General features: G+C 39.8%; 1 protein-coding gene across 2 annotated transcripts; it reads right to left on the reverse strand.

Annotated features, from left to right (window-relative positions):
- Positions 1–9611: 9611 nt before the first annotated feature.
- On the reverse strand, positions 9612–42003 carry oprl1 (opiate receptor-like 1). 2 transcript variants are annotated; one of them, XM_084427870.1, is made up of 4 exons: positions 41779–42003; positions 40238–40451; positions 14340–14695; positions 9612–11001 (listed from the first exon to the last, which is right to left on the reverse strand). In XM_084427870.1, the coding sequence occupies exons 2-4, from the start codon at positions 40441–40443 to the stop codon at positions 10496–10498; spliced, it is 1068 nt and encodes a 355-aa protein (XP_084283996.1). In that variant the 5' UTR covers positions 40444–40451; positions 41779–42003; the 3' UTR covers positions 9612–10495. The 2 variants fall into 2 exon arrangements, with proteins under 2 accessions (XP_084283996.1, XP_084283997.1); XM_084427871.1 differs by lacking the exon at positions 41779–42003 and having other exon boundaries at positions 40238–40477.
- Positions 42004–72089: the final 30086 nt, after the last annotated feature.

Here is a 72089-nt window from a genome sequence, read left to right on the forward strand (position 1 = left end):
CAGCGAGCAATCGAGGTTGAGCCAGGATGGCGGAGGACTGAGACAAAGGCGGAGTGACTGAGGACCAAGGTGGAGCTGCAGGGAAGGAGGAGCACGTTAGAGCTGAAGGACGAATAGTAGATGAAGGCCTGGATGTCCGTGGCATAGGCAGAGTGACAACTGACCAAGACGGAGCTAGGGGGGACAACCCCAAACAAAAAGGTGCTGGGCGAAGAAATAGGCTCAGTGCAGGGAAATGAAACCAGCAGGAAACACTCACTTTCCCAATCTATCAGAGCCTCTCCATCAGCTACTGTTGAGGGGGTTGGGCTCGACGTCATCCTCTCATACTTTACGAGTAAATCCACAGGAACATGCAATGCTGCCGGCTCACGCACCTGCTCACGCAGTTGGCTCAAGCTCCAGGGCGATCTGTGGCTCTGGCTTTGGCTCAAGATTTTCTATCACAACAGGCTCTGGCTCACGGTCTGCGGTGGACTCAGGAGTCGCTGTTTTCCCTCCTCACTCTCGCAGAAGGTGAAGGGGGAACTGTTGTTGAGGAATACCCACTCCACAAACTCCTGGAATGTCTTTTGAGGTCTGTCCCTTGAAAACGGACAAAGACAGAACAAAACACTGGGCTTAAATACACTGACCAAACTAATTAACCCTTTCACAAGTAAGTTTAAAATATTCTGTCTGACCCCCCAGCGTGAGTTTTTCAAGGCGACCGTTATCTAGAACGTGTCACTTTATGGTTTCCACAGTGATGCGTCATTGCTTGTCACATGCCACAACAACGCTGAATGAATGATGATCTGCTTTTATGTAATTTTTCCTTTTTTATTTGAAATGTTCACAAATTTGTTAGCTATAGCATGAAATATCTGATATTCCGATTGTCAAATATATGCAAGTGGATGTGTTTTGTTGTTTAAACACCTTTATAATGATCGTGTTAGTTGAGCTGTATGCGCGATGGGCGCAGCCATGTTAGTTTGCGCCACAGTTCAGAGAATCGGATCTGTTGGATTTACAACACGTGAATTCATCCACTTCTCCCGAAATACATGAAAGTAAGTGGCCGGTGAACTGTGAGAAGAATAGAGTAAACTTTAAAGATACTTACACAATGTGTATCTGATATGAATAAAACGTGTCTAATTATAATGGAAATTATTATTATTGCCGCTTCCATAAACATCAGTGTGTATTTTACAAACTCAAAATGTATTGTTTTTTTTAGTACTTATGTAAATTTATATGCCTAAAACCTAACCAACTGAAAGGTTGTGATATATGACAGCGCTGAGCACGTCTGTCTCTGGCTCAGCGCCAGCCAATGCGCAAAAGCACATTTGAATTTAGCAGTTGATCACGTGCTGCACTGACCATTCTAATCACACCGGTGTGATTGTACCTCCAGGGACCAGCCTAGACTGATCACACCGGTGCGAAAGGGTTAACAAAATGAACAGCAGGTGTGCAAATTAATCAAACAATGAAAAACCATAGCAACAAACTTAACACTAGAACACAGAACTAAAACAAATGACAAAAACCCACCCAAAACAGAAACAAACCCAGATGATCCCTTACAAAGAGCTGGATTAATTACGTTTGAAGCTAAGCTCTGCTGCAGGGCTGTGCAGAGGACCTCCAGGAACAGGAGTTTTGCACCCCTGTCATAGTGTCATATGTCAGTGTTTGATTGTGCAAAGAGACATATTTCCATTTAGCCAAAGTAAGCAGAGATGCATCGTACTTGTATGAGCAGTGCAGATAACATCAAATGGAGCAAATGGAGCAAATTGATCCCATCAATGCTTGTAGACTATTGCTGGACAGTGAAAAGAGATGCTCCATTTAAAGAATACAAGAAACAAGCCAAGAAGCGCATAGTAGACTCTGAACAGGACTAAACTACGTACACAATAGTTTTTTTAATTTTTTATATTTATATAACCCTTTTGCTGATTTTTAAAGTATTACATAAACAGGACAGGTGACAGGTACTATCTACACAATATTCATAGACGTAAAAGGTAAAAACTTAAATATCTTGGAAACAGTAGCCAGTCGGTTGTTTTAATTGTCATATTTTAATTTATCACATCAATATACATAATAAATAGCACATTTTATCTCTGAAGCAGATGACTAATAAAAAATTGTAGACCAGTGTAATTCCTGTGAATTTCAAAACATGTTCACATCTGAGGTTTTGTTTTCTTTAACAAGCACAAAGTGATCTGTGAAATGAAGCATGATGGCAGATACACATACTGTGCAATTGAGGTGCCACTCAATATGAATGCATCCCATTTACACATTTTCTTAGTTGAGAAATACAGTTGCAAGAAAAGTATGTGAATCCTTTGTCATTGTAATTTTCACAGCAATGGATGAACACAGCCTGCTCAAACCAATAACACACAAACAATTATACGTTCATATAATTAGTGAACCCAATGTTTAAACATTCACAGTGCATGGTGGAAAAAGAATGTGAATCAGGTTTGGGCTGCTTTGTTGTTTTCATTGACAAAATTAATTTATTCTCAGCTTATCAGGACATATAGGTGGAGGATACAAGCCCATTTGTCCTCTATTTGAAACTCAAGTGTACTTGGGTGATCCAACAGAACAATGACCCAAAGCTCAGGAGCAAATCAATAGCAGAATGGCTTTAACAGAAAAAAAATATACCTTCTGATGTGGCTCAGTCTGTGGCTGACCTTAACCCTAATTACACCTTGTCTACACTAGATGCGAGCGGCGCAACAAAAGCAAATAGAACCAATCAGTGATGCTGTCTACACTGTATGCGGCATGGCGTGATGCAACACAACAAATTTCTGGCAGTAAACTGATGTCCCGTTCTATTTCTGACGTACTTCAAGCGCTCGTACAACTTCTGACACGAAGAACAAATGGATTTGCAATGGTCATGTGTCACATCCAGTGTAGACAGCCTCAAGCTGTTGCGGCGCAACAACTGTCGCATTCACAGTGTGAGATGGCTTGACATTACCTCAAGAGAGCCACCAGACATCCCAAGAATATTGTTATGACCCAGATCAGACTAAATTTATGAAGAAACCCAAGGGTTCAAATACATTTTCCTGCTTAAATCAACATTTTCACAGCATGTTATTTTGAGATAGTCTGAAACTAATATATATATATATATATATATATATATATATATCGCTTTGATATATATATACTGTATATATCAAATATTCAAAATACATCAAAATATCATCCAGTGAGAATTTTTTATCAAAAACACAGTGATTTACACCCATAGCAAGCCATAGAAGTGCCTTTTGATAACTGCTCTTTAATAAGTATGCAGAAGAGAAAAAGATTTCAAAGATTTCCCATATAGGCTGTGTAAACATCCATAGCACTAGCTGGCATTTGATTTAAGTCCATCTGAAAATGGTCCCACCAGTCAATAAATATGCAAGTAGATAATCAGCCAGTCAATGCAGCAAGTAAACAAACAATCACAATAACAAGTTAAAGTTTACAGGAATAAGCATTAAGTGTACAGTTTCTCTATATTTCACTGACAGTTTCAATATATATATTTTTTAATTTGGCTTTTTTATAGTCTTTTTTCACATTCAGTGGTCTGTGATGTAAACCCATAACAATGCTGGCTCTTTGTTGTCTGTCTCATCGAGAAGAATCCGTATGTATTAACAAAGCAAGATACATAGCGGTGCAGAAAACATTAAAAAAATAAACAAGGTAATGCTGATGGACGTCTTCAACAATGCACAGCCTCGAACGTGATTAACTTCATTTTATGCACATAATAGAACACTACAGCAACTGTTTTGCAATAAGGTTTCATTTCTTTACAATATATATATATATTTTTTTTTAAAGGGGACCTATTATGCCCCTTTTCACAAGATGTAACATAAGTCTCTGGTGTCTCCAGAATGTACACAAATTCCAATTGGAAGTGAGCATTCCTATGCCCAACTCACTCCGAAGGGCTGAACATGACCATAAACGATTAAATTACTTCCTTGAAGTGACCATTGCATGTTCCCTTCACTAACTGAACTGTGGAAGGGCCCTTTGTGAAGGCATTCAGTTTTTCACTTTCATTTTGAATGCTCCTACAAATGGCTCCCCTTTGAGGAAGTAACCTTCAAGGGTGCAAAAACACTGTTTGGAATTCGCCCTCTGTATGAGAAGTTTTAGCTTAAAATACCCCACGTGCTTCAGATACTCTGGCAACAACAAAACGTACTCGGTTACTAACGTAACCTCGGTTCACTGAGAGTAGGGAACAAGTATTGCGTAGCTATACGCAGTGGGGGAAACTCCTTTCCTCAAGAATATTGAAGCCTAAATTTAAAACGCAGTGCAGCTGCACAGCAAGTACCATAAGAGCAGCTAGCTCACCGATTGGCTGTGCTGCAGCAACTGCACATCCTATGGCGAAGCGGGTCTGACGCGTGAACCAATGAGACCTGAGCGCATCAGAGCCCGTCAGAATGGGCGTGGCTCATAAAATCAGGTTAAATCGACTGAAGCAAACACCTGACAGATTGCAATAGTGCGGCAGGCTACGCAATACTCGTTTCCTACTCTCAGGGAACCGAGGTTACGCGAGTAATGCTGGGTACACACCAAAAGATAATCGGGCTGATTTTGGGCCGATTTCCCCCCTTCCGACAATCCTAGCTATGTCCCGATTATCTTGATGGTTTAACAGATTATTTTATCAGATTTTCCCTTGGTGTGAGGTGTGTTAAGAGTGTCCGAACCTGCTCGGAAGAACGTCGGAGCCGCTCCGATCGCGAATCGTAAATATTAAACATGTTTAATATTTACGATCAGAAATCCTGATGTGTGGGGGGAACCCCGAGGACAAACACGCGCACGCTCTGGAGATTATCACGTGAAACAAAACAATATCCAATCAGAAAGCGAGATGATGGAAGACACGGTCATTCTCTCACACACACACACACACACACACACACACACACACACACTTGCAGGAAGCTTAATGTTAAGATTTAGTATTCATAAGTGTAAATTTCGAGGAAACAAGCCTTTGTTTTTCATTTTAAGTGCAGAAATTTTATAATACCTAAACAAAGCTGCAAAGTGCGTTTCAATCTGTAAACATTTTCAAATTTTTGTTTAACTTTTAAGTTTGTCACTGTTTATGTATATGTCTTTTTATGTTTGTTTATCGGCTTTACTCTTTGTACCCCCCTGACTGTAATTGTAATTCTTAAAATAAAAATAAAAAAGAATCAAAAAAAAAAAAAGAAGAAGCTGAGTGTTAAGGGTTCAGTGAGGTTCTATAGAGGGATTAAATAACTTTTTCTAAAGAGACAATAAATCCAATAAAGAATAAATAAAGACAATAAAGAATGAATATATTTCTGTATAAAAGGTTATATACAATGGTAGGTACAATGGTTTTTTCACGTGAATTTTCTGTGAAAATCATTCCAAACACTATCGCAATTTCTTCCTGCATGTTGTCCATCATGCTTATTCTGAAGTCTCACGATATTTTGCGAGATTTCCTGTGTTCATAGTCGAGACCCTGGTTGAAAATCTGTTTGTGTGTGGTGTGCTGTCTTTGTCACATCATGGCACACCACACACTATAGGAGCAAAACGCTTAAATCTAGGATTTTTTGTCCTCATGTCCTCAATCTTATAAGATGTCAAAAATCTTTTGGTGTGTACCAAGCATTACCGAGTACGTTCCCTTTCGAGAACAGTCACTTCGTATTGCGTAGCTATACGCAGTGGGGACGCAATGTAAAACGCCCCACTATGGCAACTGACTTTGCTGTGAACTGGAGCCTAGGGCATAAGCCCAAGAGTCACAGTACAACATGAGCCACTATAAAAATTTCGAAGGAAAAACACAATGGGGACCAGATATGAATCGGGGCCTTATGATACAATATGTGAGTGAGAGCCGACCGGGCCCCGTACGCACCAATGAAAACTTACTTACAGGACAATATGTGCTTATGACATGTAAAGTGTATAAACAGAAGGCCAGACTAATGTCAGGCCAGTCTCATTGCACGGAGAGAACCCGGGCTTGCAAGCAGGGTACCTCCATATTATAAAATCTGACAAACGTGGAGGGTGAGGACCACCCGGCCGCTGCACATATATCTTCAATTGGTACACCAGTTGACCAGGCCCATGAAGAGGCCATTCCCCTTGTGGAATGGGCTTGAGTGCCTATGGGACATTCCTGACCCAGGGAGGCATAGGCCAGAGAGATGGTATTGACTATCCATCTGGATAATCTCTGCTTTGTGACCGTTAACCCTTTGGTGAGGCCACCAAAGCACACAAAGAGCTGTTCTGACTGCCTGAATGGTGCAGAACACAGAACGGGGGCGAGGGGGGTTCATCCTCCTAGCCCCTTTGAGAAAGCGAACGACGAGGTTGCTTTTCCATAGCGATTGGCCAGCCACGGGGTCGTGGTAGGCTGTAATAGCTGCCACGTACACTTTGAGCGTGGAGGGGGAACGTACCACGTCCAACAGCTCTTGGAGGAAAGAGAGTATGACGGGTACTTCACATAAATGGGGTTCAGGGTTCTTAGCTGCACACCAGCTGGAGAACACTGACCATTTCAGGGCGTAGAGGCGCCTTGTGGATGGCGCTCTGGCCTCAGTAATAGTATCTAGGACTATCTAGGAGTGTTGTTCTCTGGGAGGTGAGAAAGTCTTTCCCCGGATACCCGCTGAGGGGCCACACATGGAGGGCCCACAGGTCTGGGCGAGGGTGCCAAATCGCCCCGTTCGAGGTCCCTCCTCATCGGTACAGGCCATGGGGCTGAGTCCACCATCTGTGCCAGCTCTGGGAACCAGACCTGGCTCTTCCAGAGGGGGGGCTACTGGAAGGACCGAGCATCTGCTTGTTCTGATCCGCTCGATGACCTGTGGTAACATCGAGACAGGAGGAAACGCATAAAGCGGGAGCCTGGGCCAAGCATGAGCCAGCGCATCCCTGTTCTTCGAGAAGAACATTGCGCAGTGAGTGTTGTCCTCTGAGGTGAAGAGGTCGACCTCCGCCCTCCCGAACACACTCCAGATCAGACAGACCATCTGAGGGTTGAGAGACCATTCCCCGGGGGGAGTGTTGTCTCTGGATAGCATGTCCGCCCCCAAATGTTGGATGCCCGGAACATGGGCAGCTCTCAGAGAGAGCAGGTTGGCACGTGCCCAAAGGAGGAGGTTTCTGGCCATGCCATACAGGTTGCCTGACCTGAGGCCACCCTGGCGATTTATGTAGGATACCACTGACATGTTGTCCGTTTGGACTAAGACGTGGTGCCCTCTCAGGTCTGGCAGAAACGCTTTGAGAGCTAAACAGACCGCTCTCATTTTCGAGGCAGTTGATGTGTTACTCCTTCTCCGGGCCCGACCAGAGGCCGGAGACATGCTTGCGCTCGTATAATGCTCCCCAACCTAGGTTGGAAGCATCCGTGAATATCACCTTCCTCCTGGGGGCCACGCCCATGGTTACGCCGGATATATGGGCCACCTAGTGAAGGGGGACTGGTTACCCAGGTGTTGTGTGCTTAAAACATACTCTTTTTGTGTTTTATTTGGGTCGCTTTAAAAACAGCATTTGTTTGCAGGGGTGTGTGCAGTGCAACGGGCCCCTTGACAACAGCAGAAAAATATCCAGTCGACTGAGCTGAACAGGGAGCTGGGAGATTCAAGTGAGCTCTCTTCGAGGGTGGTCCGGCCGCGGCGGGACCCAAGCCCTCTCTCTTTCCTCCTGTCGTTAGGAGGTCTTCAGAGGCCCAGGGTCAAACACAAGCCTGGGTCGGGGCCCCTGGTGCTGAGGGTACGGGTAGCGCTTAGCAGGCAGTAAGCGCCGATGGGTATCAGCCGCAGTGTGGGGCTGAGAGGCCTGGGGCGCTGGCTTAGCTTGCTTCTCTTGGGTCGACTCACTGAGCTGGAGCGCTTAGGCAGGAAATGCTGCATAGCCTGTGACAATTTCTGTGCCTCGGTGAAGCGCTCCGAAAATCCCTTCACAGCCGGGCCGAAGAGACCGGTGCAGGAGACTGGGTTAGTCGAGAAACGCCGTCCTGTCCGCCTCTTTGATGTCTGTAAGGTTCAGCCAAAGATGGCGCTCGAGCACAATGAGGTTAGCCATGCTTCTGCAGATGGCCTGAGCCGTGGACTTTGTGGCATGCAGTGCTAAGTACGTCCCAAGTGCTACGCAGGTCCCTGAACGACTCGGGGTCCGGGCCAGACTCATCCATAGCTTGGAGACGTTTGGCCTGGAAAACCTGCAACACCCTGGCCGGAGGCGGTATATGCGCATCCAGCAAGGGCTGAAGTGTTTCGGCAGGCTTAGATGGTTGGACGGCTCGAGTTCTCCATCTAGCGGCGGTGGGTGGGCATAGATGAGCAGCGACCACCTCTTCGAGGGGGGGGCAGCTTCTCATAACCTTTTTCTGCAGCACCGTCGACAGAAGAGAGCGTCGCTGAAGCAGAAGAACTCTTGCACGCTGAGTAGGGGGCGCCACGACTATGTGAGCTTGGCATGGACTTCCGGGAAGAAGGGCGCTGGTTTGTGACGGGGGACCTGCTGGCGCCCGGGCAGAAACCATCCATCCAGCCAGCTCTTGGTCCGCCACAGCCACGGTCAAAATGCGGAGCATTTCGGAGTCAGAATTGGTCCCAGTCACAGTGGCTGGGAGAGAGGGGCGGGGTCCACCGAGGCCGACCACTCTTCTTCCGACGCAGCAATGGAGAGGCTGTCATCTTGTTCTCCTTCGTCCGATCCACCGAATGAGACTGGCTGAAGGGCTTGGTTCGACGGCGAGGCTTTGAAGAGGCAGAGACGTGAAGGTCGCCGAAGGGGATTAAATCTGATTTTATGGCGAAATTATGAGCTTTTTTAGCTATAAGCCACGCCCATTGTGGCGGGCTCTGACGCACTCGGGTCTCATTGGTTCACGCGTCAGACTCGCTTCGCCATAGAATGTGCAGTTGCTGTAGCACAGCCAATCGGTGAGCTAGCTGCTCTTATGGTACTTGCTGTGCAGCTGCACTGTGTTTTAAATATAGGCTTCAATATTCTCGAGGAAAAGAGTAATAGCTAGGCAATACGAAGTGACCGCTCTCGAAAGGGAACTGGACAATGTCACGCAGCCAGAATGTCAGAAATTGTCAGTAGCGGTGTTTAGCCTTACATGTTCTAACCGAAGTCAGACAATGATGGAGAAACTCAGGACTTTTAGAATGCAACTGGACGTATCTGAATGGTCAGTGGATAAATGTATGTAGTTGTTGTGGAGCTAAGTTGATTCAACTCATCAACTACCATGTACCATCATGTTAATCTAAAAATCTTTTGACAACTTTTGTGAAAATCCGGCGTTGAACTGACCCTTGTCCAGCGTAAAATTATTTATGCAAATATATAATACTTTAACAATTTTCTTCGGCACATATCCTTCATAAATGAAATTCAACCACGGTGTCCTCAGTGGCTCAGATGTCGGGAGTCTATGGAGACTCTTATAATCGTTAGTACATCAAATAACAGAACATTTGTAATGTTTTTAGGCACAGACATTGTATATCTCCAGCTGCTACTCAGGGCGGGATCTATGCTAATAGAGCAGATCATCTCCAGTCATGGGTGGGGCTTCTAGAACCGCTCCTTTGGAGAGACTATTTTAGTTTATTGGGATTATAAAAAAGGAGTGGGTGGATTTTACCATTATGTGCTGGTTGTTTACATACACTGTGGACACATCTGTGTTCAAACACCTTATAAAAGTAAATTTTGCATAATAGGTCCCCTTTAAGCTTGAATCTGTGCTACCAAACATACATGAATATAAAATATTTTTGCTTATTGTACAGTCAAACAAAGAAAAATATCAACTTTTTTTTAAAATAACAATCAGGCTTTACGAGTCTCTGTTGTTTCAGATTCGTGTCATAACTGTATATAGTTATATAATATATAGTACAGTCCATTTACTATATACTGTTTATACACTATATATACTCTATAGTGTATATAGTACAGTCCAACACTTGGCAATACCACAAAAAGGACTGAAACACTTAATCCATAGGTTCAGAAATATGTTTAAGGCGATGAAATCCTACAGTCTTAAATTTCAAGAGAAACATTGATTGTTGTAAAGAGAGACATAAAAAGCATCTGTACAAGGCTGCAACACTGACCGACAAAGTGTAATAATTATTGAATAAGAACAGAATTGTAGACAATAACATCCAAATCCAATTAAGACACTGTAAAGTGAGCCCCTTTGTCCCTAAAAGGGCGTGTCGTTTAACATGACTCCGCCCTCACTCCTAGCCCAACCCTTTCCCCCGCCCACCTGGCGGAGGTGACTATGGTGCTAGAGTGTTGTAATCTGAGTCAGCTCAGAGTTTGAGTTTCCTGTCCCTGGATTGGGTTGCGGCTCAGGGCTGACCAGGGGCAGCTCCACGCCTAGTCATGCGGGGTTACTGTTCCCATCCGCAGTTTTGCAGTTGTAGGCCACCTCACGCGCGATGTTGCGCATACGGCTTGACTGCTGCGCATCAAGGCCAAACGGTGAGGGGTGGCAGAACTCGCGGAAGCAGCGCTTGAAGTTTTCGTCGAGGAACGCGTAGAGGACGGGGTTAAGGCTGCTGTTGACGTAGCCCAGGGCGATGCAGAAGTGCATGAACACCACCATTTGGACGCTGCCTAATTTGAATTCCAGTGATTGCGCCAGGGCCATGATCTGGATGGGCGTCCAACACACAACGAAAGCCGCGACTACCACCAGCACCATGCGCGTGATGCGCCGAAGGTTGCGATCTTTCTCCTTGGATCCCGATAGGATGCGAACGCTGCGGAGGCGCTTCACCATGAGGCTGTAGCACACGCTGATGATCGCCACAGGAATCAGGAAGGAGAGAAGGAAAACACACGTCCCGAACACTGGACCCGGAAGAACTAAGATGCACTCGGTGCCTGAGAGGAAAGAAAAATATGAGTCACATTTAAGCCTTGAAACTTGAAGGTTTTAGACAGATAGACAGACAAGCTGATACATTCAAGTTAAAGAATTCATGAGGATATTTTCCGGAAATATCCAGTGCTATTCACTGTTCTGATGGCCATTGACAAAAGCAAACAAAAAACCTTTAGTAAACTAAAAGGTCTAAAACTGACAAGCAAATATCTTGAGTGCCACTCAATAATATAGAGATTTTTACAGATACAGCATGCCCTTTTCTGAAAATGTTTTTCACAGTTAATCATTTTCTCCCTGCCACTCCTCTTGACATTTTTGACAGCCTACATCTGAGAGCATTAAAAGCCTCTCCATTTCTGCTATGTGTGAATCCGGACTTTCAGACTTACATCAACACTCCCATTAAACATTTGTCACAAGTGACAAGAGATGGTCTGTCATCCATCCATCCATCCATCCATCCATCCATCCATCCATCCATCCATCCATCTGGTCTAGCACATCTGCACATAAGATTTGCAACTTGTTGTTCCAAGTCCGCTTGTTTGTCTGAAGACTAGTTTGAGACGTAACAGCTTTGCTAAAAAGTTAAACAAAGATTTAACAGCTACACTGCTGGACATTTGTTTACAGACATTCATCCACATCCATCCAGCTCTGAATCTCTGTCATCCTCCCTCCCTCTGCTTCTGTCTGTCTTTCCCTGCAGTGTTAACGGCAGCAGAACGCAACTTGCATGAAGTGATGAATAAATAAATATGTTGCAGCCTGGCAGTAATGGAGAGGAGAGAGAGTGTTACAAAAGAAATATGTCTGAACATTCTGCTGAGAGAAACGCTGATCATCTGAACTGTACTGCGTGTCCAAAGAGTTTGAGCTATTTTCATCAAACTCTACATACAGTAAAGCACACTAGGATTGTTGGAACCTATTTAAGAGGGCTTCTGTCTTTCATCTCAGACCCCAAGGATCTGCCATTCATTTAGCTGTCAGCACCCTAAACATTCGGGGATTGTGTTCCGTGAACAAAGGTGCAGTGAGCTAAGTGGTGCAGCAAGATATTTACTCTTTTTCTCACTCTTCCACGAGTGGTCTCTTCTATCCAAACTGGATGTTTCCACGGAAAATATGATACTAATTAACTTTAATGCTTATAGTGACACTCAAAAAAAAAACAAAAAAAAAAAAAAAAAACAAGAGGAATAAAAAAACCCGCCAAGCCATATTACAGTAATAAGGTAATAAGACTTGGAGAGAAATGTGCTGACATAAAAATTAAAATAAAAAATATTAGAATGTTATTAAAATAATGTGATAAACAAATTTTGGCCTAGAAAATGCTGTGCTAAATGTATTTTTTATACTCTATATATATATGTATGTATATATATATATATATATATATATATATAAAATACTTTAAAATTTTTGAAAGAAATAAGGCTAATATTTTTATTCAGTAAGCATTTCTGTTTCAAATAAATGCTCTTCTCATGAACTTTCTGTTCATCAAAGAATCTTGGGGGAAAAATCACATTTTACACAAAAAAATGAAGCGGTGTTAAGCAACTGTTTTCAACATTGATAATAATTATACAAAATGTTTCTTGAGCAGCAAATCAGCATATTAGAATGATTTCTGAAGGATCATGTGACACTGAAGACTGGAGTAATGGCTTCTCTATTAAAATAGAAAATCATAATATCACTGTTTTTACTGCATTGATCAAATAAAAGCTTGGTAAGCATAAGATATTTAAATATAAGAAAGTCTAGGGCCAGTATATATATATATATATATATACTGGATATAAAGCAAGTCTTTAACCTCTAATAAAATTAACCTCTAATAGGCACAAATGCATGCATAGGTCCATGTATAGGATTAGGTTTATACTTAATCTGTAATGTAAATGCTTTGTCCTTTAATGTGTTACTTAATGTGTGGTAATTACTTCCCTGAGAGGGAACTAGAGATCAGCAACGTTTTTTTTTACATAACACAATAAATCTAAATGGGCTTATCCATTATTTATTTATTTTTTAGATCTATTAGGTTCTTGAATAATGGATGAGAAGAGGGTGTTGAGAAGATATCGAACAGACCCAGGACCTGGCCCAAGTGTCACACATACACACAAATACAAATGTGGTGAGTGGTCACGCACACACCTTCACTGATGGACACATAGTTAACAGGTCACAAATCAAAATGTAATTTATTTTATTTTATATACAACCTGGATTTTTTTTTCCCCCTTGAGATTCCCACTTGCACACTCAAAATGCATTTCAAACTGACATGAATGCACACTCACATTTAAGAAGAAAGGCAAGCTCAGCATGGTATTAAAACTGTTTCCCACTAATACAATTAACCTAGCAAGGTACTTTCATGGTTTTTTTTTTTTACTAAAAAGAAACCTCATTCAATTAGCAAATGCTATGATTATCAAGAGCTCAAAGCCACAGGGAGGAAAGGCTCTTCTGGGTGACCTGTGGTTCTGCTTGCTGAACAGTGTGCAGAGCAATTACTGTAACTTCAATGGAACCCATAACAGCAAAATGATTAACACTGCAATGCTCTGATGTGCTTTTTAAAGCCCATTAATAGTGCATGCATTATTGACCAACAAACCCACCACACATAAACAGCCGTATTACGGTTCCTCTGTAGGTCTAAGGTGTTATAATGTGTTATTCGGTGTACTAGTAGATGTGGTAGTAAAATGGCTCCTCCCGATTGAACGTTAAATAAATGTTTAAAATTCACTGACTGGACTTTGAGTTACTGTGTGATCCTTCCCGCATTTTCTACATTTGAGGGTATCTTTTACATTAAAGTCAACAGGAATCTTTACTTTTACAAAAAAAAAAAGAAAAAAAAAAAGAAAGATTAATTACAAATTGTTTTCTGATTAATCGCGATTAAAAACATTAAAGTTTTTAATATACGTTTTTAACATATTTTATAGTGTAACAATTTCACAGTTAATCTCCAAATGAATGTAGAAACAACATAAAGACCGTATATTTTAAATACTTATGAATATTTATATCATTGATACTAATACAGCTACTGATATCTTAATTTTTTTTTTTTCAATTATAGCCATTCACCATTACAGTGTAATTGAAATCTATAAAAATTGTTTTAACATTTATTAGGCTTCAAAAAAATATAACAACTTTTAATTTAAGTGAACTAAAATTTGGTTCGCTGTCTATGCACACAATACTGATGTGCGTCTTAATGAATCACAAATTAAATTTAGTAGTAAATAGTTAATAAAAGTAAACAAAAAAGCAAATAGGGTCATAACGGTACACACACCTTCCATGGACTCTTCCACGTCTCCAAGTACCATAGCCGGGACCCCTATGGCTGAAGCCAAGACCCACACACAAATATTGACCACTTTGGCCTTGTGGGGCGTCCGCATGTCCAGGGCTTTCACCGGGTGGCACACGGCCACGTATCGATCCATGCTCATCACGGTCAAGGTGAACACACTAGTGAACATGTTATAGTAGTCGATGGAGATGACTGCCTTGCACAGGGCATTGCCAAAGGGCCAGAAACCAAGGAACACATCCGTGCCCTGGAAGGGAAGCGTAGCCAGAACCAGCGCATCGGCCAGTGCCAGGTTGAAGATATAGATGTTGGTAGCTGTCTTCATCTTGGTATATCTGGCAAAGTGACAGAATGAAAGTGAGAGAATGAAAATATAAATCAGGATGAACAGTTAAACACATTTATCCTGACAAAAAGCAGTCTGTGTTTGCAAGGAAACAGATCAGTTGTCGCTCCCCTGGGCCCTCCGCAACACTGGCATTAAAATGACATTTCACATCAAATCCGTTTAGCTTTTTAATGTGTTGTCGGCAATGTCTTGTTTTATTTGATAGCTACGACCTGTGATCCCCATTGTGGAAATGCTCCACGATTCACAAACAAATACAAATATTGGAACCAGAATCAGAAAGAGCTTTATTGCCAAGTCTGCTTGCACACACAAGGAATTTTCTTGGTAAATATGAGCAAAGCACTGCCATGACAATGCATTAAAAGCATGAATTATTTGGTTGGCAGCTGTTTTATGATGTTTGAGAAAGGTAGATAACAGTCGCTGTGCTGTACCAATGATCATATCATTCACAACAGCTCCACATTCACTCAGGATCTAACAAATGTTTTGCCATTGTTGAAATTAAATTAATTAATCTGCATCTGCATTAATGGACGCAGTTTTACAGTAGGTAATTACAGTACAGTTTTTTACAATTACAGTTTTACAGTATAGTGGGTCCACTGCTGATTAGCAGAACTGTTTCAGCAAGATAGTAATAACGTGAGTTAGCCGGTTAGCCAGAGACCTACACAATATAAAACATAAAACTACATATTTTGAACACCCGGTAGAAAATATATACATCAATTCTTAATCATACTTACAGGTTGTAATTCTGAGGAGCAAGGTGGTTCAAATAAAGTTCCATCTTTAATGAATAAGCATTTTGTAAATGGGAGTAAGGGTTACCATATTTTGCCTTCACATGTCACTTTTTTAAAATAATGATTATTATTATTACTTTTACTATACTTTATTTACATTATAAGTCAACCTTGGAATTGTCCAAATATGCATTTTTACCAGATTTTTGCTGATTAGGTTTTGGCCAGAGGTCTAGACAGAATAAACTGGGCACTCTCAAATTTAACTTTCGGTGCACTTTATTAGCTTGACAAAAATAGTATTTAAATAATTACAGCCTTTTACAAACTGACTATCAGTTGTGCAAATAAATAAAATAAAATAAAGTATAATAATAATAAAAAAGAAAATCTCTCTTCTCTAATACAGCATCATTATAAGATGACATGGTGCATTTTTACTCCTCTGCTGTACTTTCTTGGGTGGTTATGCAACAGCGTGAGCCAGACTGAGGAAGTGTGGTGAAGAAGTGAAGAAGACAGACAGCACATCCTCCTCCAGTCCTGAGTCACGCATGCAGGTATAGAGCCATTTTAATAATACAGCACCACAAACATCACCATGTAGAAAAATAATAATAATCAAAGTAAGGCTTGTGGATCCAAAAGTAAGCACTATCAAAGCTTACTATCAAATATGTTACTTTTAGATTATTTGTTGAACTTCCCAGGAAGTGGGACAAAAGATTTGAATTGCATTCTCACTCAAACAGAGTTTTCATATTTCCAGCTGTATGGTAGCACAATATAAACACTGACAGACACTGCTGTGAAATGACAGTAGTGATAATAATAATAATAACCCTAATTATGAAACTGTATGTGTGAGTCAGTGTGAGTAAGAGCTACACCAGCGATATTAGAATGCCGCTTATGAGCCCCTGTGGGTTTATCGTGACAAGTTGAACCGGCAAATGAAAACAACACCCTGTTTTCACTGACATATTGTATTTAATAAACAGTGAACAGACTTCATTAGAAGTTAACAGTAATTCTCTTATAACTGCCTCAAAATTACAAAGTATGTGTTGAATATTTTAATCACAACATTGCACTGATCAAATTACATTTCAATATCTTAATGAAATCTCAATGTACATGTATATACTGCAGTTTCAATATTTCACTGTAAAAGCATGAGCATATAAAGACATTTTAAGCATTTTAAGAAGTTTTCAAATATGATTTCAAACACTGAGATCGTTTTCACACAATACACATGGTATATCATGCTATGGCAAGCAGAAGAGGAGCTCCTTAACACTCATTAACACTCACTCCATTCCCATGGCTCTCGGCCCCGCCCTGCTTGCCACACATACCTTTTCCTATCCCCCAAAAAATGTAACCCCTTCTTTTGCAGGCTTTGGTTTTAAAAATGGTTGAAATGTTTTTCAGTAGGCATAATACGACATTCCACTGACACCAAGAGAGTCATGGATGTGATTCCCACAGGGGGTCTTGACATTATTCAGTGCTAATACCCAAAACAGTATTGTGCCCCCTTTTGCTTTTGATTTATTTGATATGTAATTAGCAATCTTTGTTTTTTCCCCTGGAGTTGTTAATAAAACTATTCGTTCTTTACCTCAAAAAGACATTGTCACCATGCCAAACTGTATTGTTTATTAGAATAGACTTTACAAGAAAACTAACTCAGGCATTAATACAGATATCCCACCCTGCAAAAACAGTTGGTTTTACTAATATCCCTTCAAATAAAAGTAAATAATACTATCTATCTATCTATCTATCTATCTATCTATCTATCTATCTATCTATCTATCTATCTATCTATCTATCTATCTATCTATCTATCTATCTATCTCTATATATATAATTATTTATGTGTGTGTGTGTATCCTACCCCTTGGCTGTCAGGTTTTCTATGCATGTATTATTGCTGCTCTGACTGTGCATTGACTTTGTTTGAAGTTTAATAGTTATAAAAATGTCACAAAGCAAAAAAATATATTATATCATTATTATTTTTTTTTTTACTTTTTAAAATTGGTTTCAGAAAAGTTTTTATAGCCTAGCATTAAATTATCTTGGGTTGATTTGTTAAGATGTAAGCTATTCACTAGCAACCACCAGCTTCTCACATTTTCTTACAAATTGTGTTTTTATTACTATATGTAGATGTCTCTGTTCTGTCATGTCAAATATAATATATTTTGATAAATCTGTTTAAACCTAACCCTAACTGTGTGACTTTATTAAACTCGAAACAGGCGAAATATGGAAAGGGCCTCTGGGATGAAAGCTGACTTTGCTATTGCTTGATTTCATAAATATCTGATGGTGTTGACAAGAGGGACACAGCTTTGAAACCTTATAAAAGAGTTACATTTTCTGAAATATTAACCTCTTCATGTCATTCCATATGACCTTTTATGATTTGTAGAACAGGAACTGAGACATAAGCCCAGTTGCATAAACAGCCAATGTGTTAGTTTAAAGGGGTGGTATAATGCCCCTTTTTACAAAATGTAAAATAAGTCTCTGATGTCCCCAGAGTGTGTATGTGAAGTTTTAGCTCAAAATACCCCACATATATTTTTTATAGCATGTTTAATTTGTCCCTTTTTGAAGGTGAGCAAAAACGCATTGTTTTGTGTGTGTCCCTTTAAATGAAAATGAGCTGCTGCTCCTGGCACAGAGGGCGGAGCTTCAAGAACTTGTGTGTTAGCAGCTTGCAAACACGCACTAAAATGTCAGAAACTGTTCTGCCTTTTATGTTCAAACCGAAGTCGGACAATGATGGAAAGACTCAAGTAGAAGTGACAACATGTAGAATGCAACAGGATGTTTCTGAATGGTTAGTTGATGAATTTTTGTAGCTAATGTGGAGGTAATAATCTTCAAGTCATTGATTAGCATATTCTTTCATGACAATCAATAAATCGTTCGTATGGGAACTGTTGTAAGATGCGTGTTACATACTGTATTGCAATAAATGTGAAGACTTATGTGACAGCTTGAGCAGATTCCTAAATGTGCTCGACTACAACAACTCACCCCCTTTTTTGCTTGCGTGTGCAGGGGTGGGGTTTATGTAAATTTTAGGGTTTGTGATGTAACTAACCCAGGAGGAAGCTCATGTAGTCCTTACAAGCCATTTGTTGTAGTCCTTAAAAAGTGATTTCTATAAAATAAAATATCTCCCTTTGCCTTGAACTTTGAGTGTTGTAACTTTACAGATGTTGTTTATGCTGAAACAGCAACATTACACACTAACTAAAATTAGAAAAGTGAAATTATATTCAACCCCCCAATCAGTCAAGAGGCAGTCAATCATACTTTTTGGTATTAAATTAGGCCAATCTATACTTTTATGGAACTGACTTTAAAAAAAAAATATATATATGATGACAAACTTGTATGGCTAGTCTTAGTGCTTTATGCAACCAGATCAAATGAATGGCAAATAAAGTTGTGCTCAAGTTCTGCCTCGTGTTTGTCACCAGCAGAGCTGATCTAGTTTTTTTTTTTTTTTTTTCACACAAGGTTACTAAATCAAACTAAAACTAGAGAGATTAAACATTTCACAGCAGGCGTGGTTGTAGCAAGAAAATCTAAAATTGGATGAGTAAAAGAAAATCTCACTGGACAGAGTCAGAGCTGAGATTGCTTTGAAATGTTAAGACTGAAGGCTGAGAGATTCAGTTTCTGTTAGTCTGGGATGGAAAGAGGAAGGCACTCGTGAGAATTGTGGTTGATCTTGCACTGACAGCATTTCAACTCCTTGAAAACCAGACTGGGATCAGACAGCACTGAAACTAGACCCTGGGCCCGAGAGCAGCAGAAGGAAGAGATCAATGAAGTGGAGGGATGAAGAGAGAGTAATCAAGGTTGAGACCTCGGAGAGGGAAAAGAGCGTTCAGATCTACAGAGATGATGAGGTTGCAGTGAGCTGTTGGGGAAACCATTGGGAATACATTCATGCACATCAGCTTCTCTCTCTCCCCCTATGATCATGTCTCATTTACACAATCTTGGCCTGAATGTCTACAGACAGTTTTGGGCTTGGGCCAGTCTCAGTTCATTAACTGATGCTAAAACAGGAAGGATATGGGAAGCATAAGACAAAACAAAGATATCTCTGGAATGCTTTTCCAATCTAAATTAGTACTGACGTTTTAGATTTTAAGGGAGTATTGTTTTAGTGTACTTTAAATAAACTCTTTAGACAGCTTCATAATGCATTCTTGAACTGCAAATGCTGTTCCAAATGATAGGCAGCAGGATTAAACTACCTTCTGTGATACCTTCTTGTGATCAAACAGTTGAATACATTAAAAAGTAAACTATATTTTATTTTATTCAATATTAAGGTATTCATATTATAAAGAATATATATGTTTGAAAGAAATACAATGTATGACTTTTTATGACAGTGAAGACAGTCTTACAAAAGATTTCCATTTCAAATAAACGCTGTTCTTTTGAATATATATATATATATATATATATAGAGAGAGAGAGAGAGAAAGAGAGAGAGAGAGAGAGAGAGAGAGAGAGAGAGAGAGAGAGAGAGAGAGAGAGAGAGAGAGAGAGAGAGAGAGAGAGAGAGAGAAAGAAAGAAAATTGTAATAATATTTCACAAAATTACTCGTTTTAATGTATTTTTGATCAACTAAATGCAGTCTTGGTAAAACAAATAAAATAAAATAAATAAAATTACAGACTCAAAACTTTTGAAGAGTATTGTACATCCGGATATAGCTCTTCTTCACCATTTGATCATCATCACTAGAATCCTCACTATAAGTATTATTTATCTGACTGTGAGAGATAGAAGTGGCAATGCTGATCTTTTTTCCATACTGTGAGTTAAATTCTAATTTTAGTTCTTGAAACTCTCTCCGTGGATTATGTATCCATGCAGGAAAAAGGAATGAGTAATCACTTGATCTCTGGTATAAATATTATATGACCTGCCATGTTAGATGATATATTTATGTTAATTGCAGCCACTGACTGAAGTCACAGAGAGAAGGTTGCTGGAATTTAATTACATTTTCTGCAGAGTAATATCTCAAATCCTAATAAAGCAGCAGAGTTAGTGTTGGTGAGAGTATGTGAGCTTCATTCGTGAGGCAGAAGAGTGTTTCTGTAGAGACTCTCACTCTGACACCTGATCTGCCAAAGACAATCACCAGCTTTAGTGAAGACCTCCTGAGCTACAAGTGTTAAATGTGAGGAGATGAAATACTGTTTTAGAAACTAAGCATCTCTGTGTAATTGAGTGTGGAAAGAAATATGACATTTTGCTCTCATATAAAAAATAAATAAATCAGATGAAAATAAAACGGTGTTTAGTCCATATTTAAAACGTTTTTCTGTCATTTTCGGTAGTTATTATCAAAGCTGATGCATGTTTTTCCAATAAGTTTGGTTTTAGTTGGGTATCTGGTGCTGTAAAAACGTTGTGATTGACAGCTGTGCTTGCGACTGAGTCTGCAGGAGTGGGACTTTGATACAGCTGCACCACCTCTGGCTCCAAATGATGTAATGGTGCAAGATGTCAATAGTTATTTATGGGATATTTTGGCTTCATTTGTCTATAGTGGAAGGAAGTGGAAACAGGTCATCCATCTCTTATTTATTTTTTTCAGTCTATGTGCAGGCTAACATAGTTATCACTCCCAAATAGGTAACAATAGTAAGCAAAAATGGTTGCGCTATACAAAAGTCTACTGGACTTTAAAGAGCCCATATGTGTGTTTAAATTTGCTTACAAAGTGCCTTTTGTTGATGTACACTACAGCATGGTCACACAGCAGATAATCTCAAAGCAAACACACACGGACTAAAAGCTTCAAAACATATGTGTTTCTTACTTAAACCTCAACAAATATTTTCTCTAATAAATCTGTGCAAACTGCTCTTTCTGAACACAAAACAACTGTAATTTTGTAATAAAAGTAGGTAAAGTCCATAAGCCATATGGTGACTGCATTGTATGTCATTAATCATAGTTATGGCCGTCATTGTGTCTGTGATGTGTAAACATGACATAAATGTCACGGTGTGATCTGAATGATGAAGTTACTAGTGTGTAACCTAGCATTTGGGAGTGATAACAAATTTTACTGTTGTTCCTTCTCAGAGCCAAAAGACAGCTTGTTTCATGAATGATGGATGACTTGTTTGAATGGTCAACATCCAAGACAATATATATAAAAATATATATTTATATATATATATTTCTAGATACAACTATTTTTCACAATATCTGTAATATCAAACAATATCAGAAAATATATGTTTATTTAGTGTTGCATTGCATCAAATGCTACTCGTTCCACATGAACTCCAGCAATGAGAGAAACAAATCTCCTGTTGAAGAAGTGATCATGTCGATGTACTTCAGTATAATTATATATTTGTTCACCCTATAGAATAATGATGACTGCCCTATTCACAACCAAAAGCGATCAACCGATCAAGTAATTGGTCCTTTCAGAAGCTGTACGGATAGTTTTATGAGGAAAATTTACAAGGGCAGCTTTAGAAAATGATTGAATGTGCCTTTGTCAATTTGTATTACTTAACTTCCACAGAAATATAGCGGCTCAGCATTGTGAGTCGGACACTGAAAGAGATGCTTCAGAGAATGAGGAATTGTAAAAGAACACTATACACACAAATCAGTGGGTACACAGAGTTTTGTTAGGTCATGGTTTGAGGGAAAGAAAGAAACAATTGTTTAACATTATCCTTAGCATGTAATAAAAAGACAGCCTGATTGACCGAAATTAAGTATACACTGAGTAACAAATAAATGTTTGAGTGTTTTTTTCCTGTATTTTTAAATGAATGCAACAATGGTGAGCATACTGTTCTTTCAAAAACAGGGACATTGGTTTTTTACACTTTCTTCACACTTTTTATTAAATATTTATTAAATATGTTGTATGCATGCTGTGAAGTGCCGGGAGTGTAAAACTAATGTGTGTTCCACGTTTCAATTTTATCATTTGTCATGACGCAATGAAACATACCAAACTGTGTGGACGTCATTTTTGTCAAAGTCTTGCACTCATTATTCCCAGCCTATTATTCAATAAATTACTATGTGGAAGGTGTTATCTACATTATTGGATGTTATTTTGTGGGTTTTACTGAAAATGGCCAGATGGAAGAAGCTGTCCTCTGCAACCAAGGAGGATATTGCTGAAATGGCTAAATCTTGTCAATCGGTTTTGGATATTGCTCATATGCTGGATGTTAATGGTCACAATGTCTACAGAATTGTTTCAAATCATCATGAGACCACTACCAATGCGAATGTAAAGCACTGTGGCTGGTAGAAAGACTAGTGAGCATTTTGACAAAAGGATGAAAATCATCTGAATGTGGGGCCACCTCAAAACAGCTTCTAAAGACTGGATGAGACATTTTCATCTTGAACTGTAAGCCAACGGCTAAAACAGGCTGGACTGAGAGGTTGTGTACCAGTAAAGAAACCATTTATTAGTTTTATCTTCTGCAAAGAAAAAAAAAACACCTTGCATTTACCAAAGAACATAAGGACAGGAGTGTGGAAGATTGGAGCCGTGTTCTGCAGTCAAAATATAACAACCTAGGATTGGATGGTTACGGGATGTGGAGTGTTTTAATACCAAATGCATGTGTGGCGGGGAAAGATAATGGTATTGGGAACCCAGGTGTTGGAAGGATCTACAAAGTTGCTGGCACTTTGAAAAAAATAAATGAAAATACCTGGGAATCCTGCTGAACACAATGTAGCTAAGTATGGCGGATCTGCTTGGAGATCAAATGTGTATTTTTCAACATGATAATGATCCCAAACACACAGAGCATGCAACAAAGTTATATACACACACACACACACAGAGAAATTCTGATAATAAATGCAGGCAAGGTGAGGGACAGTCCTCAAAGACCACATTAATCATCTTAATACAGACTAAATGAACTGGAGAAAGAGAGTTAGAATTCACAAAATGACTGGCAGCTCAGATAATGTTTCACCAAAACTAAGCAAAACAAAATGCTTGACTGACACCATTAGAGTACTGACAATCATTATAACTATATGGACGACAAAAATACGCAGTGAAAAAAACATATAGTCAAAGTAAACATCAATTTTAAAATCAAGCAAATGCCTCTGCCAAATGGATGCTCTGGCACTGGGCTGGACAAATCTAGCGCTCACTTCACAATGTCCACTTTCAACAAAGCAGTCAGGGCAAATGTTGTCACATAAACGTTTTAGGCCTAATTATTAAACTTTAATGACAAAATAGTTAGTGACTGAGGTTTCTGTTACTGAGCTGATCCTATAGTTTAGTCGATGTGTAAATGTCTAATCAAAAGCCTGGTGGCTTCAGACATTTGCTGTGCCATCTAACACATTTCATGTCATGCTGGTGCAGCTTGTGTATAGCTTCTGCTTTGATTGAGTATAATCAAAAACAACATTTCTTTTGTCCCAGTCTCTGCCAGTGGTCCAGATAATACCCAGCAGGCCCTGAGAGGATTACTATGCATAGAAAAAGACAAGAGAACGGAGAGACTACAAACAACTCATTTAAAACTGTGTGAGCAAAAATCAAACAAGCATAAAAACAAACTCTTCAGCTTTCAAATATCAATCAGTATTGTTGAGAATGCAGCACAATTTATTTATTTATTTTAGTAAAATGACAACATCTTAAAGCTCAACGAAAAAAACAATCTATAAATTATTCAGATGTTTTTTTGTTTGTTTTCTGCAAAAATTATGCTCTCAATATTCTAGCAAAAGTCTTACAGTTCAAAATTCTTTCAAATTAATTGCATACCATTGTAACTTGGAGTAATTAAATCACTTGTTAATACATGACAAAGAAAAGCAAATAATAATGAATAAGAGCAGAAATCATTCCACTTCAACCAGTCAACCAGTTTATGAGATTATTTACAGCCAGGACATATAAAGGTCAAATGGGGATGATACCAATAGGGAACACTTTCTTATGATTTATAACTTCATTGATTTATAACAAATCATTAGACGCTTAAATCCTACTACCTGGATAAACTATTATCTATTATAAATTGAATCAAGCATGATACACAGGAAGCTTTAAATATAAACTAACATTCAAAAGTTTAGGGTCTGTAAGGTTTTAAAATGGTATTACATTTTAAAACCGGTTATATCTTTTTTTTTTCTTTTTTTTTTAATGTATTTTATTCCTGATACATTTATTCAGGATTATTAGATGACTAGAAAGTTCAAAAGAACAGCATTTATTTGACACTGAAATCTTTTGTAACATTATAAATTATCAATTTAATGCATCCTTGCGGAATAAAAGTATTCATTTCTTTTAAAAGAGAAATTACACACAAAACAGGGATTTAATAAACTGTATTAAGAAATGTTCCAAATTGTTCTTAATGAGGTTGTAATAATAAATAAATAAATGTGAAAACAGTTTATAAAAATTTTTGTGTGATTTCGTGAAGGTGTAGCGCCTCCTTTTAGTGATAATTTGATGGGGAAAAAAAAACAGCAACACAAAGACTTTCATAACCCTGTTCATGTAAAGTGAGAGTCACTCCTGTAAATACATATTAACTGAGATTTCAGAACAATTACCCAGAGACTGTACACAAGCTGTAAACCTGTGGCATCTTTATTACAGGCACAACACATCCAGTGACTTCAAAAACAAACAGCCTGGAAAGGGAAGTGAATTGAATTAGCCCCTGCCTGTACATAATTAATACTTTACACATCTAAACAGAGCAAGAGCATGATTGCACAATTTCTCTCATTTGGCAAGAAGCTGCTGGGAATCACAACTTTGTCTGCCAAGCACATTAAAATGTTTGTGTCTGACTGCTTTTGCATTTTTGCCAAATGGTCTGCATTATCACCTCACACACCTGTATGTGTATGTGAGTGTTTACGCACGCTGAGTCCTGTCTGTCAGCATGCGGAAGGCTGAAACAAAGTCTAGTAACAGAGTATAAAGGCACTGTTTTTTGCATTCAAAGTGATAACCTCCATTGGAAAACATTACCAATGGACAAGGACAGCAGAACAGAACAGATAACAACACACACTAAATGTAACGGAGATCGGACCAAGACTGACAGAACAGACGGATTTAACACAGAACAAACACATATTACACTGATTAACAGAACACAGGTGATACAGATGACGACGATGACTAAACAGGTGATACAACTGAACTGATAACGACAGTAACTATGGAAACAAAGGAGTGGTGGGAAAAGAACAAAGGAAAACAGGAACAAATCAAAACACAAACTGAAAGTCCAAACAAGCACTGACACGTGACAGAGGGTCTGCAGGCACGCTGGATTCAAATATTCCACAGTGTACATTGTTATTGTAATAAAAACAGAATTGGTTTTCCAATAGGGCATCAGCTCAGTGCCAGAGCCATTTAGGTGCAGATGACAATAAAATAGATGATGGGCTGTAAATTAAAGCAATTGTAACTGCACAGCTATGTTATAAAAGATTCCTTCCCGTTTTTCTTTTCTTTTTTTCTTTTTTCTTTTTTTACTTTATGAAATTGGAATTTGAATTAGTTGATGCTAGTAGGGTTTGACAGTCCCTCTGCACATTGTGCATTAATGTGTTGCATTCTCTGTAAACACTGGTTCACTTATACTTGTGTTTAGTCAAGTGTTTAGTTCTTTTGTGCTCAAAAAATGCTCTTGCACAAAATTTTCACTATCTAATCATATGTATATAAGGAACACTTTGAAAACAAATCAGATCTCAATGGGGAAAAATATCATGCTGGATATATATACTAATATGAACTGGGTAATGTGTTATGAACAAAAGGATGCCACATCGTTTGATGGAAATGAAAATAATCAACCTACAGAGGATTGAATTCAAAGACACCCCGGAAATCTAAGTGAAAAAATGATGCAGCAGGCTTGTCAATTTTGCTGAAATTTTATTGCAGCAACTCAAAATGGTTCTCAGTAGTTTGTATGGCCCCCACGTGCTTGTATGCATGCCTAACAACGTTGGGGTATGCTCCTACTGAGACGACGGATGGTGTCCTGGGGTATTTCCTCCCATCACTGAGCTCCTGGACAGTCTGAGGTGCAACCAGGTGATGTCAGATGGACCGAAACACAATGTCCCAGAGGTGTTCTATTGGATGTAGGTCAGGTGAGCGTGGTGGCCCTTCAATGGTATCATTCCTTCATCCTCCAGGAACTGCCTGCATGCTCTCGCCACATGAGGCCGGGCATTGTTGTGCACCTGGAGGAACCCAGGACCCACTGCACCAGCATAGGGTCTGACAATGGATCCAAGGATTTCATCCCGATACCTAATGGCAGTCAGGGTGCCATTGTCTAGCCTGCAGAGGTCTGTGCGTCCCTCCATGGATATGCCTCCCCAGACCATCACTGACCCACCACCAAACCGGTCATGCTGAACGATGTTACAGGCAGCATAACATTCTCCACGGCTTCTCCAGACCCTTTCCTGTCTGTCACGTGCTCAGGGTGAACCTGCTCTCATTTGTGAAAACCACAGGGCACCAGTGGCGGACCTGCCAATTCTGGTGTTCAATGGGAAATGCCAACCGAGCTCCATGGTGCTGGACAGTGAGCACAGGACCCACTAGAAGACGTCGGGCCCTCAGGCCACCCTCATGAAGTCTGTTTCTGATTGTTTGGTCAGAGACATTCACACCAGTGGCCTGCTGGAGGTCATTTTGTAGGGTTCTGGCAGTGCTCATCACGTTTCTCCTCGCACAAAGGAGCAGATACCGGTCCTGCTGATGGGTTAAGGACCTTCTACCGCCCTGTCCAGCTCTCCTAGAGTAGCTGTCTATCTTCCTGGAATCTCCTCCATGCTCTTGAGACTGTGCTGGGAGACACAGTAAACCTTCTGGCAATGGCACGTATTGATGAGCCATCCTGAAGGAGCTGAACTGCCTGCGCAACCTCTGTAGGGTCCAGGTATGGCCTCATGCTACCAGTAGTGACACTGACCCTAGCCAAATGCAAAACTGGTGAAAAACAGTCTGAAAAGATGAGTAGGGAAAAAAATGTCAGTGGCCTCCACCTGTAAAACCATTCCTGTTTTGGGGGTTGTCTCACTGTTGCCCATCTAGTGCACCTGCTGTTAATTTCATTAACACTAAAGCAGCGGAAACTGATTACCAACCCCCTCTGTTACTTAACTGACCAGATCAATATCCCAGGAGTTTAACTGACTTGATGCTATTCTCTGATTAAAAAGTGTTCCCTTTATTTTTTTGAGCAGTATATATATATATATATATATATATATATATATATATACACACAGAAAATCTAATCATATATATATATATACAGCTAAATTTACAGACAGTCTCCAAATTATTAAACCCATTCATGGTAAGCATCTTTAGTACTTTGTAGAACATCATTTTGCTGTTATGACCTGCTGCAAATGAGATGTATAACCAGACTCCAGCTTCTGGCAGCGTTTCTAAGGAATCTTAGCCCATTCCTCATGAGCAATGGCCTCCAGGTCAGTAATATTATTGGGTTTGTGTGCTGCAACCGCCTTCTTCAAATCCCACCAGATATTTTCAATGGGGTTCAAGTCAGGTGACTGTGATGGTCACTGTAGAATCTTCCTTGACTTCTTCTGCAACCAAGCCTTGTTGGAATTTTAGGTTTGCTTGATATCATTGGCTTGTTGGAAGGTCCAATGACGCCCAAGCTTCAGCTTCCTCACTGATGGCATGCAGTTTTCTCCTAGGATTTCCTGATACTTCAATGAATCCATCTTGCCTTCCACACACTGCAGGTTTCCAGTGCCAGAGGATGCAAAGCAGCCCCAGAGCATCACAGAGCCACCACCATGCTTAACTGTAGCCAGAGTGTTCTTTTCAGCATTTGCTTCATTCTTCTTCCTCCAGACATACCGCTGATCCATATGGCCGAAAAGTTCCAGTTTTGTCTCATCGCTCCACAGAACAGAATCCTAAAACTTCTGGTGTACATCTTGAAGTTCTGGCATGGAAACTGCATGCATTCAATACTTGCCTTACTGTGCAAGCTGAAACCTCAGTGTCTGTTGCCACCAAGTCTTTATGCAGGTCTTCTGCAGTCACTTGAGGGTTTTTCTGAACCTGCCTTCTCAGAAATCTGGTTGCAGCCGTTGATATCTTCCTTTTTCTGCCCCGTCCAGGTGTGACCACTGTTCCTTTAACTTTGAACTTGTGAACTATTCTTCCAATAGTGTCGCTAGGAATAATTAGTGCATTCACTACTTTTTTGTATCCTGTTCCTTGTTTTTGAAGGGCGATGGTATCTTCTCTTAACTTTTTGGAACTTTTTTTTGACATCGCCATATTTCTTACATGCAGTCAAACATGACAATATAATTTAGCCAGTTTAGGTTATCTCGCTACAACTAATGAAGCCCTTGATTAGTTGCATCAGATATGCTTGAGACAAAAGTTTTTGTAGATTTGTGCTGTGAGGGATTCTATTTAGGGGGTTGAATCATTTTGAGATTTAAGAAGTAATTAAAAGTTGCATTTTCAGTTGAATATGAGGAAACCACTTGAACGCTTGTGTTGAAGTATTTCAATTACTTTTGTCTGATTTTAATGCAAACAGCTTAAAGTCTGTACATTTTGCCAATAAACTTGATTTGCAATGGGGGTTGAATAATTTAAATTACAACGGTATATATATATATATATATATATATACACTGTAAAAATTAAACCGTGATTTTTACGGTAAAAAACCGGCAGCTGTGGTTGCCAGAACTTTACCGTCAAAAATACGGTAGCAACGTTATTGGTTTTATAGACTTAACTTAAAATTTACAGTAATAAACCGTATTTTATTATCTGATATAATGTGAATTTACCATCCTATTGAACTATTAATATCTGTTTTGTACCATTGTAAAACACTGATAACCACCAATCACAGCAATGATGAGAGTCACATGATCAATCAAAGCTCATCACAAGCAGCTCTTCGACAAGAGAGTTAATACTAAATTATAAAAGCTGCATAGTGTCATTCACACAAACATTAAACACCATCATGGTAACACATGAAATTTAAAAAATGCAATAAACATTAATTTAACAACATTAAATGTAACATAAAACCCTAATGTACATAACTGATTAGAAAAAATAAAAATAAAAACTATGAAGAAACAGTTATTTCAACAAAAATACATCAAATGTGAAGTGTCACACAGGGAATTGTGGGAATGCCAATTTACGGTTTTTCACTGTAAATTATACAATGAGTTGTTCTTTTTCACTTTCAAAAACTGTAAATTTAATGGTATTTTACAGCAAAATTACATTAAATGTACCGTTAGATCTATCACAGTTATTTACCGTATATAGTACGGAAACTTTCTGTTAACCAATTAACAGTTTTTCACTGTAGCATTTTTACAGTCTTTTATCGTTAAAATTACGATCATTTTTTACAGTGTATATTACACACACACACACACACACACACACACATACTTTAACAGGTTTAGCAGTGGTTCTTAATCAGGGAGTCGGACCCACTAGGGGGCCTCAATTTTATTTAAAATGATGAATAATTTAAAATAATAAGAAAAAAAAAGCAAGTTTTAAAATAGCCTTTAAAGAACCAGGACTCCTATGGTCTTGGAAAATCCAGTTATAAGGGAAAACCTTTAAAGTGAATTTCTAAAGCGATTTTCTAGATCTGGAAAATCATGTAAATAATAAATAAATAAATAAAAATTGACATTATCGGTTACAGATCACAAGTAAAATTTTTGAAAAATATGCATATCCAGTAAATCAAAAACAACTGGAAAGCCTTTGGATATTGTTGTGCACAAAGGGGTTAGAGTCAAAAAGCCCCACACAATAAACTATACAGTATGACCAGATTCTGATCAGACTGAATAATATATAAAAAAAATTTTTTAAATGTTTAAATGTAATGATTAATTCATTAATTCAAGGCCAAAAACATCACACTTTTAGTCACGCAACTAGCCCTTTCATTCCCTTCTGTTAAGAGTCATGGTGCTGTCATCTACCCTCATGTGATGTGCCACTTTGACCACAGTTTGTTCTGTCTGTTCAGTCTCCTAAGTTCAGTCTAAGGATGATTCAGCGACTGAGCAGATGTTAAGTGACATGCCTTTTTTTGGCAAAATGACTTTCCAGAGCTTGGTCATTAGGTTAAAGTGTTTCACTAGTGTGAACATTACCGTTAAAACTTTCAGAGTCATAATAGATTATTCTAAATGTCCAATATAAAGCAAACAGCTTTATTTCTGATGATCTAGGGAACATGACAAACCCAAAGACCTAAATAAGTGTGTGCCTTCAAAATCTCAGATCTCAAAGGATATTGTTTTATTCAAGAGACATGATTGAAACATTTAGGCTGAATACTCCGTTTGATGAGATAGTATTATGCGCCACAAGCAATTCCGACGTTCCTTTTTAGCTTTGATCACAGCTAATGAATTGTTGTGCAGAGGAGCTCACAATTCAAATGCAACAATGCACTTGCTCATATAGGAGTCTTTTATTTTTTGCAATACACCAAGAAGCAATCAAGCAAAACTAATAATGCCAATTGTAATGTCCGTCCACCTTGTATTGAAAGGCACGCAGAGAGAGTTCACATAAAAGCATCTGCCTGATGATAAAGTGACCACAGATAGAAAAGAAAGACTCTTTTATATCTTAATTAAGAGGTTGGAAATCTTTGTCAACCTGTGTCTCTAATTAAGACAAAGACAATGAGGCGATTGTAGACAGAGAAAAGGGGTCAGCCATAAAAGGTTTAATTAAATTAAATATCATTTATACGGCACTTTGTTTGCACAAAGACTATCATAAGGTGCTCTGAAGCATTTTTTTTTCTACATCATAGTCGAAGGATTTACTATTCAATGGTGAATTTCCCAGGTAACCTGTGCATTTGAAGTACGGTGAGGTTTATAGATCTTCAAGTATAGCATTGCTCTACTTAAGAGGGGCAGGCATATGTGCATGAATGTGTTTTTGAGCATTTAGAAAACAAAGTGATGACCTCAATGACAGCGAGGTGTTTAGGCTCTATAGCATCACTGGAGCAGTAAAGTCCAGGGCAGAGATCACAGAGGAAGGTGATATCAGCTGCTGTGTGCTCTGCTTGAACATCTTACACTGGATTAGAGTGAAAAATAGTTCAACCAAAAATGAGTCTGCTTTCGTCATTTACTCGCCCTCATGTTCTAAACCTGTTTAACATTTTGACATTCAGGTTGTATTTACCTCTGAGGAATTATTTAATATTCATCTAATCTGAAAGGGATACCGATTAGCATTAAGCTTTGTATCAGTAGAAACAATGGTAGTATTTTCAAATGACCGTGCTTCCCTCCCTCATGTCCCCCTGAGACGAGAGATGTCTGTATTGTGTGTCTAAAAAAAAACAAAAAAACTCTCAGTCTCAAACTTTTCTCAGTCTAGAAGGCACCAACTTCTAAAATAATTTCACATTTCTACTACATAAATGACCCAATTTAAATACACATTCATCTTTCCAGCGGTGAAATATCCCTTGATAAGTCAGATGCTTGTATTAATATCTTGTCTGGCTGGTTTTTGGCTGCATTTAGTTCTGAGGAATTAAATGGCAAAATAGCCATCTGGAGATGGACTTTGAGAACGCCACCTCCGAGCGCTCCTCCCGCGATGATGAAGCACATGAGGAGTTACTCAAGGTGGTCACTCATGCAGTGGCCAGATTACAGCTAGACTGGCCACAGGAGAAAGAGCAAGTGCTCAAAGTAAGAGCAGATTTATTTCTAGTGGGCAGGGGAGGGGCCTCAGCGACGGTCTCACGTTCTTCACGTTTGTTTGTGCCCTCGACGTCAACATATTCGACTATCGTGGGTGCAAGGGCACGTGGTTATACAATGATGCCCCAGTTGAAAGAGACACTCATCATCACTTAAAAAGTAAGCACACCCCACCAAGCCGTGCAGAACAACATTCATGCTGGTAGGGAACACGTTTCAGTCATCGGTTCAGTCATCATGCTGGTGCTGCTCTGCACACTATGCAGAAGCACCAAGCTGACCTGCTGAAAAAAAAAAAAAAGCTCCCCGGAATGGGGCACGTAAAAATATATTAAGTAGCTCCTTCGCGACACCGCTGTTCCATCCCGACATCTCCGGTGTTTCGGGGGAAGCGGTTTCCAGAGCAACGTTAAATATTCTGCTGCTTCCTGCCATGTCCCAGGACACGGGATATTTAACATTCACCCAAGACGTTGTATCACAAGACATTGCGTCACCAGATGTTGCCTCGAAATTGGTGCCCCTTTCGGAGAAGGTGGCAGCTTGGAAACTACTGCCAAACATATGTTCTTGGGTTTTGATAACCGTAGGAAAAGGCTGCAGAATACAGTTTGCGCACCGTCCTCCATGTTTCAACGCTGTGGTCTCCACTACCATGACACCGGAACAGGCACACTTGCTGATAGTACAACTGCAAACTCTGCTGGACAATGGGGCCATAGAACATGTTTCCCTCCCAGACAGACAGTCCAACGCATTCTCGTCCTAGGGCGTCATATACTGACGCTTTTGACATTTCGTCTACATCGAACGCACATGGCACCCTTTAGCGTCAATATGCCACGCACAAAGCTTTGTTCGGTTATGGGTAGGTTTAGGTCTGGTGTAGGGTTAGGGTTAGACCGCTAGGAGGCGCCTTCTGGCCCATTTCTATCTGCGTCTCATATTGACGCTAAAGGGTGCCATGTGCGTTCGATGTAGACGAAATGTCAAAAGCGTCAGTATATGACGCCTTGGGATGAGAACGGGCTGGACAGTCAGGTTATACAGCTGCTTTTTTCTGTTTCTGTTTGGTTTGTCACAATCGACCTCAAGGACTCCTATTTTCATATAGAAATTCTGGACAACACTGCAGTAGTCGTTTATACAAATGGCCAGGGCAGACTGCGTTTGTGCAGTTTGAACAAACTAGCACAGCAGGTTCTGCTTTGGCCTCAGGATAAGTTCCTGTCCCTTAGGGCGATTTACATTCCCGGAAGCATGCTTGTGGGAGCAGATCTATTGTCCAGACAGGAGGTCACACACAGGGATTGGAAGCTCCATTCCGATGTAGTCAGTCAGATCTGGGAAAGATTTTACGAGCCAGAGGTGGAACTCTTTGCTTCACAAGAAACAGCGGAATGTCCCCTGTACTTCTTGCTGACTCCTCCAGCCCCCCCAGTCATGCCTATTGCTGAGAGCACCTCGTTGGCCGACCAAAGTCTGGTTCTCAGAAATAATATCTCTCATCGATGGCTCTCCGTGGGCGATACCGAATAGGAGAGACGATATTCCATCCCCGGCCCGAGTTATGGAATCTTCATATTTGGCCCCTGAGGGAGGCCGGCTAAGAGATGCTGGACTTTCAGCGGATGTAATAGAGACCATTCTGAGTGCTAGGTCTCCCTCCACTAGAAGAATGTACGCCCTTAAGTGGCACACCTGTGAAAGGTGGTGTACTGTACATCATGCGGACCCAGTCCACTGCCAGATTGTTTCAATGCTGGAGTTTCTGCAGGAAAAGCTGTCAGCAGGCACATGTCCTGCTACTCTCAGACTGTGAATGGCTACTTTCACGACTGAGACCACCAGTCAGAGTGAAAGTTTCCTCATGGGATTTAGCCGTGGTCCTTGAGGGGCTAGTCAACAACCCTTAGAGACAGTCTCGGTCAAACTTCTAACTCTAAAGATGGTTTTCTTTATGTCTATCCTGTCACTAAAGAAGATTGGGGATTTGCAAGCTCTGTCGGTTTCGCCATCCTGCTTAGACATTGCCCCTGGCTAACTGTCACATTGGGTGAGGGACACAAAGCAAACTGTTGCACTGGGTGAGGAATGCTATTGCTCTTGCCTATGAGGCGCTTTGAAGCTTTGCTTCTAGTCGTTGGGGCTCATTCTACCAGGGGAGTTGCAGGGCTTTAGCAAGAGGTGCCCCCTTGCAGCAAGTATGTGATGCAGCAGGCACACATTTATTAGATTCTATAGTTTGGATGTTCATGTTACTCCAGGCTCACTTGTCCTTGAATCTTGAGTCTGAGGCCCTTCTCGTGTTTGTGCACATGCACTACACAACCTTGAAGGGTCCAGACACTTCCAGTGCAGCAGAGTTGGTATTCTCATTCCCATAGTGCTGTTCGTGCAGCATTGAATGTAGCTTTTGAAAGGGAACATCTCGGGTTACTTGACTGCCACCCTGTCCCCTGAAAAAGCGAGAACGAGATGCTGCGCTTCATTGCCGCACTGGGGGTGCGTTCAGGACGTTCTTCAGACAAAATGACCTGATGAGCGCGCCTGTCACACGTCTATTTATAGCCTCTGACACGCGCATTCCGATGACGTCATCATCAGAGGTTATTTAAGCCAAATGCTTGGTGTGTTTGTCACACATGTTCACAACCGGTCAAACAAAAATGTTTTTCCCATATCGCTGTTCACACAGCATCTCGTTCCTGCTTTTTCAGGGAACAGTGTTACAGTCAAGTAACCCAAGACATTTTCTATTTTAAAATGTAATTTATTCCTGTGATGCAAAGCTGAATTTTCAGCATCATTACTCCTGTCTTCAGTGTCACATGATCCCTTAGAAATCATTCTAATATGATGATTTGCTGCTCAAGAACCATTTCACATTATTATCAATGTTGAAAACAGTTGCTTAATGTTTTTGTGGCTGTTTTTTTAAAAAATGTTTTTGTTGTTCAAAAAAATTCAAAAGAACAGCATTTATTTAACATTTTTTATATCAATTCAAAAGTGTTTACTGTCAGTTTGTTCAATTTAATGCATCCTTGCTGAATAAAAGTATTAGTTATTTTTTATTATTATTATTTTTTTTCATACTGACACCAAACATTGGAATGCTTTTGTTCAGATATATATTGGACTACATTTGTAATACTTTGTGTCATTGCGTCTTATCTGAATCTTGAAAACTCCTGTACCCATTCTATTACTAATGGAAAACAAGTGCATTGTTCAAAATTTCTCCTTTTGTATTTTCACAGAACAATGAATACATGTTTAGAAAAACATGGGGCTGAGTAAATGATGACAGAATTTAAATTTTGGGGTTAATATCCTTTCAAGACCCACTGCTTTGTCAAGTGCAAACATTGTTACATTATTATCCTGCCAGGCCTTGGATATACTAAGAACAAATTGGCGTTCAGAATATTCTGCCTAATTCAACTGACAGAAATTCTCTGATGTAGTGGCTCTGATGGCCTCTCAAGTCAGGTTTTAAAAGAATTCCCTGAACTGACACAAATGTAACTATCTTTAATGTAGATTATCTATCTTTAATGTAGATTAACATCATATTGAAATGGCACATCTGCAAGGAAGACCTTTTCATTTTTCCCTCTGTGGGCCTGATTATACACAAAATGCTCATTTATTAAGTTTATAACTATTAAGTTATAATCAGTCACAATCGATGATCTCTAATATGCCTTCTACTATCTTGTGATTTTGCAAGCCCTGCTAATTTGCTAGTAATAATTCCATTGTATCAATTTGAATAAGGGTAAAGGGTTAACAACATAAATCTATATATATATATATATATATATATATATATATATATATACTGATATATAATGAGCCAATGAAGTCAGACAGTCACTGGCATGAGTCACCGAAGAGTCACTGGCACATTGACCATGCACCAATGAATAAACAAATAAAATCATAGACGAGACATACGCCATGTCTGAAACCATCAAAGGACTGTACTATGCATTCAACCTGAAATCTGCACAAACTAGGCAAACAAACAAAAAACCATTACCATTGGATGTGAGATCAAATTAATCAAGCCTTTGGTGGAGCTGCATCTTATAGTAAATGGAGGCCAGTCATAAAGTGATTTAATTATATTAAAATAATTTTACACAGGAAAAAAGGCAAGTAAACCACAAAAGACCCCACATCAAAAACCTCTAATGCTCAGGATGAATTGGCATCAGCTAGTATTACTAAAGCCAAACAGCATTTAGGCTGAATTTAGGGCATGGCAAGGCAGTGCTAAAGCTGTTATGCAGCTTCATATTCATTCCTCCTCGTAATGTACTCTCCTCAGTCCAGTGAGAGAGGATGAATTCATTAAAGCTCTGGTATCGATCTGACAGGCCTCAGCTGAGTCAACTGGAAGAGAATTCTCTCCCAATGCCCATAAACACATCTTTTACCTCAAAGCTCATCCAGGGAGTTCTTAGAAGAAGAATGGATGGGCAGACAGATGGACAAGCAGACAGACAGAAGTACAGTATGCAAGGATGTGCATGGATAGACATACAAACCCATGGATGGATGGATAAACAAATGGATGGATAGATAGACTGATGCATGGAAGGATGGATGAATGAAGAGAGAGATGGACATATAGACAAATTGATGGATGTGCAAGGATAGACAGGATATATATGGATGCATAGATGGATGGATAGATGAATGGATGGACAGATGGACGGACGGATGCATTCAAATAGATAGACAACCCATGGATGGATGGGCGGACGGACGGACGGACGGACGGACGGACGGGTGGATGGACGGACAGATGGACGGACGGATGGATGAATGGTCAGGTGGATGGATGAACAGATGAATGGACAATAAAAAAGGATGAATGTAAACGCTCAAATAGACAGACAATGGATGGATGGATAAATGGATGGGCGGGCAGACAGACAGACAGACAGACAGATGTATGAACAGATGGCTGGATGTAAGTGCACAAATAGACAGACAACCTATGGATGGATGGATGGATGGATGGATGGATGGATGGATGGATGGATGGATGGATGGATGGATGGATGGATGGATGGATGGATGGATGGATGGATGGATGGATGGATGGATGGATGGATGGATGGATGGACGGATGGATGGACGGATGGATGGACGGATGGATGGATGGACGGACAGCCAGTCAGACAAACGGATAAGATGGGCTGACAGATGAATGGGTGGATGGACAAGATAACAGGTTAAAGTTCATATAAGTTTCATCATCCCTTACACCATGGCATTAATGAAATTACCAGCCATCAATTAACTTCCTCAACAGTCAAAAACGGTCAAACATCTGAGACTTCAATCTGTTTTAACTGTGAAGAGACACTAACACTAGTCAATGTCATCAGACAACCAAGACAACAACAGAGATGAAACTCATAGAAATCGCTCAACCATTAAAGGCCTTCCAGGAACACCTGCATTTAGAAAGTGGATCCACTCAGCATTTAGACCAGCACAAGACAAAGTGATTAGAATGATACATATACAGTTTATCCTGCCACTGGGTCGATGCTTCTGAATGGGTGAGATTGGTGAAACGCTGATCTAGCAGGAACGCTTTTATCTTAAAGTGGGAAAGAACAGCAATGCAGAAGAAAACCGCTTACATCCTCATTCCTACACACAAACACATGATTGATTCACACAACAGAACATGCAAGAGGTAGATTCAACAATGTACAGAGAGTGTAAGAGAGTGAACAAAGAGAACATGCCACAAACTTCACAGCTGAAATCATCAACGGCATCCAAGCAAAAGCAGTGATACATCAGACTCATAATCACACACTTTCCTTCAGTGAGGGAGGAACAGTAAACACATTTGTGGCCTCCACGCATGCTGGCAGATGGAGAAGGTGGGTGAGCTGGGTCTGAGTGGGTGATGGCCTAAAGACTCAGCACAGAACAGGAAACTGAGGCTGCCCGATGATTAGTCACTGGTACATCACTATGCACCATGATACAACATCATTACAGGACAACCAGAGACAATCAGATGTACAGTTCTGTTCATGTCTGTATCTGAAACCAATGCTTAAAGGGATAGTTCACCTAAAAATGAAAATTCTGTCATAATTTACTCGTCATCATTTACTCATCAAATTCTGTTATCATTTTTTGCAGAACAAATAAGATATGTTGAAGAATGTTGGTAACCAAACCATTTTAGTGACTTCCACTGTATGAAAAAAAACAAAAAAAACATTCAGACATCTTCTTGTAAGTTCCACAAAAGAAAGTAAGTCGTACAGGTTTGGAACGACATGATAGTGAGTAAACAATGACAGAATTCTAATTTTGGATTTTCTTTTCAGCTTGTGATTATCTACTTTTGGAATAATGATTTAGCTCATTTGATTATGTTTTAGATCATTAGACGTGACTGCATGGTACCGTGGAAAGAATGAAACCAGACTGAATCAGACTGAAACCAGATTTCTTAAAAGGTGTCTTCATACAAGCACCGCCTGTTAATGCACTGACTGTCTGAGCATAGAAGCAGCAAGACAGCTGCCTTCGGTTTTGGACGCAGCCCAGTTGTCTGAAACCAAATGGAATTAAATTGGCTACATATGTGACCTTGCTATGAAATCCAAAGGATTGTGGATAGATATGTCCATATTCTGTCTATTTAGCTGACAGTATGTTGGTTCCCATAATAATTATTGGATTCTCATTCTGAAATGATATTGGCGTACAACTAGATGATGAAACAGTCATTAAACAATTGCTAAGAGGCTAGTTTATGGCATCTACGGTATAAAAAAGGAAGTGTGATAAATTGTGAAGGATTGATGCAACACTTGGCACTTCCAGATGGTCCATGAAATGAGAAAATAGAGTAAACAAGAAAACAATGATTTGGGGAAAGAGAGAGGGAAAAATGCAATGGTTAGTAAGATATAGACCCATATTTTGACCCACCATTGTAGCTACACTCATAAAACTCCAGAACCAAGTTGTATTTGTAATACAACACAGGAATGGAGAGAGGATGGGGATGAGGGGATGAAAAGAAGTAATTGAGAGAAAGCGTGTAAACAAACAGAATGACTGAGGATGGAGGGTGAAAATTCATTTCACATCTCTAGGCCCAAAGAGCTGTCAATAGTGATCAAAGCCTGCTGGGTCAAATGATTGTATAGGGAGTCTCAGCTGTATACAGTGGATGTTAAATGTGGTTTGCCTTCTCTCAGTTGCTTTAAAGAATTGTTCGGCCAAAAAATGTATTCACCCTCATGCCAAAAGAAGATATTTTAAAGAATGTTTCAACTGTTTTTGTCCGTACAATGAAAGTAAATGGGGTCCAAAACAACAATGGACCCCATTGACTTTTATTATATGGACCAACATAAATATACTGAGACATTATTCTTCTTTTGTGTTCAGCAGAATAAACAAAGTCATACAGGGTTGGACAGAATTTTCCTTTTTCGATGAACAGTCAAATGATGACTTTCCAATCAGGTTTCCCAGTCAGACAGGAAGTTCTGCCATAAAAAAAACATGAAAAGAAAAGAAAAGAAAAGAAAAGAAAAGAAAAGAAAAGAAAAGAAAAGAAAAGAAAAGAAAAGAAAAGAAAAGAACACTTTCAATGGCTACTTTGGATACTGAATTGTCCACTCCTGTAAATAAACACTTCAGTCACTGTGCTGAAGGTCATGACCCAGTGATCTGCTGTCAGGATGCAGAGGTTTTTCCTTATGGGTCTCAAATAAACATCCATGACAGTGCGATGTACTATTGGTGCACTGCATTGCCAAAACCACAGATTACAATTCCTCATTTATTATACAATTCTATCCTGTTTGATCTGTCAGCTTACCTGATAATGACGTACATGACCAGGCAGTTTCCAACCAGCCCCACCACGCAGACGAACATGTAGACCACTACTATAGTGATCTTGAAGCCCCTTGGGAAGAAGCTGTCAGTCCCGTTGAAGGAGCTGAAGTTGTTCTGGAACAGGGACTCGTACAGATGGAAGTGTCTGGGGTCAGCAAAGCCGGTGGAATCATTTGAGTACTCCATGAGAGCAGCTATTGCACACACACACACACACACACACACAGCAAAAACAACAACACAAAAATGCTGAGTCAAAACAGGGACTCGTTGTACAGATGGAAGTGTCTGGGGTCAGCAAAGCCAGAGGAATCATTTGAGTACTCCATGAGTGCAGCTATTGCAATGCACACACACACACACACACACACACACACACACACACACACACACACAACAACAACAACAACAACAACAACAACATACACAACAACACAAAAATGCTGAGTCAAAGTCTCCATACTGTCTATCTCACATGAAAACAGGCATACAGAGAGACTGTTATTCTACTGGTTTTAGCTTGGTTAAACATAAACAGGTTAAGGATGTGATGCTTATTTTTTGTCCGGATCAACTAAGTTGTTAAAAAAAAAAATCAAATTCACCCAGACTTCTAGTGACGTGATTATGCATGATGCACATGTTTTCAGTTTGTGAATTAAAATTCATTTTCATATTTTTGTGGTAAAAAGTAAAAATCAATCTTTCATTATTTATTTAACAAAAAACTTGCTTCCTAATCTAGCCGTGTAATAAGCCTAGCATTGCACGAATATTGTTGGCTCTTTGAATAATTGCTTTTGTACCTCTTTTGTAACTCGCTTTTTTATTAAAAGTGTCTCTTAAATGCATGTACTGTAAATGTAAACAAAAATATGCAGTTCAGCAATATAGTTTTAAAATATTATTATTTGAAAAACTTTGTCCGCCAAATAAGTCAGTCTGGTGTAACCAATTTGCAGGCAGCCATTTTGTTGTCATGTGACATGAAAACAAACCACTAGCCTCTCAAGCTTTACGAAAATACAGATTTTGACCATATTAAAAATTCTTCGTTAGTTCAAATTAAATATCCCTGATTAAAAATTATTGATATTTATGACTCAGAGATATACTTGTAAAACATTTATTTTACCTTGTAAACATGTTAAAAAAGCACATAAAAAATAAATAAATAAAATGTGAGCACAAATATAACAAATTTAAATTTGTTTTAAATTATTTTTTTTATTTATTTTTTTTTAAAGATTTCCCTTTTAGATCTCAGGCAGCTTTATTCGTCATTGACCCGAATGAATTTAGCTACAGTTGATGAGGTAGGGGTGATATGCGAGGCGCATTGTGAACATCTACTGTACTGTCAACAGTTTGCGCATGAAATACATTACACAGTTTGGCTACACAGAAAACAACCCATCCATGCGAAATTCCTGGTAACATCCACACCGGACCAGACAAAGTATAGCCTACAATAATTTCTATCACATCGCTTCAGGAGGATTCAAATAGAGCAGCACATACCGCTGTTTGGAGAAATCCCGTGTGATCGCTTATGCGTCCGACTCCTGTAAGCAAGCGACGAATTCTTGTTTCTGCTATTCTTTGTGTTTTAAGCAGTCTCAGAGCTCTGTTTCCAACAGCCAAAGATATTCACATCCCTGTGCATCTCAGGAAAAAGAGAAACATTTTTTTTTTTTCTGAACGAGCGCAGAGGGAGGGGGAGGTGCGCTAAAGCACTTGCTTGTTGTTGCGAATCTTCAGCAGCGACTTACATCTCCACTAGGTATCTCTCTCTCTCTCTCTCTCTCTCTCTCTCTCTCTCTCTCTCTCTCTCTCTCTCTCTCTCTCTCTCTCTCTCTCGGTACGCGCTAACCCAAACGCTGATTACGCAGGGGTGGCGCGCGCATGCAGGTGTCAGTGGCACGCGCGCGTCTGAACAGGTGTCTTTGGTGAACTTTATGTTTTTAGAAGAAGTATAATTTACTTTACATATTACTAAAATATATTATGTTTAACGAGCCAGTACATACGGTAAACTACAGTAAACTTTTTTTTATAATGTTTGTGTATAAATAAAACTAAAACCATAAAAAAAATATATATATATATATATATATATATAGAGAGAGAGAGAGAGAGAGAGAGAGAGAGAGAGAGAGAGAGAGAGAGAGAGAGAGAGAGAGAGAGAGAGGCTATAAATATATACACACACAGCTAGTTCCAAAGGCAGCATGTTTTCATTTCCATCTAGTTTTAAATTGAAGTAGGCCTACTAAAACCAAAAATCGAAAACTTAATAATAAAAACTATAAAAACAAAATGACTAAACACTGAATCAAAATTAAAATGGAAACACAAAATGTAATTAAAATCTAATTCAAAATATAAACAACTATAATAGTATATCAATGATGCAAAAAAAAAAAAAAAAATATTTTGCATGTTTTATTGTTTAGTTCATGTTTACTGCCCTGATTTTGTGCACTGTGTTTACCCTTGTCTTTTAACAAACACATTTTACTAGCACAATTTTGACCACAAATGTACCTTAAACAGTGCAGGAAAATGATGAAGGCAAAAAGATAAATAACATGATGAAAAGATAATAAGATAAATGGTGATCATTTGCTGCATATACACTTTTGCTTGAATGTGTATTTAAATACATTTTACCTAAAATCTTGTTGACAAATAACATCAATGTATTATAATCAACCACGCATGTTTCACTTCTCATGACACTTCATGTGCCTCTCTGGCCTCAAGCTCTTATATTCAAGCATCATTTGTGATAACTGCAGCAGATTGCAAAGTGCAACAGTTTTAATGGGTAAGTCATTAATGCCTTTTGAATTATTTGCAGGATGCGGCTGATTTTGCATGCACATTTCTTTCCTCAGCCATGTGACAGAGAACTGAGAAGCTAACAAATGCTTTCTCAGCTGAATGTCAGTGATGCATGTTGTATGTGCTGCCCTTAAATGTTTCAGCACTGAGAACTTTAATGAGAGTTTGAAGGGGAGTGTTGGCTACAGGGGGAGCTCATGCTCAGCTCAGGTATCAACAGAGAGTAAATCACAGCATTGTTACTTTGACAACATGTGACCGCATCAGTCACACAAGCATTGGTTGATTCTTGTTTTTTTTATGCCTAAAGGAAACTTGTGTTGGAGGCTCAGAGTACTTGGTGCATTAATGTGGACTAATTAACATTTTGCTCCATGAATTTTTTGCTCTCCTAAGCAGTTTCTTGCACTGTGGACCTAGTTGAGGTAGCGGAATATGCAAAGTGTTATATATTAATGAAAGCAATGTCTGAGAGCGCAACCTGCTCAGTGAAATGTTACAATTTGACATGCTTTCTTCCTGCACTGCTGGTGGAAACCTGTTTACATAGCCGTCAGACTGTCCATGGTGCTGAAACCTACAAAAGTAAAACAGACAAGCTCTCAGCTTTTTGCAAAAAACATGGAGTATAAAGCCATAATATAGGGGAGGCCAGGGCAAGTTATCACATAGAGCTCAGTAAGTTTTGAGACGAACAATCACACATTCAGCTCGTAAAGTGTCTTATAATATACTATATATATTTATTTATTTTTTTGCTCTATCTGTTGTATAAACAAGTGAAAAACACAAGTAAAACCACCCTATCATAGAATCAGATAAGATTCAGGTAGCTTTTGAAGCAGATTTTTAATGTGCACTAGCTTTTTGTCACCAAGACTTCAAGGGCTTACTTTCAAAAATAAAAGTAAAGGTGTGACCACTAGCCCCGGCCTACTATTTTAGCTTGTAAAAATCATTTAAACTGCATTCTTATTGCAATGCTACACACATTATTTGAATCTCAGCTGATTAAACCTGTTAGATGTGAAATATCCTGCTGTGCTTTTATAAGCCAGGAAATTAGCAGCATGTTCTGCTTGGATTCATTTGATCACCCGTATCATCTTATATGTAGCAAATGTGTTTGCATTATAAATGTCAGTTTGTGAATTATAATGTGAAAATGTTGCACCATACAAATGCTAATGAAATCAATCCTTCATGGTGTTGTAAAACCCACCAGGATTAGACTAATGCTGATGTCATTTCTGATGTCATTTGCTATTATATATCTATTTTCCCCTCTCTTGTGTACACAAGATTTATGAATTATGTCCACTAAATGTGATAAGGTTTCACTTTATAGGTTTCAGATATGTGTACTTTTATTTACAAAATCCCAATCAATTAATTAATCAAGGCTGCATTTATTTAAAGTACAGTAAAAAGTAACATTGTGAAATTCTGTTACAATTTAAATGAACTGTTTTCTATTTTGTCTTAAAATGTAATTTATTCCAGTGATGGCAAAGTTGAATTTTCAAAATAAAGAGTTAGCAGATATTAAGCAGACAGTCTAATTCTCTAATGACCGATAGTTGACATGTAGTTGCAAAGTTACTTATAGTAGAATGTCTATAAATTGGACTATTGAAATAAAGTGTTACCTATAAGAAAATGAAGTTAAAAAAAGGTAAACAAACCGTGATCATTTTACAAGTTTCTTGTAATTGTAAATTTCACTGTATAAAGACTTTTGTAAACTTCTTGACAGGTTCACCCCATGAATAGAACAACTTTTGACATTGGGTTTTGGGAGGAACCTGAAATCTCAGATAGAGAAGAACGAATTACGGGCTGTATGGGGTGAAGAGAAGGTGATGGAGCATTGAGGAGCAGAAATGAGAGGTAAAGAGAGGAAACCTGTGGGGGAAGGATGACTGATGGCAATAATGGCTGCGAGTGACATGGTGAGAACAGAAAACGACCAATAATGGATGAGAAGAAAAAGGGCAGGTTAAGTGCTATAACACAGTGCTAAAACAAGGCGCAAAGACACTGTAAGATGGAAGAGAGAAAACAACGAGGGACTGCTAAAAGAGATTGATGGTGCATGGGTGTGATGCCTCATTCAAACGACTCAATGCTTTTGAAATTGTGAAAGAGCATTTCTCGGAGATGTGTCACAGCATTCTGTGTTTTATAAAAATATGAGTGTGCATTGATTGGACAAATGAGGAGAAAACTGTGGCCGCAACCCATTTTATGTACATAATGTGATTACAAGTGAAACAGGATTATTGATGAGAGATAGAGAAAAAAATTGTAAATGTGGAGAAGTTACCTCAAGAAACAGGAAATGGGATGCACCCATATAAAATTTTGCAAACACAAGTGGCACAAATTATGGCTAATGATTTTCATATTATGGGTACTGATACATGGTGAGCATTTAAATGCTATTTAGTCTAAATGAATAGTATGAAAAAGTGATTTTAATTTTGAGATTACATTCAACAGTATTAAAATGAATAGGGTTTTAAAAATCAACTTTAAGTGAGTGTAAAGTTAATATAAATGTAGCACCATGTCCATGACGGCGATATGCGATTCTGTTTAGGAAATGGTTTCTATTTCTGCAACGTCGTGCTAGAACAACAACATGCAAAGTATGACAATGATAATTGCAAGTAATGATTATGTGCCATCTTTAATGTCAAAAGAACTTAATGTGAGTTTGAATATCATTTTGCATGACCTTCATAGCCATAGGCTACTGAAAGTGACAATGGATAATTCACCTTAGATCTTGAAAATAAATTAAAGGAAACAAGAACGTTCATAACTGTTAACTCAGTGTGAACAAACAAGTGTATTATACGATGAAGAAAGATGAAGTCACTCGTATGTAGTGCGCTTTTCGCCCGATCTCATGAAAGTGCGTATCTATAGCACGAATGATATTTCTCGTATCATTTATACGCCAAAATGAGTTTTTGCGTACATATGATACGCAGTTTTCGCGTGCATTTGATACGCACTTTATGGCGTGTATATGCACGCCCTCCTCACCCCTCCTACCCAAGGGGTTTACAGCGCGTATCATTTGAATGCAAAAACTCGTTTTGGCGTATAAATGATACGAGAAATATCATTCGTGCTATAGATACGCACTTTCATGAGATCGTGTTGCATTTATTTTTCATATGGCACTACTCGGCTCGGTTTGCTATACCACTGCAGTTTAGAACCGCATCAAAATGGGTGGGATTATTGACTGATCGTTATAGTTGGCCGCCACCTCATCTACTGAACACGATAGCCTTTTCTTTTTTCAAGTTGTGTGCAACGATCGTTAAAAGCAAGTTGTTTAAAAAAAGTTGTGCTAAAAAATGATACTGCCATGGCTGTTGCTGACTATTTAAATCTAGCGGGTTTGGCGTCTCGTGCTGCAAATTAAAAAAAGTACCACCTTAGTTGAGGTTCCAACCGAGCCGTACGATACTAAACACTGCAGATCACTGACTGGTCAGAGAGAATCGTCTCTACCAGCGTTTGCTGGTTGGATTTGCGACACGAGACACCAAAGCCGTACCATGCAGTGGAAATGCGCCTGTCATTGATGGCTATCTGAACTCGTTTTCATTCACTCCTTCAAGTGAACTGTAGTGGACTAACGTACGGAATAGTGATTGAGGGTTTAGAGGGCAATTTCGGATTCAGCCTCGGTCTAGTGTGGACAGACAAATTGCTTGTCGCTGGAATCTTATCTTGTAGAGTCTGGTTAGCACAAAGTGTAAAAATAACCAATACAGATAAGAACCTGATTCATTATTTTTGTCATGAATGAATCCAATTTATTTACATGATGCCTTTTTAGGTTACCTGACAAAACATTTTTCCAGTGAATGTAGGACAGAACTTCCATTTTGAATTGGACTGTCTGGGAAAAGTGGTTTCTACATCACAGGAAGGCTACTTGGAGGTTATGTGAAAACTAATAATAAGAGAGTGTGGTGACTTCAAACGAAAAGTAAAGCCATTTTTAGAGGCAGATCAAGTTACATTACATTTTGATGAAGGAGTACAAAGTCTTTTTTTTCTTCTTTGGAATACATGCACCAATAAATTGTTCATAATAACAGCAGGAACATGCATCAGTACAATTAAAATGGCCATAAGGAGTCTTACTGTAGATCAATGCTCCCCAAAGACTGCAAAAAGATCATTTCTAGAGGAACTAAATGATGTGCTTTGGAACGGAGATGTGGGTGGTTACATCAGCGGTTTCTGGTTATTATGTGGGATGGTGTTGTGGAGGGTCTGCAGAGGCATGAAGTGGTCAAATGAAGACTATGAAACCCTCCTTCTTCAAACCTCCATCTTCAAATACAGAAATGCTTTATCTCAACCTTCAAACCATCCAGCCTTGCTCAATCTCTCTTCCTCTTTCTACTGTTCCATCAATGCACTTGAGCAACAAAACAATCTCTATTCAGACCTATTAAATGATACGGTTTCAGGATTCGCTTCATGGATGACTACCTAATTAAAAAAGCCCTTATATCTCCTGTATCTCATTTATTCAGCAAGGGCTGAGAGATTATGCTACTGATAGGAGAATAATTGAAGGCTCAGATGTGAAACGCATTATATACATTTATTTTTAATTCAGATGAATGTGCCACTCATATTGTCATTTATTCTTCAAGAGTTCTTTAAATGAGCACTATGGATGTCAAGATCACTAGCATTCCACTTTCTTGACACCTGCCTATCAACTTCATTGTCGTACATGAATTTGTCAGCAGTCTGTCATGTTGTCATTGGCCACTAAGCATGTCTATAAACGTCCTACAATATGTCCTAATGATTTGTGGGGAAGTGTTACATACTGTATGAAACCCCACAAACATAACATGCACACATAAGACCTATTGATCAAAGCCAAATGAAGAACATCATAAAAGAACTCGAAGAATGGAGCTCAAGACATTCATTGAAGAAGACAGAAGACGTGTGTAGACTGCATTTCTTCGGAACTACACACTGAATTCCACAGATGGAATTCAGAGAATGTCAGCATGGGATCAATTCCATTTAAATTCAATTAGACGTAACAGACAAAAGAACTGGAAGTACAGAGAGACAGAAAGAGATTGAGGGACAAATCATTACAAGTATATTACGACTCTATTTCCCCCCAAATTATGTGCTTATTGATTTGTATCCTCATTTAAAGTTCTAAACTACCTTTCTTATTGATTATGCAATTCTAGACTCACTAGTTTGTACTTTTGAATCACATTAAGTTGATTCACATTCATTTATGTTAAGCAAATGACATTAATTGTATTCAATATCAGACGAGTAAAGTAATGAGCAGTTTCCCAGAATAGTAATCACAAACATCGGCAACATTCAAAAACATCACAGTTAACACAGTTTTAAAAAGGCAAATAGCTAGTATTGAGTAACTTACATTTTCAGACACAATTGTCTATTTTTGCTCCGACAATGAAAACAATTTCAAAAGTAGCCAGAGCTAGACAAAGTTGCAGTGTTTCGGTTCTGAATGAATCAATGTTTTTGAACAAGTCTGTTGAGCGAATAATTTAACGACGCTCATTCCTTATTGAACAAATAATTTGAGCAAATTATTCAATGACTCGTAAAGACAATGGCTGGATTCAGAAATCACATAGCTACTTCCCTAATATATGTGAAAAGTGTGGTATGTCCGATTCCGAATGCACAATATTCATAAAACAGTAGGTGAAAAGTACCCGGATGCGACCTATACTTTCGGTAAAAATCTGAAGTGTGCATCTGATGGACACTTTACTATCTAATGAGTCCACGGGAGAGGATTTGTGAATGGCTGTAAAGCGATGCTGATATGACAACATAATGAATGTAGTACATACAGATTACATTCATACACAAATTCATACTATATAAAACATACGTTTTTTAATGGTGAGAAGTAAGTACCTACTCAGAGAGTATGTGATTTCGGACGGCATTCATTTTTTCGCTCCTGAACGATTTATTTGACTGAACGATTCAGCGTCTCACTCATCTAGACAGTCACTCGTCGCCACCTACTGACGTAATTATGTAACCTGCAGAAAAAGTCACTGAAAAATCCCCATCACTAAAAAAAGAGTCTGTCTGGAACATGCAAATTTAGACAAGCAGAGTGATATAAAAAGAAATAACTCATGAGGAATAAATGTTATTTTATACACATTCTACAATATGTGCAGTTAGAGTAAACATACAATTAAAAGCATTCATGTTCAGGTGAACATGTCTGCCATGGTCAAAGTGTCTTTTGTGGACAGTGATTTGGATTGTATTAATAATTCAGTGATGCATTCAGGTCATTTTCAAATGCGCCATTTCCTCTATCACACCGGTCAGACGGGTTAAGCAGACGCAAGCAAATGTTTCTCTCTTCCATTTCAGCTAATTACAAACACTCCTACGCAAAGACGGCAATACATCCAGAAACACACATACACACACTCTTTCCTTTAAACTAATGACAAGCAAGACAAACAAAGCAAAGAATCTGCCAGCGGGTGGCCATTCGTAAACAAAGCAGGACCGACTCTAAAATAACGAGTCCCACCTCACCACCAATGCTCAGTTAGCAGCCCTGAGCCTCAATTAGCACTGATCCTGTATAAACACACACAAACACCTCATAGTTTGCAGTTATACACACAAATCATGTGTCCCTCTTGTACCACAGAGTCACATTGCTTTACACAATTATCCATTCAGGTTCTTTAAAGAGTATCATTTATTACGAATGAGTACACAAATGAGATTGACTGAAAAGCAATAAACTCCATCTTATTCTGTAATATGTTGAACTGAAATTTTAGAGAACATTGTCTGTTATAAATGTTATGTCCAAACAGATAGGTATTTTGTGAGCAGCTAATTAAAGGGATAGTTCACCCAAAAATGAAAATTCTGTCATTATTTACTCACCCTCAAGTTGTTCCAAACCTGTATGAGCTTCTTTGTTCTGCTGAACACAAAGGAAGATATTTGGAAGAATGTTTGTAATCAAACAGATCTCGGTCCCCATTGACTTCCATAGTAGGAAAAATATATACTATGGTAGTCAATGGGGACCGAGATCTGTTTGGTTAAAAACATTCTTCCAAATATCTTCCTTTGTGTTCAGCAGAACAAAGAAACTCATACAGGTTTGAAACAACTTGAGGGTGAGTAAACGATGATAGAATTTTCATTTTTGGGTGAACTATCCCTTTAACTGTTTCTATCAAAATAATAATAATAATAGCAATAATGATACAATATTTGTATGTATTATTGTAAAAGTGTGTGCTTGACCAAATATCACAAGACTGGTCTCTTTAGTCAAGTCAAGGTCAAAACATCATAAATTCACCAAAAAATTGTTTTTGCATAGTACCATTTTAATTTAACGTTTGGTTTCGAAATTGTTTTACAGTTTACGAAAAGCCATTAAATATACTACCCTGCAATACATACAAATATTTTGTAAAATATGGCTTTGTAAAACTTCTGGGCCCGTATTCATAAAGAATCTTAATGCAAAGAGTAGCTCCTAGTGACAAAATTCTAAGAAAATTCTTAGAAATGTGGGCGTTTACTCTTAAAATTAAAGAAAACCCCTAGTAAAGAAAAAAGTAATTCAGAAAGCATCTTAACCCTTAAAAGAGGTCTTAAGGTCAAAATTGTTAGGAGCACGGACGAGGACTTTTAAGAGGCTTAAGAGTTTCTTTAGCAGAGGAGAAAATGGCAGAAAGACGAAGAGGGAGAAGAAATGTGTTGCAGACAATGGATGACAGTGAGTTAATAAGACACTATAGATTAGATCGTGCAGGGATCATGTTTGTGACTGATCTTTTTAGAGACACGCTAATATCTCAGACACAGCGCAGAAATGCCATAGCGCCTGAAATGAAAGTAATCACTACATTACGATATTTGGCAACTGGGAAAATTCCATGTTTGATACATTAAAACCAACATTCAAACCACCACTTAAATAGACATGCCAGCAATCAGTGTAACTGGAAAGAGTGGAACAATTTTTATCATTCTAAGCAATCAAATACCTTATAGGAAATCAACAGCATGGTAAATAAAAAAAGGATTTATATACACATATATAATGCAATAGTGTGTGTGAGAGAACGATCAAATAGGAAAAATTACGCATGTAAGTTCAAAGTGGAGGCTTAGAATAGACCCTATACTTAAAATCACTCTTTTTTTCCTTCTTGGACAACCAACCAATCACAGTCTTCAAAAGATTGTGTCATAAATAGCAACGGGGTCAACCCCGCCTCCTCACTAAGATGAAAGTTTTTGTATTTTCCTTACTCAGAGTTGCTCTCAGATCGGTCCCGAATCGCTTTTAAGCTAAGACTCCTACATAAAAGTTTTTAAGCTAAATTAAGAGTTTTCTGAGAGGATTCTTAGAATCTTTATGAATACGGGCCCTGATAGAATTTAATATTTCAATCAAAGGTATTCCTTTCAAATCACTCTCAATAAACAGAAGGTTCTTATTGTGACAACATACCCCATAATGTTAAATAATTTCCCACTGACTTTTTATTTTTCCCTGAGCATAAATAGTGGAAATGTTTAACAGCTTTTTTCGTACCCATGACTTCAAGGTACATGTCTATAAAGAAACATACCTTTTCAAATCTAAACCCACCCTGAGACATATTCACTCAGTGTGACAACAAGCTCCATTTCCCCCTGTATTCATGATAATACATCATTACCACTGAGATGAATGGGAATGCTAATGGTAAGCCTTTTCCAGGTAGATCCTCATGATCTACACACCACCATCTAGTCCTGGAAAAAAAATTGAGTTGAGAAGGCTTGTTAGGACTAAAAGAATGTTGCATCATGTCTGGAGAGAGTCATATAAACAGTGTGATTAGAAGAATGGACCATTTGGCTGGTAAATCAGCAGATGGACACATGTAAGAGAGAGAAAGGATGACACAAAGGAGGCCTCTCGCTTCTGATGGACTAAATCCAGGCTGTGGGTGAGCAGTGGGTGTGTGCATGTGCTTATAACTCACAAAGATACAGACACCAGCCAGAATCACAAACCCCCCCACACACAGATCTCCAGCACGTCACTCCTGTAGGCAGGTCAGCGCCTGTCCATCTGTCTGACCTATTGGAGAGCAGTGGAGGGGAGAGTGACTGTACAGACAGGCAATTACACAGACGCAGAGCTTGACGGACAGTTGTGAAGGTCAGAATGCCAATCTGCAACACAAATGTGCAAAAAACACACACTTACATAGTGCATCTCAATCTCAGAATGCTACCAATACAGAATGGCAGTAGATGTGTGGTAATAGTGTGGTACGAGTCATGGACGATGACATATGCACTACGGGGCCTGGAGTTTTTTTTTTTTTTTTTTTTTTTTTTAAGAAATAAATACTTTTATTTTGCAAGAGCACATTAAATTAATCAAAAGTTTTAAACTTTCAATTCATCATTTAATTCTATATAAAAAAATATATATATATCAACATTGATGATCGGTAATTGAAACACTGGTGATGACATCACAGTTTTTGCAGAGCTAATTTCTAGCTGAAGTGAACTTGTTTCATATTAATAAGAAATGTTTCTTGAGAATTTCAGAACAATTTCTGAAGGATCGTGTGACACTGAAGATTTGAGTGATGATGTTGAAAATACAGCTTTGCCATTGAATAAATTACTTTTTATTTATTTATTTATTTTAAATTGTAATAATATTTCATAATACTGTTTTTACTGTTCTGATAAATTAAATGCAAATAATATACATCATATTTAAATCACAATTTCTCGCTTAATTTTTTTTTTTTTTTTTTTTTAATAGTTTATTAAAGTGATTACTGGTTCCACACAGAATGACTGCTTAATGCACAAAGAAAGAAAGAAAATAATCAAATATAAAATAAAATGTGTCCTGCTGGAAGTTCACATAGTTGATCTCATGTTTTATTGTTGAGCTGTCAAGTTGTCATGTTGAAAAGATCAGTTCAAGTCTTTTTCTTTATGTGTCTCCTTGAACTCTGTCATTGGTGTTGGGGAAGATTGGTTGTGAGGCATGAATGGGTCCCTTATTTGTCATCTATAGTACAACTATGCTTTCAGTTTAAGACAGAGCTTGAGAGACAATGTTGAGCATTACAAACAGTCCTGTTTTTTTGCGATCCGCAGTGCAATTCCTCTGGCAATGAGGCGAACAGAGCAGAGCGTGTTAGCTTTGAGAATGTGTAAAATTGCTCTTTGAATAATTTTGCAGAAATGTGTCAGAAGTCATCAGTTTCATTCACTGAACACTGACTGAAGGAGAAATTATTCAAAGGTCTAAGACTTTTGAAAGCTGAAAGGAGTGCTCAACATCATAGCAAACAACATCAAAGATAAAAACCGACTGTTTTTCCCCTTTCTGAAAATGCACAGCTGTTATTTCTCTTGACATTCAGTGAGAAAGATTAATGGTCATTGGTCCCCTACATTTAATTGCCATTTAGAGGAAACTTTTGTCCTCTTACATGTATAAAGTTCCAGAAAAAAAAAAAAAAAAAAAAAGGTTAGCACGGAAAACTCTGAAGTGGTATTTGCACAAAACTGAAAGCATTGATCCGAGTCTTCAGTTGGCAAGAAGAAGAATCATTGGTTGTTGAAAAAAGGCAAAACCTGTAATGTTTAAATCAATAGCATACTCACTAACAGAATGAGCACAAAGAAATATTTTGATGTAAAGGGATTTTAAATGCTGTATAGGTAACTAGACTTGTTCATGAGTGATGCTCTCGCCACCGATCTTACTTCCATTACACATAAGGGAAACAGGATATTCAGGACAATTCAGGAGATTTGATTAGTGGATCAAAAAAGTGGGTGCAATGGGATTGGAGGTTGAAAACGTCTCGGGTTACGTATGTAACCCTCGTTCCCTGAGTAGGGAACGAGACGCTGCATCGATACTCGATACTTTGGGGAATGCCTTCGGCATGACGCGTCTGAAGTCTACTATACAACTATTCCAATCTTGATTGGTGCAACGTCATTACGTCACGCGTGACGTCGCATGTGACGGTGATCCGGAAGCTATAAAACGGTCACAGGAACCAGGAAGTGTTAGCTTCTAATTGGTCAAAGCAAGTCGTTCTCAGGGCGCGAAAAGTATGGCCGAGTGATGCAGCGTCTCGTTCCCTACTCAGGGAACGAGGGTTACATACGTAACCCGAGACGTTCCCTTTCGTAAAGGGAACTCCCGCTGCATCGATACTCGATACTTTGGGGAACGAATACCCACGCCGCCATACTGAGAGAAAAAACGCCCTGGTACAAAACATCTGGTACATCTCACGGACGATAGAATAAGTAGAGTACAGATCCAACCTAGCTTGTCATAAGATTTGGTGTAGAAAAGAGGAGGTCTGGAACTAGAAGCTCGACTGACCTCCTGGATGGGAGCCCCATACAAATAGAAAGCATTAGAAAAGAGGTGAAGGCAAAAGCGCACCTTATACTTCAGATAAGTCTATCGTTTTATAGATAGCCAGCTGCTCTCTTAATAATAAAGGGAAATAGCTCCTAACCTTGACGTCGCTAGATGGACTAACTCCTTTCAGCCTGAGGCCTATATCGAACCCTCCAAGGCTATGACCTTGACCATCCGACACATGCGATGGAGGATAAAATACCTTGAAGAATCATAATTATTACCTACCGGCACCTTAGTACCGGAGCAACGATGATGCAGAGTGGCTCCTCCAGTAATAAGTGAGAGGGGGCAGCATCACCACTCTTACAGGGAGTAAGATAAACAGGAAACCGACTCATTAGATTCTTCTATATATATTCATATATACTCATATATATAATATATGCATCCACAGGACATGATGGGTGCCAGGGATACCCCATCAGCCTGATGCCAATAAGCTGGACGAAAGGATTTATCCTCCAATCTACAGGAACATGGAGTCTGGGTGGGAATGTCCCTACATATACACCCCTAGAGGCTTGCGGAGGGCACTAAGGCCGCCACAGAGGCCCTAAGCATGAATGGGAGATCCCGTTAGAGAGTAGGATGGAACACCAGAACTGAAGCCAGTGGGCAGTAATAACACTGGGTTCGATGCCCTCCCTAACCTTAATGTTTAGTTCCTCGTAGAATGAGGTTCTAGAATGGCTGTCCTAACCACCTCAGTGGAAAGGCAACCTGATTATGGATGGGACCCCCTCAGGGGCCAGACCCATAGTCTCCATAACTCTGGTCTGGGATGAAATATTGTACCCTCAGCCTGGGACAGAAGATCTCTCCTAACAGGAATTTTCCATGGAGGACTCTCCAGGAGACTATTAAGGTCCGAAAACCAAATTCGGGCCGGCCAGTACGGAGCTACAAGGAGTAGTCTCACTCCGTACCTCCTGACCCTTTCTAGAACCCCAGGGAGCAGAGCGATCGGGGGAAAAGCATACAGAAGTGACCTCGGCCACCTCTGTACCATGGCATCCAAACCCAAAGGAGCTGGATGTGAGAGAGAGTACCAGAGTGGGCAATGAGAGTTTTCATGAGAAGCGAACAGGTCAACCTCCGCCCGGCCAAACTTTCTCCATATAAGCTCAACCACTTCAGGGTGGAGCCGCCATTCCCCGGGCCTCAGCCCCTGCCTCGACAGGATGTCTGCTCCCATATTTTCAACCCCAGGAATATAAATGGATCTCACAGAGAGAAATTTGCCCTGGGACCAAAGAAGGATTTGATGCGCCAGTCTACAAAGAGGGCGAGATCTCAAACCTCCTTGGCGGTTGATATACGAGACCACCGACATATTGTCTGTCCTAACGAGAACATGATGGCCTCTGAGGTATACAAGGAAGTGCCTCAAGGCAAAGAATACCGCCAACATCTCCAAACAATTAATATGCAAAGAGAGATGATGGTCTTTCCAAGCACCTCGGGTGTAACGGCCCTCCATAACCGCACCCCAGCCCGTGAGGGACGCATCCGTGGTAAGAGTCCTTCTCTCACATGGTGCTCCCAAAACCGGACCTTGAGACAGGAACCCAGGTTTCTTCCACATGACCAGAGAACGAAGACATCTGTGCGTAACTCTGATCGTGCGAAAAGGGTTTCCCAGAGGAGAAAACCCCTTGTTCCTGAGCCACCACTGCAGGGCCCTCATATGAAGCAGACCAAAGGGAATTACCGTGGAAGCTGCAGCCATAAGACCCAAAATTCTCTGAAAATGTTTTACAGTGATAGCCTGGCCTAACCTGATACTCTTCACTGTGTTTAAAATGGTTTCAATACGAGCGGGAGACAACTGTGCCCGCATCGTGACTGAGTCCCACTCTACTCCCAGGAACGTAGTCCTCTGAAGAGGAGTCAATGAACTCTTCTTTACATTGAGTCTCAGCCCCAAGCACCTCAAATGGTTCAAAACAACATCTCGATGTTGAATTGCCAGTTCTTCCGACTGAGCTAAAATAAGCCAGTCATCTATATAATTCAGGATACGAATCCCCTGAAGTCTCAAAGGAGCAAGGGAAGCATCCATACATTTAGTGAAGGTGCGAGGGGATAAGGCTAGGCCGAACGGAAGAACTCTGTATTGATAAGCTTTACCCCCAAAAGCAAATCTAAGAAACTTCCTATGATGTGGGATGATGGAAACATGAAAATACGCATCCTTAAGATCTATCGTAACAAACCAGTCCTCAGATCTGATTTGTTGAACGATCATAGGTATAGTTAACATCTTGAATTTAAATCTCCTCAAAGATTTATTCAATACCCTAAGATCTATAATGGGACGCAACCCACCATCCTTTTTTGGAACTATGAAGTACCGGCTGTAGAACCCGGAATCCCTCTGCTCTAAGGGCACATATTCTATAGCCTCCTTAGCTAAGAGAGTCTGAACTTCATCTTCCATCACCTGAGCCTGATCAGGAGATACCAATGTGTGAATGACGCCACTAAACTTAGGTGGTCTAAATTGGAACTGGATTTTGTATCCCTTCTCGACTGTATTCAGGACCCACTGAGATATATTTTGAAGACCTTTCCAGGTGTCTAAATAATCTACTAAGGGAATCAGTCTCTCAGGACTGACCTCAGGTGCTATATTCACATCTGTATTTCTTTCCTTATTTTTGTATTTATTTTTATTATCGGTGACCTGAAGCAGTTTTCTGGCAGGAGCTAACCGAATCATTTTTTCTACAGGCCTCGTGAGAGGTAGCGAATGTTTTAGCCCACTAGATGTTATAAAAATATTCTGTGTGATACATTCGCTGGAACTCGATGCGTCCCGAGGCGCACTCGGCGGCGGGAAGCAACATCGATTTCCTGAGGGCTCCGCGGAGCGAAGTTTTAAAAAGCCCACGCGGAGGGGGATGCCCTCAGAGGCCTGGGTGTCCCGTCATGGCCTCTTAGCCGAGGCCTTCTTCGCCTGAATAACAGTCCTCAGATCTGTTTTCGGCTTAGAAGACCTCGGCTGAGGGTGTTGCTTCTGCCTCCAGGCCCCTTGGGGGGGAGCACGAGAAGCAACACTCTCCTTCTGCCTCTGCAGGTGTGAGGAGCTGGCGGCGGCCTCGTGGGACTGCCCCCTGGCAGCAGACCCACGAGACCTGGAACGACGGCGGGGGATAAGCTCTCTAAATGCGGCTGACTGTCGTTTCGCCTCCTGAAACCTCTCGACGACCTGGTTGACTCCGTCGCCGAAAAGGCCAGAAGGCGAAACCGGGGCATCGAGGAGACAAGCCCTGTCCTTGTCCCCGATGCCCGACAGGTTCAGCCACAGGTGTCTCTCCGTAGCTACCAATGCTGCCATGGAGCGGCCGATGGCGCGGGCCGTCTCCTTGGTAGCACGGAGAGACAAGTCAACCACTCGACGCATCTCCCTGATGTCGTCGAAGGCGACCTCCCCGCTGTCGTCCACCTCTTTAAGGAGGTCGGCCTGGTATGCCTGCAACAGCCCCATCGTATGCAGACAACTACCAGCCCGACCTGCCGCCATATATGCCTTTCCCACCAAGGCCGATGTTGTACGGCAGGGCTTGGTGGGAAGCGTCGGAGCCCGCAGGGATGATGCAGCGTCAGGGGAGAGGTGCGACGCAAACGACTCTTCAACCCTGGGCATCATCCCATAGCCCTCCTCCCTAGCACCCAATATATTAGAATATAAATGAACATTGGGGCCAGATATACGTGAGGAGAAGGGCTTATTCCACGATCTCGACACCTCGGTGTGGAGATCGGGAAAAAATGGCAGGCTCCGACGCAGAGGTTGTGACCGAGGCTGCAGGAAGCGCTCATCGAGTTTGCTTTTTACTGTCGCTTCCTGCACCTCAGATGGCCAGTCAATTTTTAGTTTATCAACTGCTCTGGTCACAACCTCTAGCAGCTCCTCAAATGCGGGGGAATGGATAGATATTTGATTTTCACATTCCCCCGCGTCGATGCTCATACTCTCCAATTCCTCAGAACCAGAGAGTTCGAGCATCGGTCCCGCTACCGGGGCGGAAGAAGCCGCAGCGCGGGCTTCCGCACCCTGAGCGGAACTACGGGAACTAGCTTCAGAATGCTGAGAAAGGGCCGAAGCCGTCTCAGCATTCTCCACTAGATCCCGCTGCGATCCCCATGAATGCAGACGCCGCGCTGCCTCAACAGACGCGGGACCTGATCCACGAGGATCGCGGGGCTGGCCGGACTCATTAAACATAGCTCGCCGGGAGCGGAGCGTTCTCAGGGGCATGATTTCACAGTTAGCACAGACAGCGCCCTCGAGCGCTGCCTGTGCATGCTCCACTCCCAAACAAACTACACACAGCGAATGTGTGTCACCCTCGGCGAGAAAACGTGGGCAAGGGGACGCACATTGCCTAAACTGCTTTTTCTCGGCCATACTCATACCACTTTCAACTTTCAAACGTGACAAACAACACCAAATAAGACAGACAAGTTGTACATAGAGCGCTTGCTGAAGACCAGAAGCTAACACTTCCTGGTTCCTGTGACCGTTTTATAGCTTCCGGATCACCGTCACATGCGACGTCACGCGTGACGTAATGACGTTGCACCAATCAAGATTGGAATAGTTGTATAGTAGACTTCAGACGCGTCATGCCGAAGGCATTCCCCAAAGTATCGAGTATCGATGCAGCGGGAGTTCCCTTTACGAAAGGGAACATGACTTTTCAGATCATTTTCAGAATTTTTTTACATTTTCAGATCAAGTTGTTGCATTTTGATCAATAAATAAGAAGTAAAGTTTTTTGACTGATAAATCATGCACAATATGACCAGAAATGTTTATTAAGAAAGTAAATAGGGTCAACATTGTTTCCATGTGTTTTAATAAAAACTCTTAACCCCACAGTGAGTTCATTTAATTGTCTTGATACGAAACAAAAGAAAACTCAGTAGCACTTTATTTGAAAGTCCTTTTCCCAATGTATATATACTGTACTATGTACTTATTATAGTAATTGCAAAAAAACAACAACAGGGTAATAACTAGATACTAACCCAAAACCTACCCCTAAACCTAACCTTAAGTATTCAGTTACCTTATATTACCCATTACTTTCTTAGGTGAGTACACTGTAGGGCTTCACAGACTAGTCGAGTAGTCGAGAGATCGACTACTTCAACCAATAGTCGGCGCTGTCGGAAACAATCGACTACTCCAGCGTGCATTAACCATAAATTCATTTAAAATGGCGAACGTCACCAACAGACACCACACATCAGATGTGTGGAGGTATTTCATCAAGGATGACAAAAATATTGTAATTTGCCAACTCTCTAAAGGGGCCGTTCACATATCGCATCTAAAAACGCGTGGAAAGCACGGCCACACCGCTTTCTCCTTTCCACAAGCGCTTGCGCTCCCATGGCGTCTGTCGTTGATATGCAACCATGAATGCGCTCTCCATGATGACGAGGAAGTATCAGCAAAGGATTAATTGATTTCTAGCCCTTGCATTAGCTTTACTACTAGATATATTTATAGAGATGAGAAATTAAAAGCCGCCCTGTACAGCAATGATCAGCTGTTCGGCCGAGCTTTTGATGTTGTTATGGAAAGGCCGAAGCTGATCAGTTGGTTTTTGTCACATATGACCTGCGGTGCGCTTGCGGCATTCTGAAAATGAATGTTATGAGATGTTACGGTGCGTGTCCACTGGCACGGAGCGAGTGGAGCGAGCGTTTTCGATTCATTTTTCGAAGCTTCACGCTTGCGCAGTGCATTGTGGGATTGACAGCGGACCGGAGAAAGTAGGCTTGTTTGAGATGAGCAAAATCTGCGAAGAACCGATCACCGGTGATGAGCGCGAGATGCATGCCGGTTAGAAACGTGCTTGATGACACAGTTTAATGCTCATTGGTTTAAACAACGTAATGTATTGTTCTCTTTTAAAATGTTTGATTTTAAAACGCTGATATCATGTTTTATGTGTATACTTTATGTGTGAATATTCCAAAACTATCTGACAGTGCGATCTCTATGGGTTATGCAATGTCATTTTCATAAAAAATAAAAATAAAAAACAACACATATGTCTGTATTAAAGACAAAATTATTGATAAACATGTATTTGGAATGGAATTAAATAACAAGTAGGCTACTTTGGGTGTCTTGTTCATTATATTTATTTTCATATAAAAGCAACAGAACTTAAATTACATTTTAAGTTTATTAGCAACACTGTGCACAAGCGTGAATCCCGCGATATCCACTGAGAGAAGAGAGAACTGTCCGGCTTGCCTGCGCATTTTTTCACTCATCCCCTCACTGCAGCCGCCTACTCAGACGAGGCAAGGCGCATCTCAAGCAAGCCTAGTGTAGAGAGCGGCAGAGACCGTCACAAGTTTGGGGAGTTCGACTTTATGCAAATATCAAGCGAAAAACACGATTGGTAGCCGATCGGTAGCCAATCGCTGTGAGGTTTGGGTTGTGACATCTGTCTTGAGAGTTTAAAAATATGCAGATTGTGCCGGAGTTTATGCTGGATTTAGTTCGTAAATCATTTTGTTTACAAATTAAACACTTTGCAGTTGTTATATATATGTTAAATATTTCATTTTGGATGTGTTAATTGTGATTATACTGGCTGGGTTTATAAAAGTTTGTAAAATTGACAGGATATCTTTGCTTGGGGCATTTGGAAACAAAGCTTGTCTATTTCCGAATATAATCGCGTGCATCTCTGATAATTATATGCATGACTCTGCCGCCTGCTCTCAAATCGCTCTCGCGGTACTTTGATGTCATTCAACGATCTGTCTGTGCAGCGCCGGTTCAAGTCGAACAAGCCTGTTTTCGTTTTGCCGCGGCTTAACCGCATGCGCGTAGCGACCGTGTGGCTTCCATTATGAGCGTTGCACTGACGCTTTTGACATTTCGTCTACATCGAACGCACATGGCACCCTTTAGCGTCAATATGAGACGCAGATAGATATGGGCCAGAAGGCGCCTCCTAGCGGTCTAACCCTAACCCTACCCCAGACCTAAACCTACCCATAACCGAACAAAGCTCTGTGCGTGTCATATTGACGCTAAAGGGTGCCATGTGCGTTGGATGTAGACGAAATGTCAAAAGCGTCAGTAGCCTATATGACGCCCTAGGATGAGAATGCGTTGGAGCGTGCTTGCCGCGCGCCTACATTTGAAATAACGAATTTGCACGTGCAAAAAAACACGATATGTGAACAGCCCCTAAAAGCGGACATATTGCATCTGAAATTAAAGGCAATAACAGCTATTTATTTGGATTTAGGCCTACTCTGTTACATGAAAATGTAAATATGTAATGTCATAATTATTATGTTTTGAGAGTTTACTTATGTAATTGTTGCATTAGGCTATGAATTAATAAACATTTACTGATAAGATCTATTTCATGTCTTTTCATTTAGCCTAAGCATGAACCACGAGTAGTCAAGTAACTCGAGTATTGTTTTGATAAGAAATCGACTAGCAAAAATCTGTAGTCATGCAACCCCTAGTACACTGTAAGTACACGTAAGAGCATGCACTGTAAAATAAAGTGCAACCAAAAACTGTTCATTTTGACTCCATTTCATGTATCTTCCTTACTGTGACCTTTACAGAAAGTCATTGCATTCCTCAATACACATTATCCATCTCTAATTACTCATTGTGATAATTTTGTTGATCTCTGAACTTAATGTGACTTGGGCTTGAAAAAGTGAATGTGGCTGAAATGTCCACAGGTTTTACTGCAGTGACATAAACTACTGACCTTTCAAGTATAGTTTATTGCATGACCCCCGTCACAATGGACCTGCCCACACACCGCTGTTCATTAAACAACCTCTTGAATGTCACCGTGCAGCTTTATGCATCGCAATGAAGGATGTTTCAAGCACAGAAAATGACTGCTGTTGTCTATCTAAACTAAATATGTCCATTATTCATTGTCTGGAATTGATAGTGACTAATGGATCCATTGATTAATGGATTTTTTTTTTATGTCATTGAAGTGGAAAATCAATGAGCCAAATATTTTTTTTTATCACCAATTTAAATGTCACACAGACTCACACTTAATACAAAATAGCTGCTGGAATAAAAGGGTCACCACATTATACCACCTAATGTGGGACCACATAATAATAATAATAATAATTATTATTATTATTATAATAGTAGTAATAATAATAATAACAATAATGATGATATATATATTAAACTAAACTGTTTTGTATATATTTTAACATACAATTTATTCCTGTGATGACTTAAGAGAGTCTTTAGTGTCACATGGTCCTTCAGAAATCACTATAATATGCTGATTTGCTTCTCAAGAAATATTTATTATTATTATCAAAGTTGAAAACAGTTGTGCTGCTTAATATTTTTGTTGAAACCATGGCACTTTTTTTCAGGATTCTTTTATAATGGAAATGTTTATGAATTATATAAGTCAAATTTGCATTCATAAGAAAATGTTTAAATGCAAAATGAGACTCAATTCAGTGGGTCCAAAAGTTTGAGACTGCAGTGCTGAGACTTAAACCACCATAACATTTCTTCCAACTCAAACGGATAAGAAAACGATATGAGAGATGACAGATGGCATTTTTCTCAGTGTTTTGGTATGTGGTAAAGAAAGTGATCAACCTGAGAGGTCTACACGGAAGAGTCAACAGTATAACATGTCTTAAATCAGTTCTTAAAACAGTTTAAATGCATGAGGGAGAAAACAGTAGCCCATGCGACAGACATGCACTGAAATATGACATAAAACATTATATAAAACTACAAGTAAATGGAGCTAATACTTCCCATGCCCTCTAAAGTACAGTAACAAATAAACACATCAGTATTTCCTATATCAGTATTTAAAATCGCCATTTTGTTCTGTTTGTTTTCAGCGATATTTGGTCGACAAAATGCCGGCTAAATCTGACCCACACAAACACACCCACATGGTCCCTTTGCCCAGATTATTGCAGAAATACCATCAAATTGTGCCTTTCTGCTCTGGTCTGGGTTTGAGACAGACAATATCTAATTATATGACAAGGGTCTGTGCAGAAATGTGCCTGCAGCTGTAGTGTTTCTCCATTTACTCACTCCTCCTCTGTCCCTCTGTACTCTCTCCTGCTCTCATCCTCCTTCATGCATCCTTTATCGTCCATAGTTGCTCACAGACTCTTATTCTGTTCATTCATCCTGTTCTGACCTTTATTTAAACACCAAACCATTTATCAACTTTCCAACTGCCTCAACCTCTGAACTAGCTGCATGAGCCTCTTGAAGGTCTGGCTGTTACATGATTGAGAAGTTTATAGCAGCAATCAGTTTGTCTGGCAATGTTACCTAGAATATCTGTAAAGTGGTGAAAATGGTGGAAACGGGAGGTGTGTAATTTATGTAAAATCCTTTCTCAGTTGAATATGCAGAGCTATAAAAGTTAAAGACAGACAGCTAAAAAGTGTAATAATGTGGCTCTGTCAATAAACATTAAAAAAAAAAACATATTGTAATGGTTTTGTTTTGTTTCTTTGTGTTTGGTTTTCCCTGTTCCTGTTTGCCTGAGTTCTCGCTCCTTGTTTGTTTCCATGCCTTCTAATTGAGTTACACACACATGTGCCCTGTTCTGTTGATGATCATCCCTTGTGAATTTATGCCCTTAGTTTTCCTCAGTTCTTTGTCCTATGTTAACATTATGTGTAAGTGTAAGTGTGTAATGCTTTATGGTTTCCTGGGGTTTAATGATTCCATCGTCTCTCTGCGTCACACATCTCTATCTAACTACAGCTCCCCGTAAAATAATACAGGATCAAGGTAACATTGATATGGTAAAATCATAATATGGATTTACCTGCTGTGCATCTCCTTTTGCTGGAGATCGTTCCCTCGAGGACCACATGAGGGACTTGATCTGGTGTGCCTCACCCACTACTCGCTCTGCAAATTTTTCCACACCGGTTCAACAAGCGCTCCAAGGCACACCTGTCCATGGATTTTCCTCTGGGAAATTTCACCACTTATATGGAGTGGGTGCTGGTAAACTCCCCATTCACCATCTGCCTCAAAAATGAGGCCAACGCCAGCCCCACTCTGGACCCAGAGTCTAGCCAGCCGTCTACCACGCCCTTCACGGACCTACTGCCCGAGCGCACCGCAAACCCAGAGCCCGCGCCCGCCATGAAGCCTGAGCTAAAGCAACCACCGAAGGCCCTCTTCGTCCCAGAGCCCATGCTCAACATGGAGTCTGACCAGGTGCAAGTGCCGACAACACTGTCCGTCCCAGTGTGCGTTCTCATGGAGTACAAGTGGAGTCCCGCCTATACTCCTGTCAGCTGTGCCTGGTTTTGATTTAATTGGTTGAGAAATTAGAGAGGATTAACCTGCAAAGTCTCCCGTCACCGCTGGTACCGCCCAGCTCCAAGTCTCCTCTGTCGCTGATGGTCACACCCAGCCTGCCTCTCTGGCTCCGCTGGCTCCCTTCAGTCCCTCGGCTCCTCTTCTGATGGTTCTGCTCTGCTGCTCAGACCCGCCTTAAGCCTTCCGGGTCCCCAGCTCAACCTTGGTACTTGGACACCATGGACTTCTGGGCCTTTGGCAGCCTCTTTCAGCTCAGTCGGGCTCCTCCTTCCCTCCGGCTCCACCTCAGTCCTCTGGCACGCTGGCTCCACCTCGGCCGTTCATTACCGCGTCTCTGCCTTGGCCTTCAGGTCCTCTGGTCCCTTCGTCTCCTCGGCTCCGTCTGGGTCTCCAGCTCTATAAATTCAGTTAACTTTTATAAACTGTAATCACTAGCTTCCGGTAATGGTCGTTCACGAGAGAGTCGAGTTTAGCCGTATGATGTAGGACGTATAGGCGTAGCGTAAGCTTAGGTGAGAGTAGACTCCTCTCGTGGTTCAAACAAATAGGGCTGGGCAACAAATTCAAGCTCTTCCAACATTTCTCTTTAAAAAATCTTGTTTTAGACTTCTAATTCGTGACCAGTGTTTTCTTTTTTTCTTTTTTGCTCTATCCTCTGCGCTTCTGCATTCGTCAATACTTCATGCATCGTGTTAGAGTTGACTTTCCCACCGGAATTAGACTTGTGTACGGCCGTTACCAGAAGCCGTTGATTTATAAAGTGGTTTACAAAGTTATAAATATGGATATTTTTCTTACTGACATGCATCCCTTCTCTTCAGAAGGCATTTATTAAACCCCTGGAGCTGTATAGATTACTTTTATGATGGATGGTTGCACTTTTTTGGCATAAAAAATGGTAGGCCTACAATTCACTCCAATTATAAAGCTTGGAAGAGCCAGGATATTTTTTAATATAACTCCGATTGTGTTTAGCTGAAAGAAGAAAGTAATCTACACCTATGGCTTGAGGGTGAGTAAAACATTGGATAATTTTCAATTGTGGGTGAACTAACCCTTTAAGCCCTTAGTTTTCCTCAGTCCTTTGTCCTGTGTTAACGTTATGTTCGAGTGTGTAATGCTTTTTGGTTTCCTGGTGGTTATTAAAGTGAACTTTCTGCATCATGCATACATATTACAATATATATATACATACACACACAAAAAGAAGACAGGAGTTGCAGTTACAATTAACATGCAGAATTATTTGAAAAGATTTTAACATTTACATTATAGCATTTGAATCAAGCATGAGGGAAGACTGTCCATTTACCTCAGTCATTTTGAGATAATAATACTCTTTGACTCAACAACCAAATAAAAGACATCAAAGAGAGCTAGCCAGGTGATGGTTCTTTTTAATCATGAAAAACTGCAAGATAGACTATTAGGAACCAAAGGAGTGGTACAAATAACGAGATCTCACATTTACATAATCACTGAATTAGCATCCTAAATATGCATAACAGGCTCTCAGACATGCTTGCAATAGAAACTGCTTCAAAATATATCACAAGTTCTTTCAAGTGTCTCAGTCAGTACTCTATAGTATTTCCAATGGATTTTATAATCATCTTCCATTGTAATAAATGGGGGGGAAATACATTAAGAAGAGGGTCTACAATGTTAAAAGCATTACCAAAAAGTGTATAGCTAAAAATATTGATTTAGCATTAACTTGAAATTGTAACAAGGGCTTTCATTTCAACTATTTTCCACATAGTAAAGTCATTAAAACCTTAATCTCATAGGAAAACGTAACTATTTTAAAAGGTGGGGATTTCATTTTTGTATCATATGGAAGCATATGATTTAAAAAATATATAAATAATAATAATAATCATAATCATACAAAAGGGTAAAATATAAATAAATAAAATAAAAAAGCCCGTAGGTCCACCCCTAAACATAACCATCACTGGGGCATAAGCAGATCGAATTCAAAAGAATTAGTCACAAATTCGCCAAACCTTAAAATAGTTACAAATTGCAATGAGATTATGTTGAAAATAACACAAATGGAAAATATAAAACTATTTTATATATTTTAACTATATTATATACTTCTTTAAGGTAGCTAGACATTGTTCCAAGAATTTTATGGGCACAATTTTCTTTTTTCTGATATGTCTCCCAAAAACTTTCCCTTACACTTTCTAAGTTTCTAAATGAACAAGGTAAACAAATGGTATCTCTTTCCTCTGTGTCTGCTTCCTTGTGGGACTTGACCTGGTATTGTACAGCCTATAATGTGTTTGAATAGAGCTGTGGAAAGCAACGGCCCTGAATATCCTTTTCAACAGTTGCTGGCTGATTAAGGTTTGCCAGAGGTGTTATAACAGAGGACATTACAACAGTGTGGGACTCTAATTCTCCACCTGATTAGCTTCAGTGCTCACAGAGAGTATGTAATTTACTATATATATATATATATATATATAGAGAGAGAGAGAGAGAGAGAGAGGGGGGGGGGGGGGGGGGAGCAGACCACAACACCAAAGGAAATAACACAGCTCTCATTTTGTCTACATATGAACAAAACATGGTGCGCCACACCTTTGTTAGTGTTTTGTAAGTGCTTTTAACCTAATTTCATTCCTTGCCAGTGTGTTAATCTTTCCTTTAGAGGATTGCAAGATCTTATTGTTTTCTTTGTATAGTCTGAATCTCAGTCTCTTGCCTTGCTGTCAATACACGCATTCCCCACATAATAAATGACACTGCTTACGGCTGCATTCTGAACAGGCAAAATAATAGGAAGCCTGAGGATTTGCGATACAAAACATAAAACAACATAAAAACAAATGCGTATACATTATAAACCGGGTGTTCTCTAGGCATACATTAACATACATTTGGTTGTATTGGTTTCTAGACGAGATAGTTGATAGATTGCTGTCATATCAAGTTACACTGCCTGAAAGGACAAAAAGGGAATTCAATGGGGGGAAAAGAAAAAGCAAGAGAAATGATGCAACACGGGGTGCTGGTGTAATAAAAAAATAAGCAGAATCAGGTGCGTTTCTACGAACACAGTTACTCAGTGTTTGATTTCTCTTCACTTGCCAGGACTGCACAGATGCCTTTGCAAGCAAATTTCACATTTCCCTGACAATAGCCCTTTTTGGACAGGACTAGGTTTTCCAATGGAAATGTGAATTTGCGTTTCACATGCATACTTAATTTTAATCCTGTCTGCTTTTTTTTTCAAACCACCTTCTGTTCTGTCAGGACCACTATCGTCAAATACGATTGGCAATTGCATACAATAGGATTGGTGGTATGGTTCTGTTCTGGGCAAGAACTCCCTGCGCATCCATGCAGCCTAGCATGGATAAGAGCAGGGAGAGCAGCAATAACCCCTCTTGGGGTAAACAGAACAGAACCAACATGAATGTATTGCAGATATCATTAATTCAAGATTTTAAAGTACAACATAATTCGAGAATTTATTCTGATTCAAGGGGAATCAGAATGCCAAACTGACTGGACGAGAGGAGGAGCTGGGGATGGAGGAGGGTAATTAGCTCCAGAGAAACGCGATAGCTGCTGATAATACTGAAGGAACTTCAGTGATAGGCGTCGTATTCCTACAGGTAGATGTGTATCTGCTGAGAGTCAGCTGATGCAAGCTTGACTAACTTGACCTGCCAGAACTGACGCTACGCTTAATTTTTTCGGTCATCCTTTGAGACATCTAATCCTGTCTAGACAGCCATGCCTGTGAGTGTAGTATATTATTTTTCACATCGCTCCTCGTTTATTTAATTTAATTTCATAACTAATGTTATATTGCACATCTGATGAACCCTCACTTTTTTTTACTTTTTACCAACTTTCTTGGTAAATAACTGTTGATTCAACTGCTGGCATTCTATCCGACATAAAAAGAAAATTAAAGGGACAGTTCACCCAAAAATGAAAATTATGTCATCATTTACTCACCCTCAAGTTGTTCCAAACCTCCTGTATGAATTTCTTTCTTCTGCTGAACAGAAAAGAAGATGGGTAAGAAGATATTTAGAAGAATATGGGTAACCAAAACAGTTGATGGGCCCTATTGACTTCCATAATATAGAAAAAAAACTACAACTAAAAAAATACTATGGAAGTCAATGGAGTCCCATCCACTGTTTGGTTACCCATATTCTTCAAAATATCTTACTTTGTTTTCAGCAGAAGAAATAAATGTATACATGTTTGGAACAACTTGAGGGTGAGTAAATTATGACATAATTTCCATTTTTGATGACAGAACTACCCTTTAAGTTAATAAGAAGAGTCTCATCCCATACACGTCTCATAATGGTGGTTGTAGTAGCAGTGTCATTCTTCAATTTTATACAAACTGCTGTAATGAAGTTATTTATTATACATACAAACAGGGCCTAGAAATACTAAGTTCTGGCATGAAACTCTAGATGGTGCAGGCTAATAGGTCCTTTTATTCATCTGTTCATAATCACATCGTTATCTATAGCAGTGGTTCTCAATTCCAGTCCTCGGGACCCGTTGCTCTGCACATTTTGTATGTCTCTCTTATCTGACACACTCAGTTCAGTTCATGGAGTCTCTCCTAATGAGCTGATGATCTGGTTCAGGTGTGTTAAATAAGGGAGACATACAAAATGTGCAGAGCAGCGGGTCCCGAGGACTGGAATTGAGAACCACTGATCTATAGGGCACAGCTGACTGGTTTATGCCGTATCAGTAGCCAATGAGCTCGCTGCTCACCCTTCTAATACTTGAGTAGCATTTGCCTTAGCAGTGCAGCGCGCTTCAGAAACCCTCCACCTTCCCCAGCTCCACCTGTATAGATCTGCTACGGATAATTCATGTACGCTATATTGTACAGCAGCAGCATGTCTTACTTGCTCACAGCAGCGTGTCATGTATGTATTGGCAGTAGCAAGTCCCGTACTTGCTCTGCAGCAACAGCAATAACCTACAGCAGCAACAGCAATAAAAGCAGCAGCAGCGTAGCAGATCTATTCCGCCAAGACCAAACATACAACATTGTCATACCAGCCATTTTATTCCTAAGCTGTTTACATTCAGTTAGGACAAAACTGAGAAGGATACTTGCCAAGATAGGCATTTTGACATAATTTAGTTCGAACATGTCTGTTTAAGAGGAAGAAGACGCGAAAGAGAGCTCGATTCAGCGTGCTGAGATGCGCATTTCTTGCCGTGTGCTTCAGATGTTTGCACACAGAAAACCGAGTAATGAATTGAGTTCCTTTTAGCATCTTCTTGAGCTTGAAAATTTTAATTGGCTAGGCTTAAACTTTTCTGACGATGCAGCACTGCCACGTCAACTGTCCCAAGCATTGTTCTCGTTTGTTCACGCTCATGTTCTCATCATTTTGCATTGTTAGAATTTTAAAAAATGTTACCGGTCAACTTGCTATTGACACCGTTTCATATACTAAATCATGAGCAAGGCTCTTTCATGAATCTTTTGAACTGATTCATTAAATAGGACCATTCTAAGAGTTTTTTTTATGGCAAATCAGACATAACTCATAATGTGTTTGTTATAGCCTGCAGAAAACACTGGTACGACTTTAAAACCACAATGAAATGGAAGTGGTGGCAGATCTTTTCTTCCTTATTGTGATGTACAACAGAGTGCAGAATATTACAGAATGAGAAAGAAATTTAGGGCGGGGACTGGGCAGTTCTCTGCATCAGATATTTGATTGTATTTTTGAACTGAAAAATGAATGCGAGCTTGCAGTCAATTAGGAAAGGGGCAAGTTTTAAGCGGAATAAATGAGTGGTGAAGTCTGGCACGTCCCCAGAGAGAAGTCTATTGTTTCACTGGTGAATCCGGGGTCAAAAGAAAAAAAGAAGAAAGAAATTAAACATGCATAGATGAATATTTCACGATAAGATCTATCCACCTTATTTTGCAACACAAAAGTAAGCTATTTTCTGTGAAAATGTGAGACATGCTTATGGTGTGCTTGTGAGAGATTTTCTTAGGAATACCTCACATATCAGTGAGAAAAGAAATGTCCTGACACATCATGCCAAGGGTGTTTTCTCCAACAACACAAAGGAGGCAAAACATCAATTAAAAACACACCAAAGTGTATAAAATGTGAAATAAAAAAGTCTATAAATCTCTTATTTTTATCATTTAATGCTTGAAACAGGTCATGGACGGTTTGAAGGACAGACTAATGGACTTTATGCTGAACGTGTAAACAGAAAAAAACTAAATCCGTTTGTTGGAGAAATTTTAACAGCAATATGAACAATATGAACAGCAATTTATGAACCACTGACAACTCCTAAATAACTGTTTTGTAAATAATGCAATACTTCATTTAGAAATGATAAATTGATCATTAATAAACTATGAAAATACAATTATTAAACACATTATAGATATGCTTATAAATTAAGAATAAAGCATTATAGCTATATTTATAAACTGCTTATTAATGTTCATTAATGCTTTATAAATTATGAATTACCTGTTTACTAATCCTTAACTAATGATTAATAGCATGTAGATTATTATAAAGTTACCGAAAATGCAATGGACATTGGATGCTCTTCTTTGAAGGCATCTTAAGGTAATACAGATCCATATTTAATGTAGCTGGTACAAAAGACCTGAACCGGAATCAATGCAACTCATCCACTCAGATATTACCACTTTTAGTCATGTCAGAATTAAACTTGGCCAAAGGACAGAGGCAGAGGCAGTGGGACTGAGGATCAAGGCAAAGCCAAAGGGAAGGAGGAGCCCGACGTGGGTGAAGGGCCAAGGCGCAGGCAAAGGCCCGGATGTCCGTGACATAGGCAGAGCAACTGACCAAGGCAGAGCCGGAGGTACGAGGAACCACGGTGGAGCCATAAGGACGACAGTCCCCGTTGGAGCCGAGGGAGCGAGCAGCCAAGGTGAAGCCGACTGGACGATGGGCTGAGGCAGAGCCAGAGGATCAACACATCATTCCATTCCATGCCGTCGTACTCCACGAAGATTCCCTCCTCGACAGACTTTGGTGCCGGCTTACG

The sequence above is a fragment of the Rutilus rutilus genome (genome assembly GCF_951802725.1).
Source record: "Rutilus rutilus genome assembly, chromosome: 13".
In the NCBI taxonomy this organism is placed as follows: Eukaryota; Metazoa; Chordata; class Actinopteri; order Cypriniformes; family Leuciscidae; genus Rutilus; species Rutilus rutilus.

What these genes read in the sequence shown, in the direction of transcription:
- oprl1 (XM_084427870.1), bottom strand. Translation starts at nt 40,443, where the DNA reads ATGGAGTACTCAAATGATTCCACCGGCTTTGCTGACCCCAGACACTTC. An exon ending in GTCATGTACGTCATTATCAG is followed by an intron (nt 14,696 to 40,237) that starts GTAAGCTGACAG and finishes TCACTTTGCCAG; the next exon opens with ATATACCAAGATGAAGACAG. An exon ending in CGTGGAAGAGTCCATGGAAG is followed by an intron (nt 11,002 to 14,339) that starts GTGTGTGTACCG and finishes CTTTCCTCTCAG; the next exon opens with GCACCGAGTGCATCTTAGTT.